Raw genomic sequence first — 66,485 nt, 5'->3', positions numbered from 1 at the left:
TCGTTCCTAATATTTATCTGGACTGTGTGTTTGATCTGTCACAACATAAAGACACAACATGGAATTGGGGAACATCCAGTGACAGAGGAAGATTAGACTCATCTGTATCATTTGCTTTATTGGGGGAATCCACTGCATCGCTCATTGGAACTACTGATCTTGCACCTGGATTGGTGCTCCATTTTGATGAACAGCTCCATTATTGTGGAAATAAACTATGTTAGAAATGATCAGATAAAAATTACATACGGTCAACGAAATCTCTATTGAAAAATGTTGTATGTTGGTTTTGGAAACATATGAACCTTCCACCTAAATGAAATAACTGAGAATTATTAAGATATGAAAATGGTATGTGGTGTAGTTGGTGTGGGGTAATCGATGGGAGATTTTATATCCCCCAACCACACACACACATATATTGTATATGTCACATGTATGACATTCACATTATTGTGACAATAAGGTAAATGACTAACATTCTTGCACAATATATAGATATTTCACTGATCTTCACTGATGATGCATAATTAAATTACATAAAAGGAACCATTCTACTACTGCTGCTCCTGCTGCTTTAACTATAGCTAAAGTGGAACACACATCCATAAAGTTCAACCTTTTGTCCAATTGAAACCTGGCAAAAAAAAAACCTCCATCTAAAGCCGTCTCCAACTTGCCTCAGAGTGGAAAAAATCCAAAAGGCTAATTAGACTGTCCCGTGTCTAATATTCTCAAGGGATACACTGTAACCTACTACTGGACTTCTCTCCCATGAAAATACGTTATACTGTACCTTTAATACAGCACTATGGGGGTATGGAAAAGTGTGCACCCCTCATATGGACCTTAAAATGAAGTATTCATGGAGCTGATGGTTTTATGCTGGGATCTCACAACGGGACCATATTTGGGTTCTCTTACCCAAGTCTGACCATAGCGAACAGTTGCAGAAAAGCAGACATAAGCTGTTGCAATATCCCATCCTCCATCGCCTCTACTCATAAGTTTGTACACTTATTGGCTGTCCAGGTATCTATATATAAAGGAGCAGTGGGTCGCCCCACGGAGCTCTGGTGCGCGTCTGTGCACACCCACCACTATGCTGTAATCAGATTGGTTAGTAAAACGGTAACCTGCCACCGGACAACCGGGAAGGGAGGAGTAATGGCGAGTAGTGTTTCACTGGCACGGTAAGACCTTCTCTTTAATCTTAGCCCTGTATGACCTATATGACCTACTTGTACTTTACTCCTGCTTTCTAATCCCTGCACACTGTCACACTGACACATTACTGAGGACACATGGATCGGTATCAATGGCTGTTGTCTTATCAACGCAACTTGGCGTCAAAACACGATCGTGGGTATTTATGTTGGGGGGTTGTGGTTTGTTTCATACTCTTTGAAAAACCCTGTGCAGGTTCGAAACGTTGAGCTAAATAAAAAACTTTTTTGTTTTTGCTAAACAAATCCAGTGAGTGCCATCATTTTCTGCATGTTTTATACACTTTAGTTAAGGGCACCCAGGTGTCAACAAGGTTAACGGTGTGCACCGTCATGTTCCATAATAATATAATAATATATATAGTAATTATATATATATATATATATATATATATATATATATATATATATATATATATATATATATATATATATGTACCCTCTTTGTTATATTTCAATTGCCAACAATGTACTACTTTTTTTAAAAAAATTTTTACAACAGAAGTTGTGGTTAATCAGCTTTAAACATCCTGTGAGTCTAGTTATTTTCATTACAAAGCTTGGGCTACATAAGTAGCATGGGAAGAGGTCATAACTTTAGCCTTTTCTATTATTGTAATTATGCAGGTGCTGCTCACAAACACAGGTATGCCAGCATCATTCTTCATCCAAAATTGTAAATGCAATTACTTTTACTTTATTTCTTTTTCACTTTATTTCTTTATTTCACTTTACTTTTATCTCTTAGCCTTTATAAAAATGCACCGTGGAAAGTTTACTTTGACATTTGACAACCAGGATATTGTGTCAGTATGTACATTGAATTGATGATAAAGTTAATGCTATGGATTTATGGACATATTTATTAAAAATCTCTGCATCAGCTTTCTCTATAGCCTGTGCCACTCTCTTACCTTCCCTGGGACACCAGTAGGTGGGTAGCAGGCCCGGACTGGCAATCTGTGGGTTCTGGCAAATGCCAGAGGGGCTGCTATAAGGTGCCATAGAAAGTCAGTATTTAATGGGCTGGTGGGGTCTGTTTGGGCCTCTGTGTAGGCTGATTGGGCCTCTTTGTACCTGAAATGCCAGGGCCTATTTTGACTCTCAATCCAGCCCTGGTGGATAGCTGGGGATGCGACCATTCAGGTGGGTGGATGGTTGCCCGGAAGGGACTGATGTTTGTTCTGGGACCCTCCAAAGATTATTTTTCAGGGGTGGTAAGGCATTCTTGTTACACCGTTGATGTTCTCAAAGGACCCAGAGCCATACTTGAATCCATGAATCCATTATAATCAAATTAAAATCATACTCCCAGTCCTTTGGAGATTCCCTGTGCTTATCAATGGGTAAAAGTTAGGGGCCCATTTACTTAGCTCGAGTGAAGGAATAGAGGAAAAAAACTTAGAATTTCTAATGTTTTTTTTGGCTACTTCTACCATCGAATGGGCTACTTCGACCTTCGACTTTGAATCGAACGATTCAAACTAAAAATCGTTCGACTATTCGAACATTCGATAGTCGAAATACTGTCTCTTTAAGAAAAAACTTCGACCCCCTAGTTCACCACCTAAAAGCTACCGAAGTCAATGTTAACCTATGGGGAAAGTCCCCATAGGCTTTGCTAGCCTTTTTTGGTCGAACAAAAATCATTCGTTCGATGGATTAAAATCCTTCGAACAGAACGATTCAAAGGATTTAATCGTTCAATCGAACGAATAGTGCTAAATCCTTAGACTTCGATATTCGAGGCCGAAGGATTTAACTTCGACAGTCGACTATCGAGGGTTAAATAACCCTCGATATTCGACCTTGTAAATTTGCCCCTTAGAGTTCACCATTTAATAAATACCATTTGATAAAAAACCTATATGAATTAATAGAAAGTGGGTGGATTTTTGGTTGAAAAAGATGATTTTTTGAATAAATTAATTGTACCTGATTCCACTGAAGGTATCTGCCCTGGAAAACCAGCTGGATTTGTTAAGCTCCAACAAAATATAATGGGGCGAATGCATTAAAAATGGTGCAGCAAAATATATATTTGGAGTTATTTCCTTTTTGAGCTATATATTCAATTTACAATGTGTCATGTCCAGCTATTTTTTACTTAATTCTATTATTCTACTGTTAGTCCCTTTTTTTACTGGAATCATCCGATATCTTTGGTTAATTCTGAAAGTGGTGTAGTAGAATGATGTTAATTAAAAGGTAATTGGAGGCAGAGACAAGAACCTTTCCTATCAAGTTTAGTTTACAAGAGTTTAATACCTTTGCAAAATTAGAGGAAAGATAGACAACCCTTTCCATGGAGGTTTATTTACTAAAGGTCAGATTTTAGTGGTTTTAGAGGTTTTTGAAACCACGACTAAACTCACAAATTCTAAAACCACAACCTTCACTGAATTTATTAGAGGTACTGATTATAAAAAGTATGAACAAAAAAAGAAAAAAAAACACTGAACAATCCAACCCCACCCCCCGAATACCATGAAAAGCTCTAACGATGTGAGTTTTCAGACAACTTGTAGAATTGTGTGGCTGCCTCTCTGTTCATTTCCTGCGTTTAAAATTTAATACATTTCCTCTACCACAGGAAGCTGCAGTTTACTGACCATCGGCTGGGTTTAGGCAACATGTCAGAGATAATAATCATAGGCCTAATCTGTAAGTAAAATTTCTTTATTTGTTTTTATTTTCAAAATAATTTGGTCCAGAAAAAGCATTAAACATACACTACATGGTATCACATGGATTCATTCTTTTCACTACAGGTATAGGACCCCTTATCCAGAAAGCTCCAATTTATGGGAAAGCCATCTCCAATAGAGTGATTTTAAGCAAATAAATGTAACTTTTAAAACTATTTCCTTTTACTCTGTAATAAAAAAACAGTACCTTATACTTGGCAACTAAGCTGCATGATTACATATTGGAGGAAATCTAATTGCAAAACAATCCTATTGACTTTATTTAGGGGGTTATTTACTAAAATCTGAATTAATCTCATATTTTAGTTTAAAAAAACCACGACCAAACTCCCATGCTTGATTTGACCTTATTTATTAATAAAATAACCAAAATTAAGCAGATTGTGTAAAAACTCAATATCTCTCAAATAGTTCAGGCATTTTTCTGATTTGCTGTTTTTTTAAGTTTTTGCCTAAAAACCCAGAAAAAGTCGGATTTTCGGGCTAAACCCAACGCAGACCATGAAAACTTCAAATTGAGATAGGTGCCTCTCCCATTGACTTATACAGGACCTCGACAGTTCTGAGATGTCGGATTTTCAGATTCAGGATTTTTGCAGTATCAGGGTATAATAAATCTTGAAAAAAAAATTCAAAACAATTTAGTTTTTGCCCCAAAAAGCTTGATCAGAAAAATTTGATTTGAGGTTTAGTAAATAACCCCCTTAATGTTTGAATGATATTAGCATACTTTACTACATATGGTGAGCCAAATTACAGAAAGTTCCATTATCTGGAAACCTCAAGTCCCAAGCAGTTTGAATAATAGATCCTATACCTGTACTGTGAATATCTCTACTTACACTGAGTAGGATATATGAATAGGAAAATTGAATAATTTTTATGCTGCTCAGACAACGATACATTGACACTGATTTTAAATATTTTTGAATTTCATAAAAACCTTTTCCAAAATTTTATCTAAATGTATCTAAATTCTCATTGCTAAACTCTGGTCTATTTGTTTACTTTAATCTATAAACAGAAGCTTTCATCCTGTACTTTTGTAATTTGTAAATTAACATTCACTCTTTAAAGCTCACATAGAGATAATGAGTTAGATTAAATTCAGTAATAAAAGGTTTATCACGTAAAAAGTCATGGACGAGATTCAATTTGAGATGCAATTCAATTCAATTCAGAAAAACTATAACTAACTAAGTATTTTCCTTGTTTTTTGATATTTCACAATTAACAATTTGGTCTTTCATTAGTATTCAAAAATATTATACCTTCAAAATTCTAAATTTTGAATAAGGGGTACTGAAAGGGATTTAAAAAGTACAGAAATATAATTTATTCATTCTATTTAATTTACTTTGGAAGAATGAAAAAACCCGTCACAATTAATTTTTATTTATGATCCTGACTGGTAAAAAAAATATTAATGTGTACAAATTAAAAGGACTGTATATTTAGGGGCCCATTTACTTAGCTCGAGTGAAGGAATAGAAGAAAAAATACTTCAAATTTGAATGGTCGAATATGGCTACTTCGACCACTGAATGGGCTACTTCAACCTTCGACTATGACTTCGACTTCGAATCGAACGATTCGAACTAAAAATCGTTCGACTATTTGACCATTCAATAGTCAAAGTACTGTCTCTTTAAAAAAAACTTTGAACTCCTACTTCGCCACCTAAAACCTACCGAGGCCAATGTTAGGGAAGGTCCCCATAGGCTTCCTAACAATTTTCTGATCGAAGGAAAATCCTTCGATCGATGGATTAAAATCCTTAGAATCATTCGATTCTAAGGATTTAATCGTTCGATTGAACGATTGTTCCTTCAATCATAGGAATAGCTCTAAATCCTTCGACTTCGATATTCGAAGTCGAAGGATTTACATTTTTCAGTCGAATATCGAGGGTTAATTAACCCGTTTTTGCCGCAAAATTTTCGCGGGTGTTTCGCGAATTTGTTCGCTGGTGGCGAATCGCGCTAATTCGCCGCGAATTTACCCAACCTATATAATGAGATCCAACAGTTTAGCTTTGGCAATCCCACAACTTGAACTATACAGAAAAGATTCTATAATGGCTCAACTAACCAAATGGCATGAACCTGGTCATCAGGAGCGATGTTCTATCTTCTTGTTTATTATTTCCTCTTATACAATTTCTCATCTGTGTTTGAACATTGCAAATTTTTGTGACAATGTAACTTTGAAAAAATAAAGAGTAAACAAAACGTAAAGAAAGTTCAATCTTAATTTCTTATTTACAACAGAATATAATGTAGAAATTTGTGGTTAACTAGGTTAAAATTATTTTTACACATCCTGTGTTGTAAAAATATCTTAATACAGTATCTAAACTTTGACTCATTGACGCTTGGGTTGAAAAAGTATATCTCAGTCTTTCACTGCTATGTTAATAGTAGTGATGAGCCAATTTTTTGCCAAGTTTCACTTCAAAAATGACGCCCCATAGACTCCAATGAGAGAGAAAAAATGTTACACATTAAAAAAAAAAATGTAGTGCGTCCAAATAAATTTGACTCAAAACATTTTTTTCTCCCAACGGAGTCTATGGCCTGTCATTTTCCAAGTGAATCTTGGCAAAAAATTTGGCTCATCACTACTATTAACATCTTCAAATAGTTCAAGGGACCTTTGTCATTGACTTCTACATGAACTCAGCAGATTTTGGGTGGAGAATAGTCGAATTAGAACTGTTTCCAGGGTCGAGGTGTGATAAATCTCACATTCAAATTCGAGTTGGTGGTTTTGAATTCAAATTTTTGACCAAAGAAAATGTGAGAATTTGAATTTATCATTCGATACTTAGGGGCAAATTTATCAAGAGTCAAATTTCGAATTAAAAAAAAACTTAAAAATTCAAAAAGACCAACCCAAATTAAGTCAAAGTTTGATTTGGTCGAATAGGTCCATATTCAGCTGAATTGGAATTGTATGAAATGAAGAAATAGCACATTCAATCGAATTTGATTCAAAGTAATTAGTATTATCATCTACTTTTTTGGTTGGTTTTATGCAGTGACAGGAAGTTCTGAAGTGAACATGAAATTATATTTTGGTTTAGAGCTAGAAATAACAGAAACCATAAATAATTCTTAAAGCAATAAGTAAAAAGTATGTTCAGCATTGTCTCTTTAAGGAAGGCTAAAATCATATTCTGAGACATTTTGTGGTAGGTTTTCTTTTTTTGTGGAATTTGAATTATTTGGATTTTTGATTGGCAACTCTCCAGTTTGACATTTTAGCTGCTCCCATTTATTCCTAACAACCAGATAATGGTTTGAATAAGAGACTATAATATGACTAGGAGAGAGTCTATTCTTTCCATAATTTGGATTGCCATGCCTTTAGTCTGAAGCAAACACACCAGTTTTACCAGTGCAGGGCAACATTACATTATATTGTAAAACACTTTCCTTTTTTGTTGTTACTGTTCCTTTAACGAAAGAGCATTCTTCAACTCATCTTCTCACGTCTCATATAATACAGTTTTACAACCCACAACCACTGCTTTCCATTCTCAGCAATCTCTGAGTTTCTAAATTAGTCTTCTGTTTCCTCTGCCTTGATCTATTCTATTATTCTGTGGCATTTCTTACAATTGGGGCAAATTTGCTCTGCCACAAAGATGTTGACTTTGATTCCACATTTGCTTTTCTTTTTAAAGACAATGGGGTGGATGTAATTAAAGTCGCAAAGAGAAAAACAATTTGCACCAATAAGAATAAAAATCCACATCTCACAATGTAATATTGTTCCTTTTTTAATTGTGTATTGTGAATTTTAATTGCGCACTCTTAAGTGCTCGAAGGTGTCGCAATCTTTTGTAGCAAACATAATGACTTTTTCACTAAGAAGTTTTATTGCATTGAAAGCGCAAACTATAAAATTCGCAGACAGTCTTCTACTGTTGGGAGTGTTTACTAAACAGCTTCTGGTTTCGCAAAAAAAATTTGTGCAAAGCAAAATTTATTTGCGCAAAAGCATAGCTTTTCGCATTGCGAACAGTTTTTCTGCCACTGACTTTTATTACATTTCCCCGTAACAACTATTTGCTATAAATTCCAAATATTTCTGGTTTGCTAAAGGTTAAATGTAGTGATGGGCGAATTCGCACAGTTTCGCTTCGCCGGAAAATTCGCGAATTCCGCGCAAAATTTGCGAAACGGCGCCAGCGTCTCGTTTTTGATGCCGCTGCCCATTTTTGACGCCGGCGCCTGTTTTTTTCCAGGCAAAATTTTCGCTGGCGTTTCGCAATTTTATTCGCTGGCGGTGAATCACGCAAATTCGCTGCGAATTCACGCCTGGCGAATAAATTCGCCCATCACTAGTTAAATGTATAATAGAGAGGAAAACCTGTGGGCTTCAGCAAGATGCTTACTGGAACGGGAACATGTATGTTATTTTTATTATGACCAAACCAAGTTACAAGTGATTTCTAGTCGATGTGCGTTGTACATCAATTTTAGACTGCAGATTAGCTCAAATTTATATCAAAGTCCTGCAGGGCATGTTGCATCCAAAGATGGCTGCTGTATGAGAAATTTGCACAGTCTGAATAGGACCTGGTTGATGAGTTTCTCATCACATACATACACACACTGACACCAACCCTTACATACACTCACATAAATTATATATACCAATTCTATACTAAGGGGGTTATTTACTAAGCTCTGAATACCCGAAATTCGAAAAATATGTGATTTTTTTATAAAATCAGACTCTTAAAAAAATCACAAATTTTTTAGAATTTATTAAACCCCGGGGGCTAAAAAACCCGAATATAAAAACATGCCATCTCAAACCTGTCGAGGTTGCATAAAAGTCAATGGGAACAGTCCCATTGACTTTTGGTTGTGTTGGGGGTTTTGGGTAATTTCACAATGTTTTCTGAGCTTTCGGGTGAAAACTCCAAAAAATTCTGGGATTTCGGGGAAAATTCATGAAAAAAACGTGAAAACCAGAGCTTTTCCCGCAAAGCAAATTTTCGGGAAAATGTAAAAATAAATAGGCGTTAAAAACCCGAGCGGGTTAGATCAGAGTTTGTAGCAGCCGATATTGAGATAAATTCGGACCTTGATAAATAACCCCCTAATTGTAGATTTTAGTATCACAATAGCCTTTGATATTATGTCTGTCCAAGAAATCATCTAAGTCCCTCTTATAGTCATTAACTGAATCAGCATCACAACATCACCCGGCAGTGCATTCCACAACCTCACTGTCCTGACTGTGAAGAACCCCCTACGTTGCTTCATATGAAAGTTCTTTTCTTCTAGTCTGAAGGGGGAGCCTTTGGTCCAATGATCCATTTTATGGAAAAAAAATATCCTCCTGCATTTATCAACACTTAGGGGCAGATTTATCAAAGGTCGAGGTGAATTTTTGAATGAAAAAAATTCACATTTTGAGCTACTTTTTGTGTACTTTGACTAGGGAATAGTCCCAATTCAATTAGAATTTGAAAAAAAATTAGAAAATTTGAATATCAAAATTTATCATGTACTGTCTCTTTAAAAATTCTACTTCGACCATTCGCCATCTAAAACCTGCCAAATTGCTGTTTTAGCCTATGGAGGACCTCCTAGAACCTATCTGGAGTCAATGATAAATATGCCCCTAAACCGCATTTTCCAGTTTGCTGCCAAGTTTTACAATTTGGTAAAATCTCTCTGCAAAGTGGCAGCATCCTGCATGGAACAGTTCTGCACAATTTAGAATCATTACCAAAAATAGAAACCGTATTTTCAATGCTCTCCTCCAGGTTATTAATAAACAAGTTGAAAAGCAAAGGATCTAGTAAAGAGCCCTGTGGTACATCACTAACAACACTGGTCCAATTAGAAAATGTTCCATTTACCACCACTCTTTGTAATGTATTCTTCAGCCAGTTCTCTATTCAGTTACACATAAAGTACTATGTTCCAGGCCAACATTCCTTAATTTAACCATTAACCTTCTATGTGTGGTACTGTATCAAAAGCTTTAGCAATTCCCACGTAGATCACATGCACTGCCATCCCAGAGTCGAGGTTTCTGCTCACCTACTCATAAAAGTCTGGCAAGATCATAATGTAGGTGAGTTGGTGGCCTTACTTTGGCAATGTATTTCCCTACTATTTTACAGATATGCTATCTATCATCTCTCTCTCTCTCTCTCTCTCTCTCTCTCTCTCTCTCTCTCTCTCTCTATCTATCTATCTACGTATCTATCTCTCTATCTATCTATCTATCTATCTATCTATCTATCTATCTATCTATCTATCTACGTATCTATCTCTCTATCTATCTATCTATCTATCTCTCTCTCTATCTATCTATCTATCTATCTATCTATCTATCTATCTATATATCATCTATCTATCATCTATCTATCTAGCTATCTATCTAGCTATCTATCTAGCTATCTTTTTTTTACATTTTAATCTATGTAAATCTTTTATCCACTCTTCAATCAATCCTCCCTGAGTGCATTATGATTCCTGAGAGATGTGGGCTGGTAGCGTGTTACCCGGGTCTTTCAAAGAGCTCCAGCCAAGTGCAATCCACCTAAATAAAAAGTAAAAAGAAAAACAGAATATATGCCGAGTAAGCCTGGGATCCAATGGCTGCACAGAATGGTGTGGCAAGGAGTGTTACACAAACCCTTTACCCCTGGGCTGGTGCTCCTCTTTTATTCCTCCCCAGGCTACTAAGAGAGCAAATTGCTGCCATTTTGTCTCATTTTCAAAGTGCAAACAAGAATTTACTATACTGAACATGCACCAGTCCAGGGTGGCACAAAGAGCTTGGCACCATGCTCTTTTTTTAGGGAAGGGAAGCTGCAAATTGTTGTAAAAAGTAAGCATTTTTTTCACTGAGGGGTGCCCAAAAACTTTGCAACCTCATGTGAATTTTACTTTCCATGCCTGACAAGCTCTCAGCAATATTTTCTTGTTCTAATGTTGTTGCCAAATACAGTTTAAAATTGCACATTAAAGGGTTAATTTAAGATTGCTCTGAAATTGGGTCCTACTTTTATGCACTCCACGCCTCAGCAACAGGCTGCACAACAAGCCTGTTGCTTCAGGATTTGTTCATAGTGAAGAGACATATCAGAAAACTGCTGCAGTGTGGTTTGAATGGCCGTGCATTTTTATTGAAAGCTTTCAGCTTCCTGAACACAAATACCGTATGTCTATTACACCACCATGTTCTGAAACATTGAGGAAATGGTTTAGTTGTGGACTGCAATTTCTTTTAAGTATGTCATTCAACTGAAAACAGTATTGTAATTGCTCTAAACCCCTTGGCCCTGATTTGTAAGTATAATGAATTTATTCTATTTTGATTTTGAAGAGTTCTTGGTCTGACATAAGATTTATGGATACATAAACCTATTGCAAATGTTATGATGAACCAGTAAATATATCTCTGGTTTTCTCTAGCTGGTACTCAACCTTTAATGGATACTCATGCCCCAGTTAGAATTTGCTGAAAGAGGGACCGAGGACTAGATTTGATTGTCCCGTTAGTATTTAAACATATTATCCTTTCAGCTTTATTAGTTCGAGCAGTGATTGCTGTGTTATTTATTTATTACACACAGTTCTGTAATAGTTTCTTTTTAGTTTTTTCTTCTTTTGTGAAGTTGTGAAATGTTTATTCATGAGAAGAACCAAGCTCAGTAATAAAGAAAAATGCTTGGTTTCTGTGTCAAGAATGAAATTGAAGCAACATTAATACCAGTTTCAAAGGACAAGGCAGAATATAGGTAACCAAATCTTAAACCAAAAGTTACATTTATTTTAGAGAAATACCAGATGTAGACTGGAACGTGGAAGTTGTCAAAGATTTTAAAGAGTAGATTTATTCCAGAGATCCTGTGAGAAACATCCCAAAACAAGTAATGCTAGAGCGCTTCATAATGGACTATGATAAACATACAAGACTTTGGAACATAGACAAAAGCTGCCACCACCACTGACTGAATCACTTAACCTGTCACTGCTGAAAGATTAAATTAAATTCGTATCACATGACTAAAATACAAAGTTACAGGATTGGCAAATTTGCCTAATTGCAGAGGATTTTGAAGCCTCACCCATTTACCTTAGATGAAAAAATTACTTTATGACTTGTATTTTTTGGCAAATTATTTTTTTTTTTTATTATTTCTGTAAATTTCTAAAAATGCTAGATTTATTATGTGTAAAAACAAATACAAAAAAGCAGTCGAGGTCTCATAGAAGTCAATGGGAGCTGCACTGATCCTATTGGACTTTTTTTAACCATTCAAACTTAGAAGTTTTTAGTTTTTTTTCACTAGTAATTCTCTGAAAAACTCACATTTAGGGGCTGATTCACTAACTTCGAGTGAAGGATTCGAAGTAAAAAAACTTAGAATTTCGAAGTGTTTTTTGGGCTACTTCGACCATCGAATGGGCTACTACGACCTTCAACTACGACTTCGACTTCAAATCGAAGGATTCAAACTAAAAATCGTTCGACTATTCGACCATTCCATAGTCGAAGTACTGTCTCTTTAAGAAAAAACTTCGACCCCCTAGTTCGCCATCTAAAAGCTACCGAAGTCAATGTTAGCCTATGGGGAAGGTCCCCATAGGCTTTCCTAAGTTTTTTTGATCGAAGGATATTCCTTCGATCGTTGGATTTAAATCCATCGATTTGAAGGATTTTATCGTTCGATCGAAGGACTATTTGCGGTAAAATCCTTCGACTTCGATATTCGAAGTCGAAGGATTTTAATTCCCAGTCGAATATCGAGGGTTAATTAACCCTCGATATTCGACCCTTGGTGAATCAGCCCCTTAGAGATATTTGTATTTCTTTTTCCAGATTGATCAGCATTTCTTTCCCATTTGTGCTTTTTAAATTTGGATCTATAAAAAACATTCATGGCATTTGCGGTTTGAAAGCAATAGAATGTTCTCATGGTTTCAAAATGCCATTCAAATTCAACCTTTAATAAATGGGCCTCCCTAAGGGAAATTGGATCAATATCTTGCTTAAAATAAATTAAATTTTTGGATGTATCTTTCAGATCAAGAATTTCAAAACTACCACAAACCCTAAGATTAGGGGGGTTATTTACTAAACATCAAATTTATCTGGTCGGGCTTTTTGGGGCAAAACTCTAATTTTTCGCTTTTTTTTTTTTTTTGAATTTGAATCCAAAAATATGTTATCTCAGACCTGCTGGTGTTGTGTATAAATTAGATTTTAGAAAATATCCCCCATATCTTGCTAGTCATTGCTAAAATCCAGGGGGTATATTTATCAAAGAGGGAAGTTAATAGTGAAGTTCCGCCACTAGAGTGAAATTCCGCCACTTCCCATTCATTTCTATTGGGTTTTTAAAGGCGTATTTATCAAAGGGTGAAATTTCACTTTCACCCATTGATAAATACGCCTTTCAAATCCTATAGAAATGAATTGAGAGCTGCGGAATTTCACTCTAGTGGTGGAACTTCACTCTTTGATAAATTTACCCCCATCACTTTATAATGGAACAAAGTAAAATATGAGGGTTACAGGGGAAGGGATCTTTTGAAAAAGTTTGTTGTATAATGGTTTCCTTCAATCTGTGGAATCAAGTATGTTGGTATAAAAAATGCATTGATATTTATATCTAGAAGTTCAGAAAGTGTTTATCCAAATTTTCTACATAAGCCCATACGTACCTTTAAGATTTCTTCCTTCTGTAAAATAATTAGAGGAAAAACTGATTTTGGATGAACCACACCTTCCAGACAGCTTGGGGATCAGCATTATTTACTATCTTGTATTTGCAGTAGGGGAAGAGTGAATTTATTAAATTAACCTCACAGTGTGTTTAGTTTATTATAGAAAATGTGCAGAGTGTTTATGTAGTTGTGATGCAGATTAATCTCAATTGTTTAACATTTTGTTAATTTCCCATCCCATAGGAAGCTGCCATTTACTGACTTGTTGGTGGCTTGGGACAAAATGTTGGAAATAATGAAAACAGCTCTTTTCTGTAAGTATATTTTTTATTGGTTTGCCTGGTTTAAAATACACATAGGGGCCGATTCACAAAGGGTCGAATATCGAGGGTTAATTAACCCTCGATATTCGACTGGGAATTAAAATCCTTTGACTTTGAATATCGAAGTCGAAGGATTTTAGCGCAATTAGTGCGATCGAAGGATTATTCCTTTGATCGAACGATAAAATCCTTCGAATCGAACAATTCGAAGGATTTTAATCCAACGATCGAAGGAATATCCTTCGATGAAAAAAAGTTAGCCAAGCCTATGGGGACCTTCCCCATAGGCTAACATTGAGTTCGGTAGCTTTTAGATGGTGAACTAGGGGGTCGAAGTTTTTTCTTAAAGAGACAGTACTTCGACTATCGAATGGTCGAATGGTCGAATGGTCGAGCGATTTTTAGTTCGAATAGTTCGTTTCGAAGTCGTAGTCGAAGGTCGAAGTAGCCCATTGCAAAAAGAATGTAAAATGTAAAATGTAAGTAAATATACTGCTGAGGGTTAATGTACAAATATGGCATCCCTTGAGATTAGAAAAATAAATGTTTGAACCTAATGTTTTTTGTTATTAGTTGTGTTTTACAGTGAAATTCCCTATCACAAGTTATTGGCAGTCCATATTGGAAACTATATTAGATTTGTTAAAGACAAAGAAAGATGCTTGTTGACTTGTCCACTTACTGTTTTGGGGGCAGAAAGATAAACTGGATGTAGCTTCAAAATGAGATTACCCAATTTCTATGGGACAAATAGAAGCTTTTAAAATCAAAATTATTTGATTGAAAGGTTTAACTTGATAAACAGTGATGGGCAAATTTCTCCCATTTTGCTCCACCGAAAAATTTGTGGAATTTGCGAAACGGCAAAAAATTTGTGAAACATGAATTTTGCTGCCGCCGTCAAAATATTTTCGACACCGCCGACAATTCTGACACCCATTAAAGTCTATGTGCACCTTTAATTGTCGCCAGCATCGGAATTCGTGGAAATTCGATGCAAATTTGTGTAGGAAGTTTGTGTAATAGCCACCACTTTTAGGGGCAGATGCATCAAGGGTCGAATATCGAGGGTTAATTAGCCCTTGATATTCGACTGGGGAATGAAAATCCTTTGACTTCGAATATCAAAGTCGAAGGGTTTTGCGCAAATACTTTGATCGAACAATTAAATCCTTCGAATCGAACGATTTGAAGGATTTTAATCCAACGATTATCCTTCGACCAAAAAAAGTTAGCCAAGCCTATGGGGACCTTCCCCATAGGCTAACATTGGGTTCGGTAGCTTTTAGGTGGTGAACTAGGGGGTCGAAGTAGTACTCCGACTATCGAATGGTCGAATAGTCGAACGATTTTTAGTTCGAATCCTTTGATTCGAATTCGTAGTCGAAGGTCGAAGTAGCCCATTCGATGGTCGAAGTAGCCAAAAAAAACTTTCGAAATTCGAAGCATTTTTTCTTCTATTCCTTCACTGGAACTTAATGAATGGGCCCCTTACAGTGCCTACATATGGAGCAGTAATACTTTTTTTCTGCCTCATGTCAAGCATTCAAATTTTTTCCACAATTCATTACAAATTTGAGTTATATTTCAAAAACTCGAATATTTGGTATTTATTAAGCACAAAAACCTTGAATGTAAAACGTCAGCATCTAAAAGCTTGCGAGTTCATGTAGAAGTCTATGGGAGTTCAAGCCATTGTTGAGCTGATAAACTCACAAATTCAAGGTATTCATTTTTTTTCCATGATTGCATTCAACTTTTTTTTCCTATTTGGATCTTTTAATAAATAAGCAATTATTTGTGTTTTTTTTAATTGTGAGTTTAGTAGAAAATACCATAAACCCTTCCAAATTTGATTTTTGTTATTTATCACCTCAAGTCTTACTGTGTATCTTATGGCTCATATTATTTACCACAGGTAAGACATAAATATACTTTTGTTTAAATTATATTACCAGGTCATTTTCTCCTGTTTACAGCAAGATTCACTGAAATAACAGGTAAGAATTTTTTTAACACAAATCATAGGGGCAGATTTATGAAAATGTGAGATTAGAGGTCACGTTAGATAAACTCACCCACTTTCTATTCATTCCTATGAAATTTTAAGAATTGTATGCATCAAATGGTGAACTTAAATTTCACCTATTCCATATGGAACAATCTGAGGAGCATTTGTGCTGTAAAGTGCTGAATTTATATGGAGCATCAAAGTATCCAGCACCTCTTGCATTTACATTATGATCTTTGTACCCTAGAACATGATTTGAACCTAGTTTACAGAGTTTATATGAATCTGTGAGTTTGACAATTTGGAAAAGTAGACATATTTGGTTTAACTGGTGAGTTATTTCTAAAATGATGTGGTTTTCTGGGGTCAGCAGGGTTAGGGCCATTTTACATTTTGCAAATGTAAAATGTGGTAATTTCTGGTTTGAAAATATGTTATTATACTTCTATGGGCTTTTGATTTATAAAAGTCATAAATTTCAATATAACTATAATATAATGCATTGATGAGATGAGATATGGTATTATCCAACCCCCTTTTTGTATTAATATCAGTTATATATCTGTTTTACTATCTGTACCTATAGTATATGTACCTATACTACCTATATTATGAAGAACATGAATCTGGAATCAAATATCGTGTTACAGAAGTGGAATTTTACAAAAGATTCAGGTTTAGGAAGCTCAAGTTGCTATAAAAGATGTTTTCCTAGGTAAACTTTGACTTTCCCATAAGTAATCAAATACACCTACATTGAGGGGCAGATTTATTAAGGGTCAAATTTGAAAATTCTAATTTGAAATTCAAATTTTCTAGTTTTTTTTATTGGCAAAACTGTCAAATTCGACTAGGGAGTTATCCAAATTTGATTCGAGTTTTTCAATAAATTCTAATTTGATTTTTAAAATTTATCATACTCTGGCCCTTTAAGAACTTGAATTTGACTATTCCCCACTTAAAACCTGCCAGATTGCTGTTTAAGTCAATAGGAGATCCAGGGATAAATTTGGAGTTGCTTGCAGCCTTTTTAAAATTCAAATCGAATTCAAAACAAATTTGATTCTAGTTTTTGGGTCGATCCTGTTCACGTCAGTTTAAAAAAATTGATTTTAATAATACATTGCGGTTGGTCGAATTGCGAGTTTATGGGAGTTTTAAAAAAAACTCCCATAAATGGGCCTCTGAATGTTGCAATGTTGGCTGTTATGAAACACAAATAAAGTGTGAAACTCAACTGGCAGTAAAAAAAAGTACTTATAAATTAGTTATTTTCGCTTTGTATGTATCTGGGAACTCTGTGTAAGTGAAAGTTGTGCATGGAAATACAGTATCTGTTCATTTAGGAATTGAGAACTAGATTCTGCAGATTAGAGATAATGTAATTTTACATTAACAGGGGATGTTGGTTGAATTCCTCTGAACTGACATTGTTTTCCAGGGCAATCGACAGTTGAGGTGCACCAAGATTGCCGTGTCGTCGGGTGATACCTGGGCATGGCAAAGGCAGGAAGTGGCTTTTTCATCTTTGGAATTTGGGAAGATTATGTACTTTATTTTGTTAATTAAATGGTCAAAACTGTGAATTACAAAATACATTAATGATATTGAATTAATTTCCATTTGTTGCTATGATTAACAATTTACAGAATTACTTTATCTACCAAATTAATGTTTAAACTAAACGCTGTGTCTGTAGGAGCTGCTGTGAAATCGGTGGTTTCCTTCTCCCCAAACTGGACCCCAGTATCTGCAGAGGATTCTGTAACTCTGATCTGTAATGTGGCTCCTACTGCCCAAGGGAACCTGAGATATTCCTGGTACAGGAATGGACATCGGATACCTGGGGATCATCAGAGTCTTGTCATTCGGTCTGCCAGTGTGTCAGACAATGGGTATTACCAGTGCCAGGCTGGTGCCAAAGAGAGAAGTGACTCTGTTATACTGAATATTAGAACTGGTGAGTTAAAAGAGCTTAAATTTGAAAAAGGTCAAAAAAGTCCAAGAATAAAAAAAGAAAGATTCACATAAGCTTGGCATAACATTTTTTTTTCAGATTGGCTCATCCTGCAGGCGCCCCCTGCTGTTTATGAGGGAGACACTCTATCTCTCAGGTGTCACAGTCGGCCTGAATATGATACAAGGAACACAGTATTTTACAAGGACAATAAGACCATTGAGTCCCCAGTCAGTGAGTCTGAGTTACACATAGGAAGAGTGGATGTTACTGCAACTGGCACATACAAGTGTGAAAAAGAAATTAAGTATAAATCTAATTATCACACTAATTCTGCTACACAGTCCATTGTAGTCTCAGGTAATAAATAATGATAATAATGATACATTTAGTTTGACTTGTACATTACTTTTCAAAAGTTCTCATGTGATTGTGGTGCCAACAGATGCACAGGAATTTGTTAGTAATGAAGAGTTACATAGTTACATAGTTACATAGTTACATAGTTAAATTGGGTTGAAAAAGCCCATCAAGTTCAACCCCTCCAAATGAAAACCCAGCCCCATACACACACCCCTCCCTACTTTTAATTAAATTCTATATACCCATATCTATACTAACTATAGAGTTTAGTATCACAATAGCCTTTGTATTATGTCTGTCCAAAAAATCATCCAAGTCCCTCTTATAGTCATTAACTGAATCAGCATCACAACATCACCCGGCAGTGCATTCCCCAACCTCACTGTCCTGACTGTGATGAACCCCCTACTCTGTTCCTTTAAATGAAACTTCTTTTCCTCTAGTCTGAAGGGGAGGCCTCTGGTACGTGATTCTCTTTATGGGTAAAAAGGTCCCCTGCTATTTGTCTATAATGTCCTCTTATGTACTTGTAAAGTCTAATCATGTCCCCTCGCAAGCACCTTTTTTCCAGAGAAAACAACCCCAACCTTGACAGTCTCCTCTCATAATTAAAGTCTTCCCTCCCTCTAACCAGTTTAGTTGCACTTAGTCTCTGCACTCTCTCCAGTGAGTGAGCTAAGGTGCCACAGAACATTGTACAGATATAGCAATGGGCGAATTTCTCAAATTGGAAAGTTCACGAAAAAATCATGAAATTCAAACGTCTTCACGAACAAATCGTGAAATTCGAACGTTTTCAAGAAAAAAATCATGAAATATGAAAGCATTCACGAAGAAATAGTGAAATTCAAATATTTTCATGGAAAAACTTGAAATTTTTGCTGAAGATTCGCAAATTTATTTGCCAGCGCCGAAACGCAGAAATTCACCGCAAATTTGTGACTGGTGAATTTATTCACCCATCACTATACAGATATACAAACCAAATTATTAAACCATTTTTGAGATATTACATTTCTAACATATCTACATTTATTGCAATCAATTTACTCTGGGTATTGGAATCCCTCATTTTGTGTACAAAAGCAAGAGAGGAATTAGCATTTTAAGAAATCTGTCATCTAGAGGCTCATTTATTTAAGGTCAAATTTTAGTGGTATTAGATGTTTTTTAAACCATGATTGAACTTTATTTCTCTAAAACCATGACTGCCATGAAACGATCCAAATATAAAAAGTATGAATGGAAAAGAAACATTGAACGATGCACAAAAAATCAATATCTATAAAACCTTTACAATTACAAGTGAAAAAAAAATCCAAAAACCTCTAAAAATCTGATTGGCTAAGAAACTGTCCAATAGGATCAATACAGCTCACATTGATTCTCTGGAACCTCTACTGCTTTTACTTGGAGAACATTTGTTTTTATACTTCATAAATCTCGAGTTTTAGAGAAATAAAAAAAAACACATTTTTAAAGAAAAAATATGATTCATGAAAAAAAGGAAATCGGAATGTTAGTAAATAGACCCCTTAGTATTATTATCATGTTTTTGTATTACTGAATTATCATTTACTGGTATCTAGTTGCCAGATTCAGTCGTTTAGTGACCAGGCTCTTGTTTGAATGAAAGTACAAAGAACAAATGGTAGGAATAAAGAAATAAGCAATACAAATAAAACAATAAAAATAACTAAATATGGGAGAATAAAATCAAAATGCAAAAGGATCCTTTGTAAGTGCATCTGAAATTCATATCATTAATTAAATGTTCACTCATCCCAATACACTTTTCGAACTTTCATACAATTGTGATAATATATACAATAAGACAAAGCAAATCAAAAAAAATAAGTTTATGGGGTTTCACAAAATGATAAGATAATATGGTGCTTTTTTTAGTTTGATACTATTTGAGTTGACCCTTGAGTTGAATTGTATTTATTGTAGAGCTCTTTGTTTTCCCATAAATAAAAGTGAGCACAGATCAGGTGATAAAAGATCACATGAGCCACTTATCTGTCTTGGCCACATCCTAGATACACCAAACTCTGTCCATGATTCTCCCAAAACCCACCCACTCTCTATACAATCCCTGTCCTTTTAAAACCAATGAATTAAGGCCTTTTTGTCTCTGGAGTCCCCTTACAATGGTGGTACTGGGGGTCTACTCGGAAGAAATAGTTTAAGGGAATGCAATAGTTTTGACTCAACCTACACACAGTAACTTAATTAGATTTTACCCTTACGTAAAAAGACAGATAATATATGCACTGTAAAGCATATTGGTGGATAAGAGGAGCAGGATTAAGACTTGATTCCATGGATGTCTGTGTGCAGTGAGGAAAAGCGTTACAGAGAATTCTACAGAGGCCCTCAATTGTTACATAATAATTTCACATTATTATTATTATAGTGCTGGCTGTTTTGCCAGAAATAAAAAGGGATCCAGATCAGGTGACAGAAGGTGACCTATAAAGAGACAGAATTATGTTTTCATCCCTTGAGTTAATGCCCTTTTTTATGCAAGACAGAACTTGATTTGCTTTAGTAGCCACAGAATGACACTGCCCAGAATTAGACAACTTGTTATCTACAAAGACCCCTAGATCCTTCTCATTTAAGGAAACTCCCAACACACATAACCTGCATTTATCAACATTGAACCTCATTTTCCAGTTTGCTGCCCAGTTTTCCAGTTTAGACAAATCACTGTGCAAAGTAGCAGCATCCTGCATGGAACCTATAGTTCTGCACAATTTAGTGGAACAAAGAGAAAGGTACTCTTTATATTAATTTACCGCTTCAGTCTCTCTCGGTCTGATTCAATCAGTGCAATTAGTGAAAAGAGAGAAAAGAAAAGAAAAACCCCTCTTCTGACTGATAATTCGATGGTTCACTTCTAAAATTCAAATACATCCACTTGCTGATACTTGTAATTTATTGTCCAATTTATTTAATAAACAATTGTGATTAGCTCAATTACTTGGAATAATTAAATACCTAATTAAAATTGTTAATTTACTTTAAAGTGCTACCTCCGTGTTAATTCATTAAAGTTATGAAGGACAGATTAAATCAATATATTTCTGCCATTAATTCATTCTTTTACAATTAATTACTTAAAGTGCATTGGTGTTAAATAAATTAATTTAAATATTTTAAGTGCAAGTGCATTAGTCCAACCAGGGACTTTGTAAGCCGTGAAATTTAATTATTGAACCAATTAATTAGCGATAAAAAGAATTAACCAGCAGCTCAATCCGATTTAAAATCAGGAAAAGTGATATAAGAGAGGGTGGAGTTGTCCCAAAACTTACTACCTATTATTTTTCTATCCCTGGGACACCACAAAGCAAAGAAAGGCAGGAAAACCAGGACTGTGGTCTCAATATTAACTGTAACCCTATCTTTGTAAAGAGCTGTCTACACCTCACAAAACCACAAATCCTGGTCCCCTTGAGAATCCCAGTGCGGGACACAATAGACAGGGAAGAAACAAGAGTGGAATTTGAGCGCCAACCTCCACCAACCAACCGCCCCCCCTGACCAATTCCACTACTATGTGACAAGGCTTGAAGCTAAAATTATTTCAATTTCGTATCATCTGCAAAAATAGAAACAGTACTTTCAATGGCCACCTCCAGGTCATTAATAAACAAGTTGAAAAGCAAGGGACCTAGTACAGAGCCCTGCGGTACTCCACTAACAACACTGGTCCAATTAGAAAATGTTCCATTTACCACCACTCTTTGTAGTCTATCTTTTAGCCAGTTCTCTATCCAGGTACAAATACTATGTTCCAGGCCAACATTCCTTAGTTTAACCATCATCCTTCTATGTGGTGCCATGTAAAAAGTTTTAGCAAAGTCTAAGTAGATCACTTAAAATCTGAATTTTTCTCACACTTTCAATTAAAAAGTCTGACCAAGCTCCCATCCATTATTTTACCTTATTTATCATTTAAAAAAACTCAAAATATTGTGTATGAGAAAAAAACCTTGAAAATTCAAATTGTGTGACTTTTTTGGATTAACTCAGAACAAACTCTAATTTTTACAGTTTGATGCCTGAAAAATTAAGTTTTTTTTTTTGGTATGAAACCCAGCGCAGACCATGATATCTTCAAATTGGAAATGAGACCTCTGCCATTGACTTTTACAGGACCTCGACAGGTTGGAGATGGAGTATTTTCACATTCAGACTTTTAGCAGCCTTGGGGTACTGTAAAAAATATATTTTACTATTCAGACTTTAATAAATAACCCCCTAGGATCCCACCCTTTCTGCTTAAGTTTTTTGGATTCTTTTTACTCCTTGCTGCAATACCCTTTTCCATCTCAATTTAGCTTTTCTGATTTTGGCTATCCCTGATAACTTGAATTCATTTTCCTCACTTATACGAGGTGGTTTATAACATTCACCAATGATAATTTTTTTTGTAACATTTTGCTCAATCAAAATCTCTACCCAGAGTGATTCCACGCCCTCACCAGTGGCAGCTATTGTTATTTCTTTAGCGCATGGCTTTAATTCAGGCTTTACATACAAACACACTCCTCCACCCGCTATTTAATCCCTCTGTCCCTCCTAAAAAGGGTGTAACCATTTAAATTCACAATCCAGTCACATGTTTCATCCCACCAGGTCTCAGCGATACCAGTAATATCATATTTTGTTAGTATACGCAATTAACTCTAGCTCTCCCATTTTACCTAACAAACCCCCTGCATTTGCCAATGTATATTGGAGGTTATAACTTCTTTCTCTGATAATTACATTTTGTCAAATGAGAAAAACCTTGAAAATATGTGTCCTTATTTATGAAAGAACTCAAAACTTGATGTTTAAAAACATGAAAGAAACCAACACTGAACAAATCAAATTCTACAAATCAGCTTCAATGAGTCTTTCAAGATTCAGATTAATCTTGAAAACCTGAGCTGAAAAATAGCATAGATTGTGAAAATACAGCTCCCTTTGACTTCCACATGAACAGACCAGCTTTTAATACTGATGCTTACATCTTTTTAAAATTTCTCTAAAACTCTACAACATATGAGATTTATGAAGTGTAAAAGTCATCGGAAGCTGCCCTGATCCTATTAAACAGTTTTTAGCTATCCAGAGTTTTAAGAGGTTTTCAGATTGATTTCACGAACAATTCTCCAAAAAACTTTAATTATTATTAGAGGTTTTTTTTAGGATTTTCCTATTCTTTATTGCATCATTCAGCTATTTTTTCTTTTGGACTTTTTATATTCGGATCTTTTAATCACTTACAAGGCATTTGTGTTTTTAGAGAAATAGAGTTTAAAAGTAGTTTAATTAATATATAAAACCACTACAAATGAGAATGTTGTTAAATGGTTCTCCCCATGTCAAAAGAGGCAAGTGGTATAAGATCCATGCCCACTAGAGCTTAGAGACATTGTGACAGTATGGACATACTGTATCTGTTTCTTTTCCAGAACTCTTCTCTTACCCACAAATAAAAGTGAGCTCAGATCTGGTGACAGAAGGAGATCACATGACCATAACATGTGACACAAAGCTCAGCCCACACAGAGAGACTACAGAGTTACAGTTTGTTTTCTACAGAAATGGGCACAATGTGCAGGGATTCAGTTTATCCAACCAATATGGAGTCCCCTCAGCTCAGCTGGAGGATTCTGGGAATTATACCTGTGAGGTACAAACTTCATCCAACAGTGTGAGGAAGAGGAGTAACATGACCCAGATTCAGCTAAAGAGTGGGTATAAATAACTAAAAAAATGGACTTAGCCTGTTAGTATGACTGAAAAGCATTTATAAACGCAACACACTATTACTGAGTAAGTACTATTCATTTTTCATTTTGAATAGAAACCATAAATATAATTTTCCTTTCATAGAGCTCTTCTCTACACAAATAAAAGTGAGTCCAGATGAGGTGACAGAAGGAGATCACATGACCATAACATGTGACACAAAGCTCAGCCCACACAGAGAGACTACAGAGCTACAGTTTGTTTTCTACAGAAATGGGCACAATGTGCAGGGATTCAGTTTATCCAACCAATATGGAGTCCCCTCAGCTCAGCTGGAGGATTCTGGGAAATATACCTGTGAGGTACAAACTTCAACCGGCAGTGTGAGGAAGAGGAGCACTTTGACAGACATCCAGATACAGGGTGAGCAGGAATAACTTTTAAAAAATGTACTTATACTTTTAATATGACTAAATGACCTCTGTAAATTCAACAAATATCACTGAGCATGTACTAAAAGATTCTTTATTTCAAAGTAGAAATCATGCAAGCATAATATGTTGTTGCAGAGCTCTTCTCTTACCCACAAATAAAACTGAGCCTGAATCCAGTAATAAGAGATCACCCACAAATAAAAGTGATCCCAGATCAGGTGACAGAAGGAGATCACATGACCATAACATGTGACACAAAGCTCAGCCCACACAGAGAGACTACAGAGCTACAGTTTGTTTTCTACAGAAATGGGCACAATGTGCAGGGATTCAGTTTATCCAACCAATATGGAGTCCCCTCAGCTCATCTGGAGGATTCTGGGAATTATACCTGTGAGGTACAAACTACAACCGGCAGTGTGAGGAAGAGGAGCAATGTGACACATATCCCGATGCAAGGTGAGCTTGAATCCGTATGCACATATTTTTGTTGAAGGATCCATTACTATTTATTGTTAGGGCTCCCACCACAATGAAGTCTAAATTCTTAGCCACTACGCCTGACCATGTCCATCAGGTAGTGTGCCCTTCCTACTTAGTAGAATTTGTGTTCAGTTATAAGATTATCTGATTAAGTTTATCCAAGTAAGGTGCATTAATCTTAAAGGGCACCTATCACAGCCAAAATCAAACACATATTAACAATCTGACCAGTACAAGCTAAACACGTTTAATCAAACTACATATATAGTTTTTTGAAAAAACTGCAGGTTTTAAAAAAATCCCTTTGTCAAATGGGTTCTTTCACTGAGGGAGGCCATATTGAGACTCTAACAGAGACTCTAATATGCAAATTTCAGGAGCATGCTCAGATTGTAACACTGCTTTGAGTATTCTACCCAGAATGCCTTGTTTTCGTAAACTCCTCCACTAGAAGTTTCCACTAGAAGTGCTGCCACCTGCTAACTTCCAGCAGGTGGCAGCACTACTGTACAGCAGCTAACACACAGGTTTGGCTGATTTAAAAATAGCTTAGAAGGGTTGATAAGCAAACAAGGAATTTGAACTGAGCATGTGCGAGATTTCAGAGCTACAGTTGGCTGGGAAGATATAGGTAGGAGGAGCCAGTGAAATCCAAGATGGCTGCCTCAGCTAGAACTGCAGTGGAGATAGGGGAGATCTTGCAGAAGGAATAATGAGCTGATCATTTACATTATACAAACAATTCTAACTGTTTTAAAAATCAGATTTCTTGAACTTTCACATAGTGTATTTACTTAGTAAATGATTTTGGTCATGATTGGTGCCCTTTTGGGGTAATTGGTGCTCCAAGGATTCATCTTTTATCCATCGATGAGTTGTAAGACTTCTCAGAGAGCTGGTATATGTCTTTGCAGCATTGGCAGTATTTTAGAGGGAATGCAAAATTGGGAGGCCAATTTATTAAAGGTCACATTTTAGTGGTATTGGAGCATTTTGAAACTATTAAACAGTTAAACTCTATTTAAAACCAAGAATGCCATGAAAGTTATTAAAAGATCTGAATACAAAAAGTACAAATAGAAAAACAATACTAGTGAGAAAAATGTGAAAACCTCTAAAAGTCTGATTGGCTAAAAAAATAGAATCAGCGCAGCTCTCGTTAATTTCTATCGGACCCCAACTCTTTTTGTAAGGAAACCTTACACTGGTGTGCCAGTGGTCTTCCCTGGGGGTCTAGTGGTTAGCAGGGAGGCACCCCGCGGCTCTGGCATGGACGGCTGCCGCAAGCGTCCTATCTCCTTCCTTCCCAGTTCCTCTATGGCGCGTGCGCCGGTGCACTTCCTGGTTTATGCGCCAGCGTGATGAGGTCACGTGCAGGGGCGCGAAATTCAAATAGTATATAAGGGGAATTCAGTGTTCTGCAAACTGCCCATTGTTAGGTTCTATTTAAAAAAAGGTCCTGGGTGTTTATTCTTAGTGAATTCTTTCTGATCTACTGTGTTTGACCTTGCCTGCCTTCTTGATTATTCTGATCTCTCCAATCCTGATTCTGGCCTGTCTGACTATTCTCTGCTTGTGCTGGCCCGGCCTGCCTGTACCTGTGGTGTTCTTCCTTCCAGTATTCTGGTGAGACGATCGTTCCCCTTTGCTGGTCCAGAACCGTTAGCCTGGCTCCTCTCTCAAATAAGACCTGGCGGCATCTGATTAGCCGAGGGCTCCTCCCGAGGTGAAAGGTGGTGGTTATAGGCAGAAGTGAGAGCCGTGACCAGGGAGCTTAGCTTGGGTTCTGGATATAAGGTGCCGAACGTGACACTTTTACTTGGAGAAGATTTGTATTAGACTTTTTTGTTTTTACACTTCATAAATCTGAAATCTTTAGAGTTTTAGTGGAATTTTTAATTTTTTAAATTTTTAGAACAAAATACAATTAGTAAAATAAAAGGAAATCCGAATTCAGTAAATAGAACCTGTAGATTCTAGGGGGGGGGGGGGCAATTTACTAAAACTTATTAAAACTTACTTTTTTCACTAATTGTATTTTTTCTGTTTTATTTAATATCTCTAAAACTCTAAAAATTCAAAATTTATTAATTGTAAAAGCCATGAAAAACTCATACATAAAAATCTGTCAAGGTCCCATTAGAAGTCAATAGGAGCTGTGCTGATCCTATATGACCTTTTTATTTTTAACTATTCTGATTTTTAGATGTTTCTTGATTTTTTTTTTCAAAAATTGTCCAAAAACTCAGAGAACACAGATCTCATTTCATAACAGAGAGAACTGCCTTTTTGACTGATCAGGAAGGAGCATTTTTCTATAAAAAAGTAATATTGAACTGTCACATTTTAAAATTTTGTGTTCTTACAGTATACAAACTTTAATATATTTTGGTTCCAGGCAGATGCCAAATCATGCTTCAGCTCAATCTTTTTAGACTGATATTATCATCCCTCGTATTTATCTGGACAGTGGGTTTGCTGTATTATGACATAAAGACACGGGGAACTACAGGACATCTGAAGAACAGGGGACATTAGTCTGTGACTCCCTGTGTTTGTTTTCCTTGGATAAATCCACAATATCTATCACTGGAAATACTATTATAGCACCTAGGAGATGCCATTAGATGATCAATTTGCTTTTAGTACTGCAATGCTGTCCACAATTAGTAACTTCTTACATTTTATTTTAAAGTTTACTTTAATCAACTATACAATATAATAATGGTAACATATATAAATTCAACAGCTATGCTATTGCTGAATGTCCATGTCTTTTGTTCATAATAATGACAGTAATTATAATAACATGGACTGCAGTGTGTTTTCACCAAATGTGCCAATAAAGAAAAGTCTAGAAGAATTTATTCAACAGAATTTGTCTATGTATGATTCTCACACACGGGTGTTTGCAATTCTGACTCCACTTGCTGTGATATTGGCTGAGTTTCCCCCAAGACCTTTCTGCCTGGCCTGAATGGAGCTGGTACAACCACTGTGGGCAATCATTGCCAGATAGGATTTATTATTCAGGGTGGATGGCCACATTTTAGAGGTAAAAAGGAGCAGCTCATGACTCATGAAAACCAGGAACAGAAAAGGATCATGGGAGGAATTTATATCACACATAAGGATGGGTAATATGATGGTTTACATCTGTAGCTGTAGCCTCTGAGTGATCCAGAAAGAATCCAGAGCCTGTTAGCCAGAAAGCACCTGCAAAGATATCTGTGGACACAGGTCTGGTTGAATGATCTGAAGGGTTGATATAAGATGGAACATAATGCCACTTTTCAGGTTTGGTGCATCTCCTGGTACTTTCTACTCGGTTGCTAATTTACTGTACACATCACTTTTGTCTGATTGTATATGTAGCCTAGAACAACTTTACTGTCTGTTATTTAACACCATCAATGTGAATATCCAGTATAAAGTCAGCAATTTCTATTGTTAATATAATGCCACAAAGTTCAAGCCTTGAGATGACCTGCTCAGGATTTGGTGCTAACTTAGCCTTGCCATACAAAAAACCTATTTACATTGACCACGTGTCTCTTATCTAGAGGTAAACTGCTATGGCCTCAGCAGATGTATCTGTGAAAATGTGAATCTGTCTCCTTTGACTTGAAGCAAAGAGAGATTGAGGTACAGTATGTGAAGTTCTTCTGGGGCCTTTAGAGACTCCCATGTTGATTGTTTATCAATTAGTAAAGGAGAGCTCCAGTCTTTAAACAGTTTCTAATAGCTGTCTTAGTAATAATGTACGGTCACGGTGATGGGTGCTACAAACCCTAGTGCAGTGATCTCCAACCAATAGCTCGTGAGCAACATGTTGCTCCCAAAACCCTTGGATGTTGCTCTCAGTGGCCTAAATGTAGGTGCTCATTTTTTAATTCTTGGCTTGGAGGTAAGTTTTGATTGCATAAAAAACAGATGTACTACTAAACAGCCTCCTGTAGACTACCAGTCCACATAGGAGCTACCAATAGCGAATCACAGCCTTATTTGGCTCCATCCAGGAACAATTTTTAATGCTTGTGTTGCTCCCCAACTCTTTTTACATCTGAATGTTGCTCACAGGCAAAAAAGGTTGGGGATCTCTGCCCTAGTGGATCATACAGATTGTTCACTAATGATAAGGCACCACGTCTAGTAAATCTGTTGTGGCAACCTGGAAGCCAAATGTGTAATGTAATAAGTCCCAGCTTAAGCCAAGGCTTCTCTGAATGGGTTGCTTGCCTGTTCCCAAATTTTATTTACTAAACCACAAATCTATCTGGGCGACTTTTTGAGGCAAAAACTAAATTTTTTCATGGATTTTTTTTTCGACATTTATTATACCCGAATCACCCAGATCCGCCATCTCGGACCTGTTGAGGTCCTGTTTAAATCAATGGGAAAATCACCTATCCCAATCGGATGCTATAGTGGTCTGTGCTGGTTTAGCCCAATAATCCTATAAATTCAGGGTTTTCGCACTAAACCGGAAAAATTGTGCAATTAGGGGAAAAAGTATGAAAAAACCTTATGATTCAAGTTTTTGCACGATTTTAATGGGCTTTTTCACCAATCCAATTTATTAGAGTTATATTATTAATAAATTATGCAAAATTGGGCATGGGAGTTTGGTTGAGCATTTTTTATTTTAAATATGAGATAAATTTGGATTTCAATAAATAAACCCAATAAGTCTTTAAATTCTGTGGCATGAGCATCTGTCTGGAAGGCTTTCATTACAGCAGCACTGTTTGAAGCAATCTTATGGAGTTTGAGGTTAGCCTCAGAAAGTATACCTGAGCAGGTAAACATCTCCGAAAAAAAAGATTTAATTCCACTGGCAAACAAAAGTCTGCGTTTTTAAAGGGGGTCAATGCCCTCTTCATCTGTAGTTAGATATTTAAGACCATGTAAAAGTCTCTCATTGCAAAGTGTTGTGCATTTGATCCATACTCACTGTCACCTTCATGAGCAGTTCTTACAGTATTTCACCCTATGACACAACAGTAGGTGATGGACTGTTACAGAAGACATGCACTTTCATGCAATATTCTTTTATTTTACTACTGGTATCTTTGCTGGGGTGTCAGGGGAATCTGAAGAAATGTCTGCAGTCCTCATGTACAATAAAACAATTAAACATCTGATGGATATCAGCTGTACTCAAAACTGGTTGCCTTCTGAACCTCATAAGTACTTCTATTAACTCCTGCTAGTTTGGTTGGGATCATAGGTTGTATTCTAACTTTTTAGAGAAGATTGTGCAGAATTTATTTTATTTTCTACTATAAAAATGTTATCCAAGTGCTGTGCTTGTAATATACCATCCAGGTGGCAAGATGAGTGTGTACTTGTTCACAGTTCCCACTGTGCCATTTATAGTTACATAGTTCATTTAGTTTAAAAAAGTTCAACTCCTCCTAATGAACTCCAGGGCACATAACTGTATATATTCTATTTTTAGCATACTTCATATTCTGTTGTTTACTTTTTTCACACATATCACTGATAATCACTTACATGTAGTTATGTGACCTGACCCATAAAGACCACACACCTAGAAAAGGTTTTATGGTGTCATCGATATTTTTGTAGTTTTCTATCTGCATAATGTTCTGAACATTATAACACATCGATGACCTACTGTACATCTGTTTCAAAAAGTTATTTTTAAGGAGGGCTTTCAAATGGGGGCCAAAGACCCCATCTAAAAGATAAATTCTTTGTAAGGCTAAAATTGATTAAAATGAATCTTCTATAATTATACTGTAAATGTAACACCTTTTTGAAGATGGGGTGCTCACACTCCGATGTTCTAGATCACTCAGGTGGGCACTCGTAATTGTGGAGGAATGACTAACTACACTGTATCACACACACATAAATCTGATAGTTCAAATAAACTTGGGTGCCAGAGTTTTACAACAAGTTTTCTGGATAAGGGGTCTTTCCATATGTCAGATCTCTATAATTTAAGCCTGCTAAAAAAATAATTTAAAAATAATTGAACCCAATAGGATTGTTTTGCCTCCAATAATGTTTTATTATAGCTTAATTAAGATCATGTACAAAATACTGTTTTTTTTTTAAATAAAGAAAAAGGAATTTATTTTTTAAATTGCAATTATTTGATTAAAATGGAGTCTATGGGGCAAATTCACTAAAAGGTGAATTTTTGCCAGCGACCTCTTCACCACACTTCACACGACTTTGCCAGGCAGAAATCCGTTACCACTATGCTAATTCACTAAAATGTGGAGTTGCGTCTCAGCAGCCAAACGCTGGCAAATTTTTGCCAATGCTACTTTAGCTGTGCGAGCGTTCCATAGCAAACTGTCACGATCATTAATTTCTGCCTTCGCTAGAACTCTTACCCTAAGGTCACTTTGATAGGGCAGGTACCTAAAAGCTGTATGGACGTCTGTAGTAGTGATGTTAATGATCCTCTAATGCCCTTCTTAGTCCTGGCCTACACATGAGCCCAACCTAAAACTAATGTGGCATGCCCTTCAAATGTCTGGGGAAAAAATGTTCACACAAACTTCTTTAATAGTTCGGACTTCTGAAGGCAATCCTGCTTTAAAAAAAGAAAAGTCGCCAGCGTTTTTTACAACTTTAATGCATTTCCGGCATGCAGGATATCATGTCACTGACATAAGATTAAGGAAGATGCAGCTTTGTTGTCTCAGTTTGCCTGGTCTGAGGTGGCAAAGTAAACTCTGGTGAAAGAGGTAACGTTCAGTAAAATTTGCAGAATATGCGGCATAACGGCCGGGGGCGATAGAGTGCGAACGAATGCTAGTGATGGTCTAGTTCACTAGCGAATTGTCCTCTATGCCTGTTAGTAAATTGGTGATGTCCCTGCGCATGGGTTTTCTGGCGAATTATCGCTAGCATCGGCCACTTTGCCCTTTAGTGAATTTGCCCCTATGGGAGATGGCCTTCCTGTAATTTAGAAATGTTTGTATAATAGGTTTCTGAATAACTGGTTCCTTACTGGACAGATTGGTGAACTAGTTCCCAACACCAGTAGAAGCTCAAAGTGATATATTACTCATTCCTGCTCATAACTGCAAGAGTTCCTATACTTGCCAGTGACACCATAGGCACCACACTAATCCTTCTGATCTCCTTATTGGACCTTCTAGCTGCTCTAATAATTGACCTGATCCTGCCTCCACTTCCTAGAGTGAGCTATAACAAAACTTTCCTAGCACTTTGCCTACTAAGGCCAACCTCCACCCTTCAGCACACCACCTCCTCCAGCAAGTGGCTTCCCCTTTTAAAAACTAGGGAACCCTGACACCCCCTTGCCAAATACCGAACTACCTAGGGAACTGCACCCCATCCCAACTGTAAAACAGACTTAGGGGGATATTTACTAAAACTTGAATTTATCTGGTTGGACTTTTTGGTGCAAAAACAGCCTGAATCTGAAAATCCGCCATCTCAGACCGGTCAAGTCCTGTATAAGTCAATGGGAGAGGCACCTATCTCAAACTGAAGTTTTTGTGGTCTGCACTGAGTTGAACCCGAAAATCCAACTTTTTTGGGCAAAAACTCGGAAATGTGAGCGATTTGGGGAAAAAAGCTGGAAAAATAACTGAAAGATAATAAACTATATTAACCATAGATTTAGTTATATAATCTGAACAGCATTTTATTTTTTTGAACAAATAAATCATTTTATGGCATGAGGTGTAGAATAATGTTTCCAGTGATGGATTCATCCAAGAAAACTAATCTTGGACTTATCTTCTTCTCTTACCAGATCTCCTGTGCTTCATTTATCTGTGACAGATCAAACACACAGCCCAGATGAATAGCAATAAAGATAATATCAGTCTTGTGAGATTCAGCCGGGGAATAGTTTGGGGTCTGTCTGAAACCAAACATAGCGAAGATCACATGAGATTATGTTTTTTAAACTCAACCATTTGTGATTGAAAAACTTTAGATGATTACATCATTTTTTTTCATTAGGAAGGGATTCTGTCACATGCCTGATCCCTACGGAGACCTGTTATCAAAATTTGAAATTGGAAATGTTACCAATCTTGTGTGCTTATTTATTAGATAAATATGTAAATTCACATTCTACTCATCTTTTCAATGGGTCAAAATGGATCAAAAACTCCAAAAACTTGGATTTAAAAAATGGATTACATTTTGCATAGGACAACTGCTGAAGCTGCTGAAGAACTCGGAAGCTTTTATACGCAAACTTTTTATATTTGAGTTTTTACATTTTTTTTTGGAGTCTGGGGTTTCTGTTAAAGTCTGAGTGTGGTGTGTAATCAACAAGTGGTGACTAACCTGTGTGTAAGATGTGTAAGGGACTGCACATGTAACCCTTTAAAGCCACACCTAGAGTCACATGATTTATAAAAATGATGCCTCCATGTCAGGGAAATACACTAAAATATAAATTTTATATAAAGAAAGCACATGAAACTCTACACCACTTTCCAATAAACTGTCCAGGCCACAGATAGGAAGACAAATGTTGTCCATTATGCACTCCAGTAGAATATGAACAGTTCTTGCTTGACACTAAACAAAATAGTAATTCAGTTTTCAATAATTTGAATAAAATATATATTCATTACTTTTTTATTTGTTTGTATTTATATTAAATATTTTCTTTGACTTTTTATGCTGTTTCTTTTTTTTCAGTGTCCACCATGACTTCAGTATCCACTTAGCTTAGAAAGTAACCATTCATGAGACAACAGCTCTTATTTGCAGCTGCTCTTGATGCAAGTGCTTGTGGGAAATAGTCTTGGCCAAAAGACCAGGCTACTACTAAAAGGATAACATAGAAGATAACACGGAATTCCATCACTCCAATTGGCATGGACTCCAACTGGCATCATCTAAAGACCCTATAGGCACTCTAGAATTTCCTGAGAGTGAACAATTACACAAACTGAATTAAGTACAAAGGAGTACAGAAGAGAGTAAATATAAAACAGATCTTTTAGTTTAGAAGTTATTAGAAACATTAGGTGGTTTTACTCACCCTGTATTAGGATAAGTGATTCTGTGCTGATTTTCCTTACACTGCCAGTTGAAGTTTGTACCTCACAGGTATAATTCCCAGAATGCTCAAGCTGAGCTGAGGGGACTCCATATTGGTTGGATAAACTGAATCCCTGCACATTGTGCCCATTTCTATAGAAAGCAAACTGTAGCTCTGTAGTCTCTCTGTGTGGGCTGAGCTTTGTGTCACATGTTATGGTCATGTGATCTCCTTCAACCAACACACCTTGGCTCACTATTATCTGTAGGGCAGTGAACAGCTCTAAAATAGTTGGAAAAATGGATAAAAATAATTTAGCATTATACAACACCTGTGGCCCCATTACCACTAGTTCCTGCATTTGTAGTTGGCCATAAAAACATCTTGCTCATTGGGCTCCAGCTGTCTATCACTGTGTAGGAGAACCACTAGGAAACTGGTTGGTTGGCTTTTTCATCCAGATTCCTGTCCTATATCTTTTTAACTTCTGGGAATTTAAGTTTTGCTCTTGGGAAATACATATGTTTTTCCTTTTCCTAATTCAGTTTTAGTGTTGCTGGAAATATTGGTGCAATCGGTCACTCCAGGTTGACTGGTTTCCCAGCACGACAGCTATCTCGCTATCTCAAGGTTATTAAATCTTAACAGTAAGTTAATGTAAATTTGACGAGGGGGCTATTCTAAGCACTTTTGCAATGTACAATCATTATTTATTTTTAATTCCAAGATATTAAAGAAAACATGTACTGTTAATATGAATTAAATTGGTTGCAAAAGCGACACCTGCTGGTCATTTTTCAACCAGTCTGACCACCAAGTAGTCAAGGAAGTTGTCAGGAGAAAGAAATAGGCTGCTCTGATGTTGTTCTGCTTAGGAAAGATTTGAGAAAGGTTTCTAGTTTTTTTCCAAAGCAGAAGAATATCAGAGCAGTTCTGTTTCTTTCTGCTGACCACTTCCTTGACTAATCGGTGGTCACAGTCAGAAAATGAGCAATTAATGTAAATAATAAACATATCTTAATATCTTGGGGTTTAAACAATACAATTACTGTAAAATTATTCATACTCACCCTGTATCTGGATATGTACTATGTTACTCCTCTTCCTCACTCTGCCAGTTGGAGTCTGTACCTCACAGGTATAATTCCCAGAATCCTCCAGCTGAGCTGAGGGGACTCCATATTGGTTGGATAAACTGAATCCCTGCACATTGTGCCCATTTCTGTAGAAAACAAACTGTAGCTCTGTAGTCTCTCGTGGGCTGAGCTTTGTGTCACATGTTATGGGCATGTGATCTCCTTCTGTCATCTGATCTGGACTCACTTTTATTTGTGGGATAGTGAACAGCTCTAAAAGAGTTGGGGAAACAGTGAGAAGTAATGTTTGATATGCCACCACTACACTATAGTATATAATGTGTCAGATTACATACAAAGAAAGCTAATGGGTGTCTGAGTAGACTGAGGCCATAAAATGTCTTGGTGGGCTGTATCATTGACTTACTGGTCTCTAGTTAGTCATTACTGGGGAACAGGTTGATGGGTTTTAAGTTTCACCCAAATTCCTGTCCTTTATGTTCACTGAATTTGAGTTTTGTTGTGGGGAAATAAATATGTTTTTTCTTTTCCTACTTTAGTTTAGGGAAATGTTACTTTATAGTGTCCCTGAAGTGAATGGTCCAGTAGGCCCCTCAAGGTTGACTGGTTTCACAGCCAGGTAGAGGTCTGATCTTTATGCTACAGCTATGGCTGCCTTTGATAAGGAGTTGAGTTTTAGTATAAAAGAAGGAGCCAGCTTGGGGAAAGCAGGGACAACAAATCCTGTGAGATTGAATTGAAAAATGTAACTTACTTTATAGCCATAAATTTATTTTTTTCCTAAACTCTACATATCAGTACAAAACTATGGGTTGTATTGCCCACCCAAACAAGGAGGCAAGATGAATCAATTAGCCAATACCAACTGCTGTAGCTTCCTCTGCATGTGACATCATCCAACACAGTTACAGACAGGGGAGTGATCTGATTGGTTGGGAGGTGGGAGAGGTGCCTGGGAGTCCCAGGTTACATGTGAGAAAGAAGGAGGACAAAGGGAAAGCCTGCTTTTGTGTATTAAACTACAGGGTTTGCCAAAGAGGCTATAAACTCCAAGCAAGAGAGGAAAAGTCTGAATAAGAGACCACACAGCTGAGATCAACTAGGGGGTAAGGCTTTGAGTTGCAACTGTACAGAGAGACCATCCTTTGTCTTACCACACTGCTATCTGTCTAGGAGGAGACCATATTTTATTTCTTAAATAAAATGAAATATAACCCTTTGTTCCCATTATATGGAGTGCACTGTAATATCCCAGGTTCCTAGTCTTTCAGATTTCCATGGAGCTTTGCTAGATTGGCAGCAGGTAGTGATGGGCGAATTTATTCGGCAGGCGCGAATTCGTAGTGAATTTGCGTGATTCGCGCCGAGCGAATAAATTCGCGAATCGCCCGCGAAAATTCGCGTTAAAAATTCGCCAGCGTCAAAAAAAAAATTTTCCGAAAAACGGGCGCCGGCACAAAAAACGGGCGTCGGCGTCGAAAAAACGGGCGCCAGCGTCAAAAACGGGCGCCGGCGTCAAAAACGAGACGCCAGCGCCGTTTCGCAAATTTTTCAAAATGTGCGCAAATTCGCCCATCACTAGCAGCAGGTAATGTGTTTAACAGTGTTTGATCCTATTCTGAGGGAGCATTCCTAGAAATGGTTACATAAGGTAAACTGAACTACCATTTTTCCATGTCTCTTTCAGTTGAAAATGTATACAAGGTTAAAAACCAACAGGGAAGGAATGCCTGTTTTGGGAGCCATTGTCACATTTTGTAATGGCTTTATAGTTCTACTGGCAAGATGACTAATGAGTATGCAGATCGCATTGGACACCATTAAAATTGACACATCAATGTAGAAGACTTATAAAGCTTGGAATAAAAGATGAATACAATTTTGGGACATTTGGAGTTCGTGCCAGATGGAGTTTGTTATTCAAAGGTATAATTCCCAGAATTCTCCAGCTGAGCTGAGGGGACTCCATATTGGTTGGATAAACTGAATCCCTGCACATTGTGCCCATTTCTGTAGAAAACAAACTGTAGCTCTGTAGTCTCTCTGTGTGGGCTGAGCTTTGTGTCACATGTTATGGTCCTGTGCAAAGCTTTAGTGTGGTCTCATTTAGTCAAAACAGAGTCAAATAAATGGAACTGGTGTGATCAAATCGAAATCTATATCCTTATTTAATTTCAATTAAGAATTTCTGGAATTGCCAGTAATAAATAGTAAATCAAATACAGAAAAGTCCAGATTAACCTACTCAAGGAAGAGAAACATGAACTATTTCATACTCACCCTGTATCTGTATATGTGACTCTCTGCTCCTCTTACTCACACTTGTTGGAGTTTGTACCTCACAGGTATATTTCCCAGAATCCTCCAGCTGAGCTGAGGGGACTCCATATTGGTTGGATAAACTGAATCCCTGCACATTGTGCCCATTTCTGTAGAAAACAAACTGTAGCTCTGTAGTCTCTCTGCGTGGGCTGAGCTTTGTGTCACATGTTATGGTCATGTGATCTCCTTCTGTCACCTGATCTGGCCTCACATTTATTTGTGGAGTACTGAACAGCTCTGGAAAGGGAATTATGTATTTAAAAAACATGCTTTCTATTACAGAATGAAAGCTTTCTTCATGAAAATCTTGAACAGGATTCATTACTATCTCAACTAGACTGGAAGATTATTTTAATTTCAGTTCTTTTCAATTCTTCCACTCTTGAATGGGCATTCAAGGCTTCTGCCTAAGCAATAATTATCAGATTATCAGGTTTTTATTCATCCAGGTCATGGTATATCTAGTAGAAGTAGATGTCACCTCATTGGCACCTCGTCAGCAAATCTAGTTGCTCTAGATTTACTTCTACTAGATAATAACTAGATTATTTGGTTTTGTGGACGAGAGTAAGAGAACAAGGATGTCACCGAAACATAAAACAAAGAAGCAACAAAGCTTGTCCAGCTATTTAAAACGGTCGCAGCCTCCACGGAACGAGGCTCCTCCCCAAGATGGTGCCGTAGCTTCTTCTCCCACGCAGTCGGAATGTTCTGCGGATTGGGCCGCTGCGGTGACCTCGCGAGAACTACAGTTTCAGCTAGATCAGCTTTATTCTAAGATCTCCGATGTGGTCTCAGACTCGATCGCAAAAGCTGTTACTACGCTACAAGCTGACATCACGGAGTTGGGCCAAAGAACTGTGCACCTGGAAACTAAAATGACTGAAGCGGTACATAGGCATAACACTTTGGTGGATGAGTATGAACGCCTGGCGAATGATTTACTATGACGCAGCACCACATTGAGGATATCGAAAACAGGGACCGAAGGCAGAACCTAAGGATTCGAGGTATTCCAAATAACAGTACTGTGACAGAGCTAACCGCATATTTGTTAGAACTGTTCCGGTCCATAGTACCCACAGTCTCTGAGGAAGAATGGAGGCTAGCCCTAGGCCATAATAGAGAGTTTCCAGATCGTCCTAAAGATGTGGCTTTGCGTCTTCACTATTACACCAGCAAGGAAGCCATCATGCATGAAACTCGTAATATGGCAACAGTTACATTTCAGTAGAGGGACTTACAAATTTTTTCGGATTTAGCGCCCTCAACTCTTGCTAAGCAATGGGCTTTGAAGGGGCTTACAATGCAGCTGAGAGAGAGAGAGGGATACATTACACATGGGGTTTCCCATTTAAGCTTATTGTAACTCATCAAGATAAAACACATATTCTGCATGATCCGGATGACTTGGTCCCATTTGCAAAGAAGATGGGCCTAGAAGGGGGATGAGCAATGTGCAGCCATGCGGAATACAAGAGGTACTATTTCACAAAAAGTGGAACTGAAAAAGGCCTCTGAGTTGGCACCTCCTTGACTCCTTATCTAAGCCTTACCAGTTGTTCAAAAAATATTATGTAAGTTTCCAGTTGATTCTCTTTCACAGTTTGTTGCAGTGGGTGGGGCTGCCTCCTGACGGAGCTTCGCGATTGAGGGCATTCATGAAAACCTCCCTAACCGACAGACGTCGGCACCCAGGAGGACTCTGGGTTGGACTGAACATTAAAGTATCCCACTGCCAGTTTCCACCAGTATGGCTACAAATCTTCAATAATGTTGGCAAAATGTGGGAATTACAAGTTTTGTTTGTTTTTTCTAATTCTACTATTTTCGCCTTCCTTGGCATTTCTCTTCTTTTTCTTTCTGTTTTGGGTCCCCCACTTCCGATTCTACAATTGCGGCATAGATAGTTCGATGAGTCTCCTGTGGTGCAGATAAGTATTTGGTGCGCATATTTTCCTATTTACTATTAATGGCATCTATGACAATAGTATCACATAATGTTAAAGGTTTTAATAGCCAGTCTAAACGTAAAGCGGCATTCTTATATCATAAGAGGGCACATGCTGATGTTGTCATGTTACAGGAGACTCATTTTTCCATGGGCCGAAAGCTTAGTTTTTTTGATAAAAATTATGTGCAAGCGATATAAACTACATTTGATTCCAAAACCAGAGGTGTTGGTATATTTTTTAGGAAAGGTCTTCCTCTAACCATTCAACGTACTATAAAGGATAGTGAAAGCAGATATCTTATTTTAGTTACTACGTACAATGGGAAGAAAATAATCTAACAACAAATGTATATGTGCCCAATGACTCCCCTAATCCCTTTCTAGTAGAGTTTTTGGGACACTTAGAACAGCACGCAGAAGGACAAAATATATTGGCGGGAGATTTCAATATTGTTATGGAAGGCCCTAGGGACAGGTCCATCCTTGCACTCCATTCCCGAGAGATATCTAAGTCGGTAAGACACCTTTTGGATAAACAGTTCTTATAAGATACATGGAGATACTTGAACCCTACCCAGTCTAAATATATATGTTTTATCCAGCCCCACGCGATTTGTTTTCTCGTATTGATTATATTTTTGCGCATTCTGACTCTGCCCCATAATTTAGGGAAGTGGATATAACACCAGTAGGCTGGTCCGATCATAATGTATGCTTACTGACAATTCAGTTGGCCCTCATACACCTCAATCTAGGCTATGGTCATTCAATGAGTCTTTATTGCTTGATTCACAAATTACTTTGGCACTAGATGATCATATAGAGGAATATTTTTTACACAACTGTACACTGGACATTTCCCCTTCAATGATATGGGCAGTATTCAAACCATATCTGAGAGGTCATCTAATACAATTAGGTGCTCAAGCTAAAAAAAAGTAGATTAGAAAAATGCAAACAGTTAACAACCCAATTAGCCCAATGTTATAAGAAAGGCAATCCGATTGCACTTAATGATGTTCAGAGAATTAAGTGGGAACATGCAGAATTACAGCTTACTGAGGCAGAACAATGTCTGAAATGGACAAGACACAAATTTTATGCCTTTTCTAATAGAGCCTCAACCCAATTTGCTAGGCGATTAAAGCTATATGAGCAAGGACCACCAATATCTAGCATATTTAATAAGTTGGGCAAGTCAGTTATTGATCCAACTAGTATTTCAAATGTCTTCCAAGAATACTATTCTGACCTTTATAATCAGGCCATTAAGCCAGATTTGTCGCGATGCCAGGCAGATTTAGCTACTTTAAGTCTACCATGTCTTGATTCGGAGCAGCGGGCTAAGCTAAATGCACCTATTTCTAAGGAAGAAATAGAATTGGCAATAGGTTGACTTAAAAATAATAAGGCCCGGGCCCTGATGGGTATACCTCCAAATTTTATAAATGTTTTTTGAAATTGCTAATTCGCCAACTTCTTGCAGCTTTTAATAACATATTTAAGGGCAAAGCGCTCCCCCAGGAACTATTAGAGGTAATAATATTGCCTATACCTAAGCCACATACTGACAGGCACCAATATACTAACTTCAGACCTATCTCCATGATAAATGTTGATTTGAAATTATTTACCTCAATATTGGCCACTAGATTGGCGTCATATTTACCGCAATTGATTCACCTCGATCAAACAGGGTTTATCCCTATGCGAAATACAGCTGATAATATTCAGAGAATCCTTAATGTCATTCAAAGGGTGAACCAAACTAAGGAACAGATGTTGAGAGTTAGCTTAGATATTCAAAAGGCATTTGATTCCCTACAGTGGCCTTATATGATTGCAGTCCTACAGAAATTTGGGATCACTGGGACATTTTTAACTGCATTAAAAGGTTTATACTCTAATCCTGTAGCATGTACTAAGGTTAGGGGTCATTTGTCTAACAGATTTAAGATTTGTAATGGTACCTGACAAGGGTGCCCTTTATCTCCACTATTGTTCGCATTAGCAGTTGAGCCTTTAGCACAAATGATTCGTACCAATAAAACTATTGCAGGATATCAATGGAAGGGGGTTAAAGAATACAAAATAAATCTATATGCAGACGATATACTTTTGACCTTGACTAAGCCACTGACTAGTCTGCCCACTCTATTTTTCTATTTTTAAAGTGTTGGAATGTTGGAAACGCTATGCAATTACATGGCTTGGGCGCATATGTGCCATTAAAATGTCCTGGCTTTCTAAATTGTTATATTATTTTTGCGTGCTTCCAATTGCTGTCCCGCTGAAAGACATTGCACAACTGCAAAAACAAATGTCTGCTTATAACTGGCACTATAAAACACCCAGAGTTTCCACTTCAGTATTGCAACGTAAACCCATAACAGGAGGGCTGGGTATCCTAAATATTCTACTGTACTATAAAGCAGCGCAAATAGGACAATTGGTAAAATGGCAACTCCCGTCATCATCAACAGTCTGCGTGGAAATGGAATCGATTGACTGTCATCCTGTCTCCCGCTAACTTACTTTGGTCTGACCGCAAGGCAAGAATGTTATATATGACTAATAATTTGATTGTTCAACATTCTTTATGCATTTGGGACTCTTGTAAACATCGGTACTCACTGAGCAAACCTAATTCTTTAATGCAAACAATAGTCGGGAACCCTTCATTCCCACCAGGACTACAATCTCAAAGCTTTGAGAAATGGACACAGAACCATCTTGGTACTATTAGGTCGCTCTTGGGTCCAAGTAGTATGAAATCCTTCCAGTTTGCATATGGGTTTACGGACTACGGACAAATATGCTTATACCCAAGTTCGGCACTTTGTAAAATCTATGATACAAAATATGGCTACCAAAGATTTAACAGTGTTTGAAACTATATGTAATAATTGCCCTTTTGCTAAAGGAATGATTTCTTTGCTCTATACCCAAATGTTGGGAGTCACACTGCAATCACAGCCTCCGTATTGTGCAGTATGGGAGCAAGACCTGCCTATCCCATTGCCAGAAAATGGATGGAATAAAATCTGGGCATCCACTAAAAGGGTTTCTGAGAACGTTGCTACTAAGGAAATATCATACAAACTCCTTACCAGATGGTACATGACCCCATGTTGAAAAACAAAATCTCTTCATTACATTCACCCCAGTGCTTCAGGGGATGTGGAGATATTGGTACTCTAGTTCACACATGGTGGGACTGCCCAATAGCGCGACAGTACTGAATAAAAGTTCAATAATCTTTCCGTTAAACCCATGAGAGATGTTACATAATTACCCAATAAAGGATCTAAGCAAACGGTCCAGAAACTTAACTAAACACATCCTTTCAGCAGCATAGTGGAGCCTAGCTATAAGTTGGCTGAAGCCAGATATAACTTGGCAAAAAACAAAAGTAATCTTCACAATGGAGCAGTTGTCAGCACAAGTACAAGGTGTTATGGATAGTTTTGCAGAGATATGGGCCCCTTGGATCAGCTATGAAGCAAAACACCAAAAAAGGCACAAGGATACGGCTGAATCCTGCTGGAAAAGGCAGAAACCTGTCCGAATCCCGAACCGAATCCTGGATTTGGTGCATCCCTAGTTTTAATTATGAAATTTGTTTTTTCTACAGAACAGAAAAGTCCTCAGTATAAACAAACCCTTTCTTTCACCCTTTGTTATGATATCAGATAAGGAATTGCTCATTATTCATACACATGCATATTTCATTATTAAAAAAAACTAAAAAACAAGTGTAAGCCATATATATAGAATTGATCATAAAGAATTGTATTTACCACCTCTTTGATAGCACATCAAAACTTGTAGTTTTTCCAAGATTAGTTTCTTACTTTCTCAAGCAACTATTAAATCAAACATTTATGCCCTTGTGTTATACCGTCTAGACTACTGCATTCTGTTACTAACTGGCCTCCCAGAGACTCACCCCTTAAATCTATATTAATTAGGCTGCTTGAATACACCTGGTATTAAAGGGATACTGTCATGGGAAAAAAATTTTTTTCAAAATGAATCAGTTAATAGTGCTTCTCCAGCAGAATTCTGCACGGAAATCCATTTTTCAAAAGAGTAAACAGATTTTTTTATATTCAATTTTGAAATCTGACATGGGGCTAGACATATTGTCAATTTCCCAGCTGCCCGAAGTCATGTGACTTGTGCTCTGATAAACTTCAATCACTCTTTACTGCTGTACTGCAAGTTGGAGTGATATCACCCCCTCCCTTTTCCCCCCAGCAGCCAAACAAAAGAACAATGGGAAGGTAACCAGATAACAGCTCCCTAACACAAGATAACTGCTGCCTGGTAGATCTAAGAACAACACTCAATAGTAAAAACCCATGTCCCACTGAGACACATTCAGTTACATTGAGAAGGAAAAACAGCAGCCTGCCAAAAAGCATTCCTCTCCTAAAGTGCAGGCACAAGTCACATGACCAGGGGCAGCTGGGAAATTGACAAAATGTCTAGCCCCATGTCAGATTTTAAAATTGAATATAAAAAAATCTGTTTGCTCTTTTGAGAAATGGATTTCAGTGCAGAATTCTGCTGGAGCAACACTATTAACTGATTCATTTTGAAAAAAAAAATGTTTTCCCATGACAGTATCCCTTTAGCTTTTTTCAGCACAAAACCCGGCGTGATTAGTAAATTCCTCTATGGTTGCCTGAGTACAAAAGCTCCTGCAATCATAAATGGACCCTTACTGTCCCACAGCGCTGAATGCAACACTGGTTTCAATTAGGCCTTACCTTGGACTCTAACTTGTAGTTCAGCTCCATTAGAGCGATAGCGATTGCCAGTAAGATAATAAAAATACATTTCCTTTTTACACTTGTATGTGCCAGACGCAGTAACATCCACTCTTCCTATGTGTAACTCAGACTCACTGACTTGGGATTGAATGATATTATTGATCTTGTAAAATACTGTGTTCCTTGTATCATATCCAGGCCGACTGTGACACCTGAGAGATAGGGAGTCTCCTTCATGGACAGCAGAGGGCGCCTGCAAGATGACCCAACCTGAAATGAAAGAAAAACAGTTCTTAAAATGTAAATTAATTTTCCATTGTATTGCATCATTTTCAGTTTTAAACATTGTAGCTTACCAGTCTTCAAATCTAGATGAACAGGATCACTTCTCTCATTGGCACCAGCCTGGCACTGATATTGCCCCTTGTCTGACCATATGCCATGATGAATGACAAGTCTCTGCTGATCCCCAGATATCCGGTGTCCGTCTCTGTACCAGGAATATTCCAGGTTCCCTTGGGCAGTAGGAGCCACATTACAGGTCAGAGTTACAGATTCTCCTATGAATATTGGGTTCCAGTTTGGGGAGAGAGAAATCACAGAAGTTCCTGGGGAAACAGAGTTTAGTTTAAATATTACTACATTTGGAGACAATGATACATTGCCAGGGAATTCAGTTTTATTATAAAATATGATCTCATTTGTAAAAATCTGTAGCAATACCCTAAACTGCACATTTATATACAGATGACTAAACCTCAGAACAATACATGTTCAAAAACACAGGTTTAAGGTCTTGCCATCATCCTATGTTTCACCCAGGTATGGCTATTCTGGCTTTTTGCAGCATTGGGGTATAATAAATCTTGAAAAATTCAACGTTTTTTTCCGCCTCTAAAATGAGAGTTTTCTAGTGAGAATCCCCTAGTGAGTGTTTACTGAGATCCCCTAAACTTTGCCAAAGCTATCTCAGGCTGCACTGACACAAGCAGAGGGGGTGAGGGTCTATTTATAACTTGTTTTTGCAGGCTTTTCCCAAAGGGAAAACCAGACAATCAAAGAAAGGTTGGGGCTCTGATCTCAACAGGGGGTATTACATTATGCACTAAGCCAAAGGAGGGCCTTTTTCTAAGGAATAAAATGCTGATGAATGTAAGTAGTGCTGCATTCATTGGGTCATCCATCAGTTTTCAAGTAAAGATTTAATAGTATTAAACTTTTGTTTAATCAATAAAACCAAACCCAATACTCTTTATTATTATATAATTCCTCAATTACCCTCAACCATCCTCTGTTACCTATTCTCCAAATCTCCAAAAGATCGCATTTAAAGAGTTAATTTTCATGTTCTGGTTTTTTTTTTCTTTTTCTTGACATTTTTGCTGGTCTAACTGGTCTGAGACCATATTGCTGGACATGGGAAACGTCTTATTACAGGGCTGGTTAAAAAAATAAATGAGGCAGGACCAACAGGTTAATGGGATTCAAAGAAGGGATGAGTGGGCAGAGTGATATTTAAAGAGATTATACCAAACAATGCCTACACTTATTTTTATTTTTTGCCATTTGGGTGAATTGGTTCATGCTATGGAACATTTTATATAGGAAAGAATGGTGTACTTTTTATCTGGGGTGGAGAAAGAAAAATGATAAAATAAGGAAAAATAGAAAGCATAGCTAATGTAAAAGGTAAAGAATGGAGAACATACTATAGGAGAAAAAGTAGAGTATGAGGAGAGGAGGAGATAATGGCATTATAAAACAGATTGAAGAGGAATGCAGTATTTTCTAAAGCACATTTCTCTTCACTGCCCCCTCTCAGCATCTGTCTCTCTCCATTCCCTCTTCATGTAGGAGTCAGATTTTGTTTGACAGTTGGTCTAATACATCTTTTTTGCTGGAGTCTCCTTTTGTCTGTACCGTGTATCAGAGCTCACTCTTTCAGCATAACTCAGAACTCATGACTGACAAAATTCCTGCTCTTTATATGCAGGATTTGTGTCAGAGACTATTATTGAATTAGCTTTTGTTTGAGCTGGAGTTTGTCACGCTAGTTGGCAAATTATAGAGCTGTAATGAGTTATGTGAAAAAAATTAAAAGGTGCCAGTATTTTGGGCTCAAGGTTTCTATCTTCTATTATATGGGAAGTACAGTTTTACTGTTTAAAATATTTTATTTGATTTTCATATTAAACAAATGAAATCAAAATGACAACAAATGTTATGCAGATGAACAAAATATGTTGCAAAGGAGACAATGGCATGATATTATCAAAACTATATCATTCATGAAAAATAACAAAAACGAACTAAAAATTAACTAAGCCAGTGGATGCACAAGTAATAAAAGAAAGAAAAAGCCCATTTATCATCTGGAGTGTCAGATAGGTCATCTAACATCAAGAAAGTGCATTATTTGATCGCCAGTATTGGAGTTACAGATTTCAAAATAAGGAGACCAAACCAGCCTAAAAGAATCTTTGGAAATACTTCCTTTAGTTTTAGTTATTAAGAGGAAGTACAGTTTAAGGACTTGCATGAAGTACATATTATGCTTTAGATCATATTTATGCAGAAGCATTGAAAAAAGATTTACAACACTGTCAAAGCTAAATTTAACATGACAAGGGAACTCCTCAATTGCCCCTAAAGCTGGCCATAGACGCAAAGATCCGATCGTACGAATCGTGGATTCGTACGATTTTCGGACCATGTGTGGAGAGTCCCGACATTTTTCGTCCGTCGGAGATCGGTCGTTTGGTCGATCGGATAGGTTAGAAAATTTCTGTCGCCTGCCGATAATATCTCTGCGTGTATTGCCGATCGTACGATTTTCAGTGCGAGACTGTCACTAGTGTTGTCAGACATAAGTATCGTACGATTGCTGTCAGGGGCAGAACATTGGGTGATCTGTTCTAATTTGATCGGAATGGTAAAGACTTTGATCTGAATGGTTAGTGGAGGGTCGGGAGATGGGAAAGTCCGATCGTACGTTGATTCGTACGATCGGATCTTTGCATCTATGGCCTTCAGCTATCCCATTTAACCCCATTGTTACATTCCATAATGAAACACCAGGAGCCAGAAATGGTGAAAATGGGCACAGCATTTATTCACATTCTATCAAATAAATAGGACCTTGCCAGCCTCACCGGAGCCAAATTTCAAAGCCAGAATTCCATAAGAGACCGCTACTATGCTCTGATCTCCACAGTTACCCAATCTATGTGAGTGTTGTGTACCTGTAACCAAGGTAACCCCAAAATTAGAGGAGAAGAATAGGAACTATCAATAATATGGAATGATAACTCCTCAAAATGCACATTGTTGGTTTATTTAGTTAATGACATAGACTTTTTGGTTACCAGACCTGAGCCAAGTGGACTCTTATCAATTGCAAAAATTCTCATAGTAGGTGTAAGAGGAACCAGAGGTATATTATACCTTACTGTGAAGGCAGCATCTAAGAAATTCCCGCTGCCTCAGAACCCACAAATGCAGATATACTAACTATATATACCCCAGACGAAGATAATTTGACAGGTACCAATATCCTAGAGGAACACTGGGGAGAGAAAACTTGTGGACCCAAATGGAGCTCCCCTTCTCCATTTAGGCTTTGAAGTTTGCCGGCCTCTTAGGACAAAGGTTAAGGAAATCACCCTTATCCCCACAGTATAAACACAGACCCTGGGATCACCTCCGAGCCTTTTCCTCAGGGGAGAAATGAGTGACCCCCAATTGCATGGGTTCCTCCTAAGGAAGAGGTAGCGAGGGAGTTGGTAATGTGTCAGTATTAACCACAGCAGGAAAATATTTACCCCTTTCAGCCCTACTCTCTCTTTGTCTCCTATCAATTTGGATGGCTAACCTAATGAGGTCATCTAGAGTGGACGGTGGAGGATAATTAACCAAGCTGTCCTTGACAGAATCATTAAGCCCCACCCAAAATTGGCTACGAAGAGCAGTGTCATTCCACCCTGTCTCAACAGACCAGCGGCAGAATTCCATACAGTACTCCTCCGGAGTTTACAGATGGCAGTATCAGCAGAGGTGACAGGATCTGGGTCATCGTACAACATGGTATTAAAAAATAACTCCAGGGAAAAATGGGCATGGTCAGATGGGGGTAACCTTAATGCCCAAATTTGTGGGTCACCTTGCAACAAGGTCATTATGAACCTTACTTTTTCCTCTTTTGTAGGGAAGAAATAAGGGAAAAAGCTGAGATACAACCTACATGCCTCCTGAAAACGAATTTAGAAAAGAGAAAATTTGTCAGGGAAGGAAATCTTGGGTTCATGGAGATTACTCCAATTATCCGAAGCAGCTGAAGTAGAAGGACTCATGGGATCTGCCACAGGAGGTTGGACTGCAGGGTTTGGCATCTGTTGCATGGCTTCTAACCTGAGAGATAGGCAGGATGTGCAGACCTTGAACCAAGTAATCTTGTTTCCGCTCTTGTTCCTCCAAGCGCTGAGAAGGTTGGTGAGGAGTGCTCCAGTGGTATGAGGAGCTGCGGCAGCATGACCTTTGGTGTCCATCTTGGGCCCATTGTACTGTCACGATTGGCACCCTAAACCCAGAACCTGGTCTCGGCTCTGATTCTGCCTTTAACAGCCGCCTTTCACTTCGGGAGGAGCCCTCAGCTAATTGGATGTCACCAGGTCTTAATAAAAGACGAGCAAAGGGGCACAGTCATTATCAAGGTTTTTGGATAGAAGGCACAGTTCTTGGGATAGACAAAGCGTAGTCAGACAGGCCGGGGTCGGTGCGGGCAGAGTTCAAGTAAGGTCAGACAGGCAAGGGTCAATACCGGTAGAATCGTCAGGCAGGCAGGATTAGCAGAGTTTGGGATATTCAGGCAGGCAAGGGTCAATATTGGCAGGGGTCAAAACCAGGAATCAAACATGATACAACACACCCAGGACACTGGCAAGTAGAATCTAACAACGGGAAATTAGTTTGTATCCAATACCCTTTAAATATTCAAAAGTTTGTGCCAAAACGCAATGACGTCATGACACCAGCAACGCTCGCGACGTGTGCGTCCCCACCAGCCCACTGGACCACCAGAGTGAGTTCTCACAATGAATAATAACATGAAAACGCTCTCATGTTTATACTGTATGACTGTACTGAAACCAAAATATAACAATACATGCAGGAATACATCCACATTTGCTTAATAATAGATAATATGACACATAAAAAGAAACTCCCGACATTTCACAAAATATGCAAAAAGGAGAGGGCGGATGTTTGAAGATAAGGAAGTGAACTGCTTCTTCCCCTGACATCACATCCCTGTCTTTCTCCACCCACAGCCTGGCATTTCCCTGCCTTAGCTCATTCCTTCTTACACACTCACATCTACATCTGATTTTGCCAGTCTTATAGCTCCAGGGCTTTCCTTTCTGCCAGTCCATTTTCATCACTTATTCTGCACTTATTTTGCATATCTCTGTAACTTTCCATTTCCCCTTTTTCTCATTTTGAGTTGTAAATTGTATAATTTGCAATCTTTTCTATACGTTGTGACTTTCTTTCAGGGTTATATTTACATCACACTCTGTTTCACATTGTTTCATTATAAAAACAACTATCTAATGAATTACAGCTATGAGACCTGTTATCCAGAATGATCAGGGCCCGTGATTTTCTGGATAAGGGATGTTTCTGTAATTTGGATCTCGATGTAAAAAAAATCACCTAAACAGGATTGTTTTGCCTCCAATAAGGATTAATTATATCTTAGTTGGGATCAAGTACAATGTACTTTTTTATTATTTCAGAAAAAAATAAAAAAACATTTAAAAAAAATGTTAATGATTTGATTAAAATAGAGTCTATGGGAGTTGACCTTCCCATAATTTGGAGCTTTCTGGAAAAATGGGTTTCTGTATAATGGATCTCATACCTGTATTTCTGTTAAAGCGTTAAAGAGTTCTTACCTGATGTTTTAATGAACAAAACTGTAAGCAGGCGCCAATAACCTGTTAATAGAAACAAACATATAGATATCTTATGCACCCCTTTATTAAACGTATAATATATTTGGCAGTACAATGGCTACTTAAAAAAATATACAGTTACCAATCTTCAGTCTTCAAGAAAACTTTACCCACAAAATACTGTAAATATTTAAGCAACAGATAGTTTATAGCATATTAAGTGGCATATTAAAGAATCTTATCAATCTGGAATTAAATTATATTTAAGTAAATATTGCCCTTTTACATCTCTTGCCTTAAACCACCATTTTGTGATGGTCTGTGTGCTGCCTCAGACAGAAATACTGCAGCTCTAACTGTAACAGGAAGCGATCACCTGACCAGAAATACTGCAGCTCTAACTGTAACAGGAAGAGATCACCTGACCAGAAATACTGCAGCTCTAACTGTAACAGGAAGAGATCACCTGACCAAAAATACTGCAGCTCTAACTGTAACAGGAAGAGATCACCTGACCAGAAATACTGCAGCTCTAACTGTAACAGGAAGAGATCACCTGACCAAATATACTGCAGCTCTAACTGTAACAGGAAGAGATCACCTGACCAGAAATACTGCAGCTCTAACTCTATGATTTGTTTGGTTTGTTTGTGTGCACCGTGAATCGTAGGATCCCAGGGGGTGGCCCTTAAATCTTAAAATGGCAATTTTCTATTTAGGATTACCCAATGGCACATACTATTAGAAAAGTATATTATTATGAAAATAGTTTATTTACAGGAAGCAGGGTTTTACATATGAGCTGTTTTATGTAGTGAAGGGCGAATTTATTCGGCAGGCGCGAATTCGCAGCGAATTTGCGCAATTCGCCGACAGCGAATAAATTCGCGAAACACCCATGAAAATTCGCGGAAAAAAATCGCCTGCGGCAAAAAAAAAATTTCCGAAAAAACGGACGCCGGCGTCAAAAACGGGCGCCGGCGTTTCGCGAATTTTTCGCCATTTCGCGAATTTCGCAATATCTTTTTATAGAGACCTACATTGTTCAGGGCTATAGTTTTCCTTTTAAGACCATATGCAGACTAGTTACTGATGTCTGATGCCTACAACGTCTGTCATGACTCAAGTGCAACATTTTTATATGTACAGGGAAGCCTTTTATGATGTAAACAAATCAAAATGTCACTCTGTATAAGGGCAAGTAAAACCAAGAATTCAACCAGCCTTGTCTGTGACTTATATGTGAGGCTAAATCTCCTAGATCAGTGTTATTTTTTTGAAGACCTTTCATTAAATGATATAATAAATGCGCTAGATAACAACAAACAATAATGTCTTACAAAGAAGTATTTTTTTTCAGCACATGGATAGATTTGCATTCAAACATTTTCATTGGGGGACTACATCCTACTTTCTCTCCTGGATAAACAGCCCTTCCATATATCCAAAAAATATATGATATACCTCCAAGGAATTCTATTTTTAAAGGGCTAATTGATCTAGATTAGGGAAAATATGAATGGATAGTGTTAAAAACAAATCACTCCTGAAATAATGTGAGAATTAGTTTTAATAAACTAAGTTTGCTGTTTTTAGGTGTCAAATCTTTTATATTTATACAGGGTTTCCTTCTATGATTGCCTCAGCATGACAGTGTGGGCAATGATAAATAGGCCCATAAGTTCTCAAGACAATAAAGGCACTAGGTATTAGGTACTTTTCGTCAAGGTGGTACATCTAAAAAATATGAACATGTCAGGTAACAAAATACTATGGATCTGGATTATATACAGAGATCTGAGGGTCAACACATTATGGGGTAGGGAAAGGCATACCAGGATAGTTCCTGTACACTAAGGGGGTTATTTATCAGAGGTTGAATGTTAGAGTTGTTCATACCTTGAATGAACTCACAACTCGAATGGTATCTTATTTAAGAAAAAAAAACTTGATTCTGCGAGTTACAGTTCTGAAACACAGAAAACGTATATCGCTTGAATCATTCGAGCTTTCATGCAAAACCCTCTGAAAAAAAATTCAAACATCATGGAGGCTATTAACAGCTTCAAATGATTCAATGGACGTCTGCCATAGACTCCTACATGACCTTGACAGGTTTTAGATGTTGTATTTTCAGATTCAAGCTATTTCCAGGGTTGGGATATAATATAACTCAAAAGATTTCGAGTTTTTTTCAACCTGAAAATGTGAGTTTTGACCAAAAAGTTGAAAACTCGAATTTTTATGGAAAACCCAACTCAAACCTTAATAAATAACCCCCTTGATATTTTGTACATATTATATATTACAGAAACCAGGCTTCCCAATTGTTCCGCATTTTATTAAACAAAACCAATTTCCCCTTTGTTTTATTATAAAGTTGCCCATGATACATCAGTTGATTTGGCAAGTTGATTTCAATTTTTGGCTAAAAGCTGGTTTGCTGGCTATCATGAAGTGTGACACCACTATTTGGTATGGGGCAGGAACTAAATTCATAGGAATGTTAAGCAAAAATAAAGCTGGGGAAATAGTAATTTTGCTATCTGTTGTATTTATCCCTGTATATCTTGCCAAAATGGTGCTATACATGACCACCAAATATGATATAAATTAGCTTTTTCCTTTCCATATCTCCAACAGATATCTGATGCTGAAGGGGACATTTTTGCTAATCCGGAAGCATTTAAGTACCACTTTAGTAATACTTTTTGTGTTTGTTACATACAGTATATGGTTTATACATTGTGTTACTTTCATAGGCCTAATGAGATATTTTAAATTCCTGTCCAATCCAAGTGTGAATAGAGGCGGCGAGGGGACATCTAGAGCAGATTTACTAAGCTCGAGTGAATAGTTTGAATAAAAAAATATTCAAATTTCTAAGTATTTTTTTTGGTACTTTGACCATCGAAGTACTTTGACCATCGAATTGGTCAAATTTGATCGATTTGGATCGAATCGAATGATTCGAACGATTCAAAGTAAAAATCATTTGACCATTCGATAATCAAAGTACTGTCTCTTAAAAAAATACTTCAACTTCATACTTAGCCACTTTAAACCTACTGAGGTGCAATGTTAGCCTATGGGGACCTTCCCCAGCAGTTTTCGAAGTTTTTTTTTTTTTGATCGAATAAAAATCCTTTGATCGATTGATTAAAATCTTTCAAATCGTTCGATCCGATCAAATGATTTTTATTCGATTATTCGATCGAAGTTTTTGAGCAAAATCTTCAAATTCGATATTCGAATTCAAAGGATTTTTACTTCGAGGGTCGAATTGGAGGGTTTTTTAACCCTCCAAATTCGGCCCTTAGTAAATCTGCCCCTTATTGCCACATACAATGCTGTTTTGGCACCTTTCCCTGGAAGGTTTATTAACACATCAAAGCTCCAATCTTGCTAATAAAATCAACACCTAACTTCATGACAACCTTGTGGATGATGCTGTGTGGAGCAACATTCCAGGATATTTATTCCATAAAAATAACATTTACAAGTCAGTCTGAATTAAGAAAGCCAGTTGGGTGACTAGTGAAAGGTCTTCAAGAAAAACACAAGTCTAGTTGATTTAACTTATTTCTAAAGATAGTTTTAAAGAATAGAATTTAGAATTAATTTATCTTGAACTCTAACAATCTTCCTAGTATAGTTTCAGTGCATGATTCTAATGCAACACAGTGAGGAGCCAATAGGTATGGAGTCCATCATGTAAGTTACAAGTTCTGCTATAGATGTTATAGATATTACACTGGGTTTCAGTTTAAGGTTTATTCTTCTCCACGATACTCTACAGCCGGTGGTGACTTTCATAAGAATGTAGCAAGTTGTTCCAGGACAATTACCAAGATCACTTTGCAGTGTGTATTTATAATAATAAAGAAATAAAAATGTACTTACAGATTAAAGCCGTCATCGTATAATTTCTAACATTTTGCCGTAACCCAGAAACTGGTCAGTGAATATATAGCAGCTTCCTGTGGCTCAATGTTCTGTCAGTGTCATTGTCGAGGTTTAGAAAGAAAATCGCTAAACAGGAAATTACCAAATAACACCTCACCTTCTGCACCTTTCCTATTATTATAAATAACAAAAGTTCTGTCTGAGCAAAGATGAACTGAATTAACTGAACCTTTTTTTCTGGCTAATTAATATTTAGAAGTCTTCTTTCTTGGGCAGGCAAAATATCCAGGACTACAGTAATCTCAAGGTTCACATTTAGTTCTGTGTATGTATGTATGTATGTATATATGTATGTGAAATGGTGTGCATATACTGATAGAGCTACTTTCGTTTAACAAATAGTGATGGGCGAATTTGCGGCGAATTTGCACGTTTTGCCGCCAGCGAATAAATTCGCGAAACGCCCGCGAAAATTCGCAGCGTCAATTTTTTTTTTCGAAAAACCGGACGCCGGCGCCAAAAACGGGCGCCGGCGTCAAAAGCGGGGGCCGGCGTCAAAAACGGGCGCAGGCGTCAAAAACGAGACGCCGGCGACGTTTCACGAATTTTTCGTCGTTTTGCGAATTTAGCATGAAATTTGCGAATTTTTTAGTGAAGCGAAAATTCGTGGCGTCAAAAATTTTTTCTCCGAAAAAACGGACGCCGGCGTCAAAAACGAGACGCCGGCGTCGTTTCGCTAATTTCGCGTGAAATTCGCGAATTTTTCGGTGAAGCGAAACGGCGCAAATTCGCCCATCACTATTAACAAAGCAAAATGTACTCACATAACTCACTTAACTGACATAATGATGCTTACACACAAGTATTTCCTCATGTGTTCCAACTGTGTTAAGTGCTTGACTGTGCCACAGTGAGTATGAACTAGTACAGGTATGGGACCTGTTATCCAGAATGCTCGGGACCTGGGGTTTTCCGGATAACGGATCTTTCCGTAATTTGGGTCTTCATGCCTTAAGTCTACTAGAAATTCATTTAAACATTAAATAAACCCAAATAGGCTGGTTTTGCTTCCAATAAGGATTAATTATATCTTAGTTGGGATCAAGTACAAGCGACTGTTTTATTATTACAGAGAAAAAGGAAATCATTTTTAAAAATTTGGATTATTTGGATAAAATGGAGTCTATTGTAATTTCTGCGTTTCGCCGTTGGCAAATAATTTCGCGGAATTACAGTGAAAATTGGCTGGCGAATATATATAAAATATATTTGACGCCGGTGACAATTTCGACGCTGGCGATAATTCTAGGCACCCATTGACTTTAATAGGCATCAGAGGGGGAATTGTCGCTTGCGTCAAAATTTGCGTTTAGAGAATTTCACTGGAAATTCCATACAAGTCATTAGGGTTGAGGAGACTGCCTCATACAGATTTAACTAAACAAAAGGAATCCTGGGAATGAATTCCAAACAATCTCCAAGAAAATCCCATTTACATGGGTTTATCCTATAGGATAAAGCTCACCCACTGGGTTTTTAAAGCAGAAGCCAGACATTTAACTTTAGCCTTTAATTGTAGGATCTTTTGTTCCCTTTGTTTCTTTTTATATGATGTTTTATAACATCAATCCTTAACCCTTAATTCTAAGAATCTGGATATTACCTCTGTATAGCTCACTAACTGGCAATATACTTATTTAGCTCTGGGCTTGGTTTTTCTTCATCAACCTGTACAGGAACATAGAGAATGACCCCTCAGTTACTGACAACTAAACGTATGATGTTCTGTACTTTTTCTTGGTAAACTTCTGATGATTGATTTCTTATCTGTTCCCATAAACTTTTCATGACCTTCAGAACCTCCACTGGCATTATAAGAACCTGCAGAAGCCTCTACTATTGTTGTATATGATGTGAACTCAACACAGCCATAGTTGATATTACATGTGCTCAGTTATCCTATTAGTGTGGAGTTTTAGTTATCTGTCATTGAAAATAATGAATTTTTTCAGCGAAGCAAACCAGGAGAAATTCGGCCATCACTAGTGCCTGGGAACTCATATAATGAATAGGTCATCTATGTAGTATTTATACACTAGAAGGTGCTCCCTGTAATGTGGAAAAGGATTATTAATTAATGAAGAGGTTAGAATATTAGTCAAATAAAAAGGATATGTAAACCATCAGTTTAAAATGCATCAGGTAAATGTTTTGCTTTTATGCTATTATATACGTACATATATACTGTATAGGGGCAGATTTACTATGGTTGAAATGGTATTTTCGAATTAGAATTTTCGAGTTGTTTTTTGGGTCAAAACTCACATTTTTGAGTTAAAACACAAACAAACTCAAATTTGAATCTGAGATTTATCATCCCCTTACCATGGAAATAGCTTTCAATTGATAGGTCGCCACCTAAAACTTGCCAAGTTTATGTACAAGTCAATGGCAGAGGTCCCCTGACCCATTTTAAGATGTCATTAGCCTTCCTGAAATTCAAGGGGTTTTTGGAGGAAAACTCGATTCGAATTGCGTTCAAATTGGATTCGAGTTTTCGGGTTGGTAGCATTCGCTTTGCATTTTAGACACTTGAGTTTTTTAATAAATAAGCTACCATTCACCTTGTGAGTACATTCGAGTTTATTAGAGTAAAAAAAAAAAGTTGCGTTTTTTTGTCAATCCAATTTTTTAAATGTTTTTTAAATAAGGATAAATCATGGATTCTAGTTTGTTTGGACTTTTTTTTATTTAAAACATCAGAAAAATTGGGATTTTCATAAATAACCCCCCTAAAAGTCAAACCTAAGTCATAAATTACACCCTTACGCAGTGTCGGACTGGCCCACCGGCATACCAGGAAAACTCCCGGTGGGCCAAAGTGTCAGTGGGCCCTCCTACTTCTAACCTTTTGCCCTATTTCATGGTCATTCTCTATTTCTTTATGGAAATAAAGAGGCCTTATAATGGAAGAATATAGTATAGTATGTAGAGAAAAGAGACTAGGAGAATAAAGAGGTTGAGTGAGAAGAGGAGGTATAATAGTTTGTAAAGTGGGCCGACAACCTAAGGTTTTCTAGTGGGCCCCTGGTATCCCATATAAACTGTATTCTGGCTCCTCGAAATGCCATAAAACATGGAATTACAGTGGATATCATTTTGTTTTTTGACACTGATCATTAGAAATTTACTCTTTCAAAATGTAAACAGTTCTGTAAAAAGTGATTTCAATTAATTACTGGTCACTGAATGTTTTAAGGGAAGAGCTGCCCTCTACAATATCTTTACACAATGTAGTAAGCAATTGGGTAAACAGCAAACCATCCTGCCCCAGCTTGTAAATGCTATAAATCTGTCTTACTATTTTACCTAACTTTCCCCACCTATACCCCTACCATACACTACACTGACCCACACCTAGTGGCACCAACAAGCCACTTTATAACCCTAATACCAAATACTAACTGTGCAGAATTATTCAAAGGTTGGCAAATACCTTTTGTTTAGGAGTCTTTTGATTTAAAGCATTTAATTTCACATGCGACACTCATTTAATAACTGCTTAAATGGTTGAGGTTTCAAAAACCACATAGTAGTCATGGTTTCATAGACTTACTTCACAGCAGTACTTTACTGCTTTTATCACATAGGTCACTATGAGCTGTTCCCCATCATGTCAAATGTGGGCACAGATGTTTGTGCTTGATACATAGGCAGATAAGGAAGTGGACAAAAGCCACAGCTTCTCTTTATTTTCTATAATTCTGATCATTGTGGCTGTCAACATGAACTAAATACACATGAATGCCCACTAGCATGATGTACGATCTGTAATTGGTCAACTCCATCAGCCATTGCATGGGCACCTACATCCTTATTTATTCTAAAATTCTACCAGTAGTGATGGGCGAATTTATTCGCCAGGCGCGAATTCGCGGCGAATTTGCGCGTTTCGCCGCCAGCGAATAAATTCGCGAATCGCCCGCGAAAATTCGCGTCAAATAATTCACCGGCGTCAAAAAAATTTTCCCAAAAACGGGCGCCGGCGTCGGAAAAACGGGCGCCGGCGTCAAAAACGAGACGCCGGCGCCGTTTCGCAAATTTTTCGCCGTTTCGCGAAATTCGCGAATTTTTTGGCGAAGCAAAATGGCGCAAATTCGCCCATCACTATCTACCAGTTTGGTATAATTCTTTTTCAGTCTACAAAACTGACCATATGAAATATTTTCAGTCCATAGCAGGTGTTGGCTAAAACATGATTGGAAACATCTGTGTTCATTCATTTGTATTAAAATTTATATTTCTTTGATATAAATATCCAACTCCAGAAATGTTATAGTCACATGAATTATGGTTGTTAGGGCAATGTAAAAGGAAGGAAACAAGGTGGTGAGATATGCCTATAGTGAAGGTGTGAAGTTATTTCTAGGTGATAGTGGGTGGAACACATGAGGCAACTGAATGCCAGATATGCCCCTACCATTAAAGAAAACTACATTTGTAGTAGCAACGGGCTGACTATTGAAGGGCTTATTTTTTCAACTACTTTTACTAAATTTAGGTAAAAATAGGAGAGGCCTGACTAGACATAAAAATAAGAAGTAACAACAACAATATGTAATTAGGAATATATATATATACAGTATTTAAAAAAGGCACAAACCTAGATATATGGTGCTGGCAGTCAGGTTCTTAAAGGGATCCTGCCATCGGAAAACATGTTTTTTTCAAAATGCATCAGTTAATAGTGCTGCTCCAGCAGAATTCGGCACTGAAATCCATTTCTCAAAAGAGCAAACAGATTTTTTTATATTCAATTTTGAAATCTGACATGGGACTAGACATGTTGTCAATTTCCCAGCTGCCCCATGTCATGTGACTTGTGCCTGCACTTTAGGAGAGAAATGCTTTCTGGCAGGCTGCTGTTTTTCCTTCTCCATGTAACTGAATGTGTCTCAGTGAGACATGGGTTTTTACTATTGAGTGCTGTTCTTAGATCTACCAGGCAGCTGTTATCTTGTGTTAGGGAGCTGTTATCTGGTTACCTTCCCATTGTTCTGTTGTTTGGCTGCTGGGGGGGAAAAGGGAGGGGGTGATATCACTCCAACTTGCAGTACAGCAGTAAAGAGTGATTGAAGTTTATCAGAGCACAAGTCACATGACTGGGGGCAGCTGGGAAATTGACAATATGTCTAGCCCCATGTCAGATTTCAAAATTGAATATAAAAAAATCTGTTTGCTCTTTTGAGAAATGGATTTCAGTGCAGAATTCTGCTGGAACAGCACTATTCACTGATTCATTTTGAAAAAAAAGTTTTTCCCCATGACAGTATCCCTTTAATAGTGGCATCATTTATTTGAACTATAGCAATACATTGGTTTAAGGAAATGGTGAGAGATGTGCACAACTCATAACTGTCTAAAAGCCAAGCCATAAGGATAATAACCATAATAATTACAATAAGACATGTTTTAATACGTCACGTTCAACACAGGTTAAATATCAACTTAGAAGAAAGCATTGTTTTATAATATTGTAGAGTATTTACTCCTTCATTTGTCAAATACATTTCCCTACTTTTGGTTTCAGGTGGACCCCAAATTATTTATTTGAGACTAATATTATCTTCCCTCATCTTCATTGGGGAATCTTTTTAATCTTTCACCACATCAAGGCTCACAGAACTACAGCAAATGTAGAGCAAGAGGGAGCTTCAACTATTGCTCTTCAATTATTTTTCTTGGATGACCCACAATGTCTGTCATTGGAAACCTGTACTAACGCGTGGAAGATTCCACTGGGGCATCTTAATGGATCAGTGCTCTCCAAAATGACTAGCTTATTTTCTTCTTTTATCATATATAAAAATAGTATCAACAGCGATATTGATGCAGAATATGTTTTTTAAATTATATATATATCTACAGAAAAATACAAGAAGTCCCAACCCATTATCAACCCATTATCAATATATTTAGGAGATTGAGATATGTTGTTCCTTGAGCTACCAAAAAATGCCTTACCATATAAATATATATATATACTGTATATATAAATCTTTAAACTTGCGCACCATAAGGTTCTAAATCTAAATGATACATTTTGAATTTTTTTTTTTAAAAAAATATATAGCTGATGCACACCAGGAATTTCAAAAATAAAAGAACAATTTATTGGATCGACATTTGGGTCCTCACCAGGGACCTTTTATCTTGAGGTACCTTTATTGAAATTCCTGGTGTGCATCAGCTATATTTTCATATATTGGGTTTATTTAATGTTTACATGATTTTCTAGTAGACTTAAGGTATGAAAGGAATTGTGTAGGATAAAAATAAAAACTGGGTAAATAGGCTGAGCAAAATAAAAAAATGTATCTAATATAGTAAGTTAGCCACACATGTAATGTATAAAGACTGGAGTGACTGGATGTCTAACAGAACAGAACACTACTTCCTGCTTTTCAGCTCTCTTGGTTTCCACTGGTTGGTTACCAGTCAGTAACCAATCAGTGACTTGAGGGGACCACTTGGGACATAACTGTTGCTTTTGAATCTGAGCTGAATGCTGAGGATCAATTACAAACTCACTGAACAGATATGTCCCATGTGGGCTCCCCTTATAGTCACTGACTAACTCAGAGTTAGAGAGCTGCAAAGCAGGAAATAGTGTTCTGGCTATTATGTTACACATCCAGTCACTCCAGCCTTCATACATTACATTTTTGTCTAACTAACTATATTATATACATTTTTTATTTTGCACATTCTATTTACCCAGTTTTTATTTTTACACTGAACTGTTCCTTGAAGATCCAAATTATGGAAATATCCCCTATACGGAAAACTTCAGGTCCCAAGCATTCTGGATAACAGATACCATATCTGTACAAGTGGAGGTGGTATTAAAGCTTTTTGAACCCATGAATAAACTCATTTACAGTCATTCATCAAAAGATCCAAATGAAAAAAGCAGAAAAGGGAAATGTATGTAGCAACCAATCAATCAGCAGTAAACATTTCCTGGTCACCTGTTTAAAAGTACAGTAATCCTCTTATTGGTTGTTGTAGGTTACTGTACCTGTTCAAACATTGTGCCTCAGAGGGTCACCATCTTGTAACTTTGTTAAACATCTTTGCAAGACCAAGACTGTGCACATACTCAGTGTGGTCTGGGCTGCTAAGGGATCGTCATAAATGATCAAACAGCACAAGTCAAATAATATCTGCCAGAAGCCGATACAGCAAGACTGATTAATAATCAGAATATACAGACTGCACTGGGTCCTGTGTTGTCATGTAATCTAATGTGGATTTTATAGTTTTTATATTGTTTGATACAAACTTTCTCCAACTCTTCAGAACCAGTTGCTGCAGCAAAATGATCCTCCAAATAGAATCCCAGTTTATCTGTTTAAATCTGGCTCCATGATCTTTGTCCCTGCAGCTGGAGTTGGAAACAGTAAAGGGGATGTAAAAGCAAAAATAAAATCCAATACAAATCTCTACAAAGTCGCTGACTGCTCTATAGGGAAACAAACAAAAAGTCTGAAGTTTTGCCCCAAAAAGCCAGCCCAGAGTTTTGTAAATAACCCCTATGTGTCTGATTTACATGTATAGAAGCCACCATTATGGCTTGTTTTTCTTAATCGTGTTGTACATTTCTGTCTAGCAATATTATTAAAGCTTTACATATTTATTGTATATTTTTGGCAGATAGATAAAAAGAAGACCTAAAGAAAAGAGAAAAAATGTTGCTAAAAATGCTCTGTAAGGCTAAAGATTTATTGTTATTGATAACTTTTATTGCTCATATTTCTGTGCAATCCCTCTCCAATTCATAGTCCTCTCTTATTCAAATCAGCGTATGGTTGCTAGGGTAATTTGGACTCTAGTGACCAGATTGCTGGAATTGCAAACTGGATTGCTGCTGAATAATAAGCTAAATAACTCAAAATCACAAATAATAAAGAATAAAAGGCAATTGCAACAAATCTCGGAATATCACTCTCTACATCATATTAGAAGTTAATTTAAAGGTTGAACAACCTTAAACTAGTGATGGGCGAATTTGCGCAGTTTCGCCGAAAAATTTGCGAAATTCACGAAACGGCAAAAAATTCGCGAAACGGCGCCAGCGTCTCATTTTTGACGCCGGCGCCCATTTTTTGACGCCAGCGTCCGTTTTTCGAAAAAAAAAATTTGCCTCGAATTTTCGCGGGAGCTTCGCGAATTTATTCGCTGGCGGTGAATCGCGCAAATTTGCCGTGAATTCGCGCCTGGCAAATAGATTCGCCCATCACTACCTTAAACCTAAAAGAACACCAAAATGATGCTTAGAATTGACACCCAGAATTAAAATGTATTCCCAACAAGCTGTTTGCCCACTGGGTGCTGCTGTATAATACTGTAATTTCTCCTTCCGCACACCTGTAGTTCACCAATTTTCTATCTATTGCCCAAAGTTCATAAAACATTGGTTAATCCTCCATGAAGGCCTATAGTCTCCGGTGTGGACTCACTGTTGCAACCCCTAGCAATCTATATTTGCAGGAGATCCTGCCTAAGTTAGATACTTGTCTTAAAGACACTACACATTTTTTTAATATTTGGAATGAAGTCAGTATAGATGCCCGTGCACCCATTTTGTGTACAATTGACGTGAAGGACCTGTATACATCTATTAGACATGACGAAGGGATTGAGCGCTCTAGGGAATATTTGTCTAAAGAAAAATTGCCCATACATGAAGTTAATTTTTTATGCGAGTGCATGGAACTTATTCTGAAACTGAATTATTTACGCTTTGATACCGAATTTGACCTGCAGATACAGGGAACAAGTATGGGGGCAAATATGGCACCTGCATACGCCAATATGTACATGCACCAATTTGAACACACACATGTATAAAAACATCCAGTATACAAGCAACATATCGCCATGTGGCAACGCTGTTCCTGATATGGACGGGGAGTGAGGAGACATTATCTGAATTTTTCATTTATTTAAATGGAATAGATGACACCATAAAATATACTATGACTAAGGGCCCCCTAACAGTTAACTATCTAGATGTACAGGTGACATTTTCAGAAGCAAGGTTTATCACAGAACTATATAAGAAATCAACAGATAGGAACAATCTACTACAGAAGGATAGTTTCCAACCAGTAGGAGGTCACCAGACGGCTACCTAAAAGTTAATTTATACGTGCCAGAAGAATCAGCTCCTCAAATGAATTATATGAAAGTCAAGCAAAAGGGCTTGTACAGCAATTCCAAGAGAGGGGTTATGAAGGGAAGGAATTGCAGGCTATGAAGGATGAGGTCATGGGCATTGATAGGAAAGATCTTTTGGGAACTAAGGAAAAAGAAATTAATAACAAAAAACAAAAAATGGTTTGTGTAACTACTTTTGGTCCACATTCAGCCTTTATTAGAAAAACTATATTACAGCATTGGCCAATTTTACAGAGGGATAAAACCTTTGGTAAACTCTTTGATAGTAAACCCCTGTTTAGCTATAAAAAAGGAAAGGGTATAGCTAATGGGCTTACCAGAACTGATTTTAGAAAAAAATTTAAGAAACCAATATCCAATAGGAAAGGTACTTATCCATGTTTTCAGTGCAGGCAATGCAATGGAGTCATTAAAGGGGAAGTATGCCAACACCCCACTCTGGGCCACAATATTAAATTGAAACAATTCCCAACATGTGATACAGAGGGGGTGGTATATTTATTAAAGTGCCCGTGAGGCCTATGTTACGTGGGTCAGACTTCCAGAGCATTCAAAATTTGGATAAACGAACAAAAGAGTAGAATAAGAAATTATAAACCAGAAGAGAAAGGTGAAGGGGTTACTATAGGTCAGAAAAAAGAGAAAGAAAAAGAAAAATTCAAAAAGGAAACCCTACTGGCGATACATTTTTTTTTTCGAGGCCAAACATTTTTTCGAGGCAAAACATAAAATCGCACAACTTAGATGGCAGATATTGGAAGTAATACACAGGCAGAAAGGTGTCGTTATTAAGACGGGAGGCCTTTTGGATTTTGGCAGTTAAAAACACTTACACCAAAGGGCCTCAATGAGAATTTTAGTTATACGTGTTTCTTATGAGAGAACTTTTTAACCTTCTTACATTTTTTTAATTTTTTACAGATAAGAACTGCTGAAAGATAACAGAATATTAAGGGTAACTAGAAAATTACAATGGCAGTAAGGTATTTTAATATTTGTATAACACATGGAATTTTATAATAAGGTGTTAAAGGATGTGAAATTGTTACAAAAAATGTTTTATATACAATATTTATACACAATATTTATTGCATTTGGACACTTTGAAATTGAAGATGATCATCTTGTAAATTTGAATAATAAGCATTTTCTTCTTCACCTAAGGGTTAAATATTGTGGAGAGTTGCATGATGGGAAAAGAAGGCATTGAAAGTTGGGTTTAAATGGGTTACTGCCCGAAATGTTGATGTTTGGTGGCTAAATAAAAGGGGATACTCCCCGACTGCATTAATCAGAGTGTGTGCGGATCCGTCTTTCTATACATATATGCTGTATAACACTGCACACTAATGATGCAAGTGTAGAGACACATCCTAATCAGATAGAATCTAGGGGACCAGTGAAAGGAATGGTAAGGGCTCATGCTAGTCTCCTAGTGCTCATTAGTGGACCCCCTTCAGGATCACCAACTAGTAACTCCCAGGAAACTTTCTAATATTCAAATAACAAGTATGGGTATCTTTAGAATCAATCAAAATGATTTTTCTTTTGGACCAAACTTCTTGCAACCTATAAGATACTGAACATTTTACCTTCAGATCTCCAAGAGTCTATAATATCCTTTACACTGAGTTCTTGGCAACCATCCAGATGAACAGGAGGAGGAAGAGTGTGTTTAGAAGAGACAATATTTTCTGATATTATATAAGGAATTTAAAGAATGAAGTTAAATGAAAATATTCATATTAGATGGAAGTTCAAGCTTGACTGAAACAGACAATGTATTTAGTCATTAAAGATCAATAAAATGAGGGCCTAATTTAAGAGAGGGTTGATGATTCTTGTTAGCAGTATCAGTCTGCCCAAGATTGTAGAATACACACCAGAAATGGGAGACAAACTGACCCTCATGATTAGAGACAACGGAGGAAGGAATACTATGAAGATAAAAAAAAATCTCACCAACCATATGGATAATTGTGATATCAGTGGACTTGATTAAATCACTCATTAAATCCGTGGAAATATCAGGATAACTTAGGAATGAATAAAGGTTGAAGAAGTTGAAGTCATGGTCTTTTTAATAGCAGGATGCTCAGACTCTTTAGAAGAGTGAGCCCATTGCAAGACACGAAGAACCAAATGAAAATGTTCTCAGGAGGACAATCAAAGTAGGATCTTCAACTGTAGAAGCAGGAGATGACAATTGTAGGAGCCACAATCTGATCTGTTTGTGGGACCACTTCTTTATAAGATAACAGTAGCTAATAAATTACTTTTGCTAAGATCATTTTTCCACAATATTAAAACTTTCACCATTTGATAAATACAATTCTAAAAATCCCATAGAACTGCATAGAAAGTGCATGAGTTTTTCTTTGGTAAACTCTAATATCACATTTTGACAAATATGAAAAACTTCTGCAAGTAAAAGTAGTCGAGGTCCTATAGAAGTCAGTCGGAGCTGAGACTATTTTATTTCAATAGTAAGGGGCCTATTTATTAAACTTTGAATTTTTCTGGTCAAGTGGAAAAAATTCTCTCGAAATTTTAGAGGTTTTCAGATTTTTTTAACGTATCGTTGGCAAAGTATTGTATTAGAGTTTTTCATGCTTTTTATACTTAATGATTCTGACATTTTAAGAGTTTTAGAGAAACAAAAAATACAAATTTGTAAAGAAAAAATATGATTTATTAAAAAAATTCAAATATTATTAAATAAGCCCCTTATACACTATAAACACAAATTATAAAAATATTGTTGTGCATAATAGGTAAAAAGGGGGTAAAGTTTTTATATGTATTTGGTTATCTGGTTAGGTAGCTGTATCTTCTAAAACCTAGTCTGGTAAGAAGTAAAAGTAGAAGAGAGAGAGAGAGAGAGAGAACTTGGAGAGATAACCAGGGTATTTAATTGGATAAGAAGGTACAATGTGATTGATAAATATTTTCTGCAAAATGCCTATATAAAAGTAGTAATTATGTTGCAAAACTCATTTCAGCTCCCACTTCTATAGGACATTGACTGCTTTTACTTTTTTTTTTTGTTTTTAAACTTCATAAATCACTAATTTTTAGAGTTTCTGAAAAATAAAAATTTAGTAAATAGGTGGATGGAATCACAGTTATGAACTTGGATTTTTCAAGTGCAGAATTTCTTACACCGCCAGGCTATAGTAAACCTCTCTTAATATATTATTTTTTACTTAAGAAATGTATTAGTATTATTCTTTATTATGGCAT

General features: G+C 37.1%; 2 protein-coding genes across 3 annotated transcripts; one reads left to right on the top strand and one right to left on the bottom strand.

Annotated features, from left to right (window-relative positions):
• The first annotated feature begins 13,893 nt into the window (after nucleotides 1-13,893).
• Nucleotides 13,894-27,798, top strand: LOC108699143 (Fc receptor-like protein 3). Of its 2 annotated transcripts, XM_041573703.1 has the most exons (9): nucleotides 13,894-13,958; nucleotides 15,926-15,967; nucleotides 17,678-17,938; nucleotides 18,035-18,295; nucleotides 23,773-24,054; nucleotides 24,197-24,475; nucleotides 24,622-24,641; nucleotides 24,684-24,945; nucleotides 27,368-27,798. In XM_041573703.1, the coding sequence occupies exons 1-9, from the start codon at nucleotides 13,928-13,930 to the stop codon at nucleotides 27,505-27,507; spliced, it is 1,578 nt and encodes a 525-aa protein (XP_041429637.1). In that variant the 5' UTR covers nucleotides 13,894-13,927; the 3' UTR covers nucleotides 27,508-27,798. The 2 variants fall into 2 exon arrangements, with proteins under 2 accessions (XP_041429637.1, XP_041429636.1); XM_041573702.1 differs by having other exon boundaries at nucleotides 24,622-24,945.
• Nucleotides 27,799-32,620: 4,822 nt separating this feature from the next.
• Nucleotides 32,621-55,871, bottom strand: LOC108699442 (high affinity immunoglobulin gamma Fc receptor I). Its single transcript, XM_041573993.1, has 7 exons — nucleotides 55,791-55,871; nucleotides 50,094-50,211; nucleotides 44,496-44,747; nucleotides 44,137-44,409; nucleotides 35,059-35,337; nucleotides 33,989-34,270; nucleotides 32,621-32,848 (listed from the first exon to the last, which is right to left on the bottom strand). Exons 1-7 carry the CDS (start codon nucleotides 55,869-55,871, stop codon nucleotides 32,754-32,756), a joined length of 1,380 nt encoding a protein of 459 aa, XP_041429927.1. The 3' UTR covers nucleotides 32,621-32,753.
• Between the last annotated feature and the right edge of the window lie 10,614 nt (nucleotides 55,872-66,485).

The sequence above is a fragment of the Xenopus laevis genome, chromosome 8L, assembly GCF_017654675.1.
Source record: "Xenopus laevis strain J_2021 chromosome 8L, Xenopus_laevis_v10.1, whole genome shotgun sequence".
In the NCBI taxonomy this organism is placed as follows: domain Eukaryota; kingdom Metazoa; phylum Chordata; class Amphibia; order Anura; family Pipidae; genus Xenopus; species Xenopus laevis.
Note: the sequence above shows the minus strand (reverse complement) of the source record. Positions and strands in the feature narration are given on the sequence as shown.

Excerpts from the sequence above, each read along its gene's own strand:
- LOC108699143 (XM_041573702.1), top strand. The coding sequence starts at position 13,928 with ATGTTGGAAATAATGAAAACAGCTCTTTTCT. Across the intron at positions 15,968-17,677 it reads AAGATTCACTGAAATAACAG|GAGCTGCTGTGAAATCGGTG; the intron begins GTAAGAATTTTT and ends CTGTGTCTGTAG. Across the intron at positions 24,476-24,621 it reads GACAGACATCCAGATACAGG|AGCTCTTCTCTTACCCACAA; the intron begins GTGAGCAGGAAT and ends ATGTTGTTGCAG.
- LOC108699442 (XM_041573993.1), bottom strand. The coding sequence starts at position 55,871 with ATGCCAGTGGAGGTTCTGAAGGTCATGAAAAGTTTATGGGAACAGATA. Across the intron at positions 44,748-50,093 it reads TTTGTTCATTAAAACATCAG|GAACTTCTGTGATTTCTCTC; the intron begins GTAAGAACTCTT and ends CTGTTTCCCCAG. Across the intron at positions 35,338-44,136 it reads ACTACAAGTTAGAGTCCAAG|AGCTGTTCACTATCCCACAA; the intron begins GTAAGGCCTAAT and ends CAACTCTTTTAG.